This window comes from Phasianus colchicus, chromosome 3 (genome assembly GCF_987193195.1).
Source record: "Phasianus colchicus chromosome 3, bPhaCol1.hap1.1, whole genome shotgun sequence".
NCBI classification, from domain to species: domain Eukaryota; kingdom Metazoa; phylum Chordata; class Aves; order Galliformes; family Phasianidae; genus Phasianus; species Phasianus colchicus.
In genome coordinates this window covers 51,976,959-52,049,047 of record NC_143438.1, presented here as the reverse complement: position 1 = coordinate 52,049,047, position 72,089 = coordinate 51,976,959, and the positions used below count along the sequence as shown (strand labels likewise).

The window sequence follows — 72,089 nt, the reverse complement described above, 5'->3', positions numbered from 1 at the left end:
GAAGTAAGTGAGATTAGATTCAAATCTGGTGAGGTTTACTGTAGAAGGTCTAACACTAAAAGAGTATCTCCAGGCTTTTTTCTATAGAGAATAGAGTCTCCTAAATCATGTCAGTTCTTACAAAAGTATCAGGAATTTTGTTATAGTTGTATTGCCTCAATTTTTTTTTTTTTTTTTTGGTCTACTTTTTATGGGCTGAGCTTAAGGCTTCCACAGACATCTAAGGCTATAGAAGTAACCATACCAAATGAAAACCACAGATCCTCCTGGCCCAGCTCCTCATCTCTGACAGTAACCAAGAATGGATCCAGCGAAGTGTATATGAACATGGTATATGACCTGGCACATTTGTAGTGAGCTCATACAGCCTACAGCAATCCTTGCAGGAACTTCCTGAGAAAAAATGTGACGTGCTTCCGTCTTACAGCAGAGTGCAAGCTGAGAGTAATAACATGGAAATTTTGTGATGTTATATGCATACATGACCAACAAGAACTATTTTTTTTTCTTTCTGTGGAACCACACAAAACACATAATTTAAATATCTTCCTTTCCTTGTACATTTCATGTTGTGCTTAAAAACAGGATTTATTTTTAAGACAATGCCACTTTTCTTTAACTTAGTAGTGACACAATTTGCAAAATAAATGATTTTAAAAGATAAATGCTAATTAAAGTGAAATCTGCTCTTAGTTATAGCATTTGAATTCTATGTACCTGACAAAAGAAGTAAAGTTTAAATAACTTTAGTATTAGAAACATTTATGTTACAGTCATAATTTCATTGTAGGAGTACTCTGAAAATTTTTAGAACAAATATTTTATTTACTCAAAAAACTCATTAGCATTTACTACCTGCATAGTGCCCCAGGTACAGAACATGTGGATGGTGCTTTATGAATGCTAATTTAGATGAGGTTCCTGCCCTGAGAAATTTGCAACCTATTTTGAACAACCACAACACTGACAATTTAAGGATTAAGCACAGGAATAGATGCAAAGAGACAGAAGAGGTCAAAAAGGTTAACTGACGGAGGTGGGATTTAATAGGACATTTAAAAATCACTTGAATCACAAATAGAGCAAGATTCTTCCAAGCAGAAATATTAGCCTGACAATTTCTTCAAAATCCTGCTCTGAAATAAATTTGAATTCTGATTGTTTGGAAGGTTTGGAGAGGCCGGACCTAATGATCTTCACAAAAACGGGGAGGTAAGGAGTGGTGTGCATATGAGCTTTTTGTATCTAAAATTAATCACAGAATTGTTAAGGTTGGAAAAGACCACTGAGATCATTAAGTTTGACCCATGATCACCAACCAATACTTGCTGTGCCCACTAACTCATGTCCCTCTGTGCCACAGTCACAGGTTTCTTGAACATCTGCAGCAACAGAAACTTCACCATTTCCCTGGGAAGCCTGTTCCAGCAGTTCAATGATTCCCTGTGCCCCCAGTTTCTTTCATTTTTGAGTTGGAAGGTTAGTTACTGAACTTATAGCTTTTACCATCCTAAAAACGAGCTAGGAGCACATGAGTCGAGTTTCAGTTCGTTCTAATCTAACCATTTTTGTTTACAGCCTGCAGGCCAAATTGAGGTAATCACAGAGAAACCACACTTTTCCATCCCTTCCCCTGAGAAAGACTAAATCACAGCGCAGTCCTATGCAAGCTCCTTTGCCAACACATGTATGGTGGGGCTCGTATGCAGCCTAGCCCCAGTGTGAGCCTTTACTGCTGTGGACTCATGTCTGTCCCCACCTAGATGAGGACAGGTGTGCACAGAGGCTGAGTCAGTGCACAAAGCACATCTCTCAGGCAAGTGGCCAAGGGATGCCTCCAGCACCACCAGGCTTTGCCACAGAGGATCTGCCAGGGCCGCCCGGGTCCGAGTGTGATGTGCATGGCTGCCAGCTGCCTGCTGTTCTGGCTAGAGCTTGTTCCTGAACTTTTAGAGCACTGCCAGCTCATGTGGCACCTATAAATCTCTTTCTACATGCAAGATCTATTGCTGATCACATTTTCTTTTCTTTTTTCCCTGTCTTGTGCATTTATGGTATTACAGCATTTACAATATTAAAGTATGATTTTAGGGCATTTTATATAACCCCCTATAATAAATCAATGTAAAAAAAAATCTGCTTGTTATTTTTTTCTGGTTACAGTCTTCTACTTTCTCAGGATCAGCAGCCAATTTCAATTCTTACTTCAGATCATCTGCAAGATACTTGTGGTAGCAGCACCTAACATGTCAGATGAGTCAGTGCCAAAAGTGTTGTGCAACAGTGAAAAGAAAACATAGCTTGCTGGTTGAACAATACAGTAGAGTGTATGAAGATTAAAAGAAAGGAAATCCCCTCGTTAAGATAAATACTGAACTCCAATAAGTGATGTCCTGAAATTTATTTTGCTGGAAATGTATGATGGAAGAAATGCACTCAGAAGCACATGTCTATCCTGCCAGTGAGTTACTTTTACAAGCTTAGTGAAGGCATGCAATGCTCTGTAATGCACTAAATTACAAGATACACCTGTAATGTTTTCTTTTGGTTTTCAGTTTATTTCTTTCTGTAGATATTTTGAATAAAATTAATTATGAAATAATTGTAGATCATAACTGGATATTGGCATAAAGGTTCACCCTTAAGAAAACTGTCATGAATGAAAGCAAGTAGAAGCCTGTTAAGTTATGCAATTTAACCCAGCTGTTTTCAAAAAGGTGCAGATGAAAAGGATACAAAAATAATCTATGAATACAGAAGAAGAAAAAGAAGTAAAAATTACAAATGCACTTTATAAATTGTGCTTCTCTTGTTCCACTCGGACTGTGGTTGTAAAGCTGATATTTCAGTTAATAATTAGAGGTGTATACTTTAACATGCTTTGGTATTCACGTGAAAAACAGAACAACAAATAAATAATTTAGAATTACCAGCAGCACATCACTCAGGCCATATATATAGTACATATATATGTGTATACTTCAGAGGATAAACAAAGGCACATTAAATGCATTGCTTTTACTTCACACTGCAGTCAGTGAAAGAAACAGAATACAACCCACTAAATGTTTGCACTTTTCACTCTTTACTGTGGCTGTAGAAAAAAAAGAATTTTGTAGTGGACATCACTAATATATATTTTTTTACAGATTTTTAAAGGTTCTGCACTGGTATTTCAAATTAGGAAAAAAAAAAAAAGTGAAGAAGAAATGCTGAAGAAAATATAGGATTCAATTAATGTATCTGGAAATGAAGACAAGAAATACCCATACTGCCAAATGACAAGTACAGTCTCTTCCCTTGAGTAAAAAGAAACAAGCCAAGACAGCCCCAGAGCATAATCCCGTAAAGCTATGTGCCTGGCAGTAACAGTTCTTCAAACGTAGGGCTAAGGAGGAGTGAGCATAGCTGCAGCATACGCCCCAGTTCTGCCCAGTGACTTTAAACAGCATTGCTGCTCTCCAGCTGAGACTGGGTCTGTCCCTCAAGGACCAAGGCTCTTTCTGCAAGTCTGTAGTGGAAAAGCAACAGCAAATGGACTAATAAGTCACTCTGTCATTGATAAATTATCCATAAAAGCAAACACTCAAGCACAATCTGTATTGTATGAAATGACATAAATTGTTTTAAAAATAGAATGAAATGAGCTTAAACCTGTTTCCCATTTATGCAGTTAATAATAGTAACTACTGATGGAAGTGTCACTTTCTACACCGAGCACACAGTTTGTCCTGGTCACTTCCTAACTCAATCTGAACTCTGATTCCACACATATGTATAAATCGTAGGCTTCATGGAATCCCACGAAGTCTCCATCATAATTACCCAAGACTGGACCTACAACTGTTTCTTTGACAGTGGAAATAGGCCAAGTCTCCATGTTAGGGTCTATTCCCAGAGGCCTTAATATACCCTGCAACTCTGTGCTCCCTTCAGTAAAGCAAAACAAAAAGCCCACACATATGCAGGACTTTGCCATGTGACTCTCTTTTGTTTTCCCACACTGCATTTGTTTTGAACACATTCACTGAGCACAGAGAAAGGCACATAGTTTCTGATGCAGCAACAGAAAAAATGGGGATGTAGGAGAAAGCCAGGAGATGGCATCACTTGCTGTCACCTCTTTTGTGGCTCATGAGAGTGGAGGCTGATGCCAGCCAAACCAAGGACCTTAGGGTGGATTTGCAGGGATCTTGGGACATGGGAGCTGGGAGAGCACATACACATGAGCAGATGAACACAGAATCCTGCAAACATGGAGGAAGGTGAAAAACAAAGACTTTGACTGCTGTCCTTGTCACACAAAAAGCATGAAGATTTCTGTGATCCATTTTTTTTCCCTCTGTGCAGCTATGTGGCAAGCTGGGAAAACTGGGTTTAGGTTTGAGAGTGGCTGGCTAAGAATGTAAACATTGAAAAGCAACATAGGCCTGGAAAACCGTGATGATAAAATTATGTAGCTTTTTTAAGACAAGTTGTCTTATGACATGTCCTTAAGGGTACCTACGAAATAATTTTAATATGTATCTCTGTAACTAGTTAAGTTTCAGGCACCTTTACTAAGCCAAAGAAATAATGGCATGCTACATACCCAATAGATAGACATGAAATTGGGATTGTAAGCTTGATGCAGGAAGCCATAAGAGAATGGGAGATAGGAGCTCACTAGCATTTAAAAATATATATATATAAATATTTTTGAAAATATAAAGTATTTAGAAAATACTTATTCCATCTGAATTGGAAGAAAATATCTTACTGTAACAGTGTCATACTTCAGTGCACCAGTCTTAAAGATGCTTTAAAAGTCATGAGTAAGAAAAGCTAGAAACAATATTTTTAAAACAAGAAGCCATGTTTTCTAGCTAAGAAGCTGTTAACACAGATTGTTTACCAGGCTGTGTATTTCTGCTGATCACTGAGCTGTGATTTCACAGTTAGCAGCTGGGAAATAAGATTGATATTTAAATGGGAATTTTATAGCAGCTTTTCCAAAGCTCTTATCTCCCTTGATCTCATATATATATTGTAAGAGGTCTGTACTTGGTCCAAAAAATCATACGGAACAGGAAAGCATTTATACTTGTAGTCCTGTGTAAATAGATCTAGGTAGACAATACCAATATGTGAATAAAAATGGATTTGTGATAGTTAATTAAAGTAACATAGAAGCCACTGATCCTACTACGTTTCTTGTTCCTTTTGAGCAGATACATGAGAGTTTGCAGATCTAATGTTTGAAACCATAAGTTACTAATTCATTTTCTAAGCTTTGATACAAAACAGAAAGATCAAAAGCTTTAAAGTATTGAACTAAATTAGCACATACTACAGCATATGAAATTTCCTCATGAAACTGAAATATCTGATGAAGTACTTCTGGCATATATGTAGTACCATTGCCATTTCCAAATCTGGTCTTGCAGAAGTGAGAGGCAAGGCAAGGTTCTGTACAGTGCCTACACGTATGATGAATAATCCAGTTCCAAGAGCACGTGAGCTGTGTTCAGGTTTCACCTGCTTGTTCCCTGGGACAGAGGCACAGCTACACAGGGCAAGGTGTAGATTCTGCCTTTAGTTTTACAGAAAAGCATTGATGTGGTCCGATTTAACTAATGACCTTGGTTCTAACTGTATTGGAGATCTGAAACAAAATTCCGTTTGAGGAATGCCACAGAACTGCATTTTGAGATCTCAGAAAAGCATTCCTAGGCAGCTGACTGGAGCTATAATTAGTCTTATTGAAATATGTGGAATGATTACTACGAGCACCAGTGAAGATAGCTGGGCATTGAATGCCAGCGGAAGTGGGATCCTAATTTTCCAGTGAAAGGAAGACTACCATGTGAAAAGAGCACTCAAATACTCGAAGAAGATGGACAAACTCAAAGACAACGCCAATAAACTTTTATGAGGAGAGGACTGGCTGCCTGCCAGCATCTGAGAGCCTCACAGAACCAATCTCCCATATAAAGCACAAGTCCTCTGACTGATTGCACTGTGGAAGGCAATGATTTCCCACCAGCAATTCAGAGGCACAAAGTGTTCGATGAAATAGTACATTGATATGCATATGTGAGTGTTGATGAAAATGAACTATGGTTGCAATACTTTTTTACTTGCCAAGGAAACAGTTGTGTGGGAACGTACAATAAAAACTTATTTTTCATGACAGTCACAGGTAGATCCTTCTGTCATCTTGGAGGATGACTTTTAAAAGGACAGCACAATTTCTTAAATGTGTCCTTTTCAAACCTAATCAAACTTCTAACATAGTAAGCATAGTCCCTTGATTTTAACACTTGACACATGCATGCCTTCCCTCCTGGGGGTTGTAAACAACCTGTATACCATTTTTACTTCCTATCATGCAAAGATGAGGGAGCATATGGAGATACTTTTGTAGAACATTTTTTTTTTTTTAATGTCCAAACTTAAGTATACTGATAACTGCTTACTTGTTCTACATCCAAGTACAAAAGCTCTTGTAAAGAGCAAGAGTGGGATAAAACAGTAATCTAACTTCATTTATTGAACTTCAGTGGTTCAATACAGAACTAGTATGGGTTAGTAGGGTGGAACAAGATAATTTTCTCATTACAAGCTAATTGGAAATAAAGAAGGTGGTGACAACAGTTGATAGCCTGAATCCTTCATTATTTGCTTTCATGCACATATTTTAAATGTCTTTTCACCTGCTCCTGTATCCAGACTTCTAGCTTAGAGGAAAAGGAGTTCTAAGTTTTGCGTTATGCATAACATCTCCAGCAACGTGGTCTACATTAACAACAAAACTATCAACTTACATTCAATTCATAGATAATGTGATAATAACAAAAGCAGGCACTATAAAAAAGTTCTTACCTATTTAATAAGGCAATTGGCTTACTGATTAAATATATCTCCCAGTATTACACTGAATGTGTAACTACTTGCTTATTTTTTAATTGAAAATCTATTAACAATTATCACTTCTTTCCTGCAATCTTTCAATCTTAGCATAGCTGATACCCATAAAGTTCTTCATGTTTCACATATTCACATTCACATTTCTCTAATAGTGAAAAAAAGAAATACAAAGAAAGACATAGAGCTGAGAGCTGTATACCTAATTTCAAGGCAAGTTGGAGTATTGCTGTGATCTATTTTTTGTTATCACCGCTTATATGAATGTGAAATTCAACTAGTTTCAAAATTCTTTAGTTTCTCTGTGACTTTCAGGTACTCTGGTTGTGTATTCCAAAAGTAACAACAAACATTTACTATTTCATCCTTATTCACTTGTTGATTAAAGACAGGATGAAAAAGGCAAATATTCCAGAAAAGATTCTGACACTATGTACACAAATTATACTAATATGCAGCTTTGTATTTTGTATGATACAGATATATTTACTAAGTATATGTAAACTTTTTTAAGCAAAAAAATTGATCTGTTCTTGAGAATATTTGATAATGTGCATAACTGATTAGCAGTAATCTCAATGACTAGAGTTCAGCAAGTGAAGAAATACTTTCAAAGCTAGAAGACAAGAGTGTTCTTGAACGGAAATTACATTAATATTCATTACAAGTAAAATACCAAACATATAAACTATACAATGGACTCTGTATAAGCTTGCATATGTGCAGGCTTGAAGACTATGTGAAACATCAATAATAAATTTATTTTCACAACAGTGGGTTGGTTATTAATGTCCAATAATAAAAATAATTCATTTTACTTTCAGCAAATGGTGAATATATGAAACTTATTGCACAATTATTTATTTATTTATCTATGTATTTATTTATTTATTTGTGAGTTTCATTCTGTATAAACAGAAAGCTCACATAAGGACATGCAATAATAATTTAGTGCTCATAAATTATTCTCATGACACTAACATTTTAAGAATATCAAACGTAGGTCACTTAATTTACAAGCATTAACAGAAGGTAGTTGGAGGAGGCAGATGCTGAATTAATTAACAAAAACTTATACTACAATTTTGCATTGAGTGTTGAAATAATATAAATAAACTCATGCATTTTCCCTCACTTTCAATCTTCAACAATAGCATGCAGATTTCTGTGCAGGTATAATTCTTAATACCATCATTATAACATAAACAATTCAGAAAATGATGTAGGTACAACAGTAGGCAACAAGAAGAGTAGTAATACAGACTTTTTAGGAAAAGATTTGTGGAAAAGATGCATCTAATCTGCATTTCTCTTTTATGACTATATTCTGTATAAAGATTCTCTCTTCAGATTGAACACAAATGACAAATTTTTTTCTTACAAATGCTCATGTCTGTGCAGAGGTATTTTTGGGAATGGAAAATTGATTTAGTTTGTCAGTAAAGAGATAAAAACAATGTAAAGCTACTTGGTGAACAAAAGTTGACAGGAAGGAAGTCAGTGAAGAGATAGTAGTAGATAGGCAAGTGGTTATGATCTATCTGATGTGAATATATTAACAGTATATTTTCTATTCCATGTCAGACTTTAATTACTGTCTTCCTATGCATATGGTAAAATGCATACACAATGTTTACTTCCACTGAAAGATAATTTATAATTTAAAAGGAAACTTTTATGTTTAAGCGTATGAATAAACTACAGCAAAATATCAAAAGATGCACAAATATTGTAACAATAAATAATCAAGCAAACATAGATACTAAACATAGAAGACTTCTTCCAAAAATATGTACTGGGAAGTCTACCTGTTGCACTTAGGCATATTACTGTCAAGTAATACTGAATAACAACAGCACTGTGTTAAAGAACAACAACAACAATAATAATAATAAATCATGAAATAAATATTGATGGCATTTTAAATGAAGGTTTTTGTTATAATTTTGATCTTCAATCATTTGTGTTAATTTTACTGCAACTAAACAATGGGAAATAGCCTGTGATTTTGAAGCAACATTTGAGGTTTTTTTACGTATAAATGGAATCTACCAGTTTTGGACTTATCTGAAAATTATGATAATACCGTATAGTTGATGCCAGTCACGTTGCTAAGGCATACACTGAGCAGTTCCACATTTCATAGAGAAAAGACTTAAGGTGTTAATGAATGCTTCTTATTACAATAACACTAAGTTTATTTTCATATTGTTATGTGTGAATATTAGATGTTTATGTAGAAAACAGGAAAGAAAGGATGATGACCCAAAGCTATGGAAGATGACCCAACCAAACAAAAGTTGGGAGATTGTTGTAAAAGCAGTAGGCATTGACTCAGGTTGTTTAATCCTGTCTACTCTTCCTCCCTACAGAGTCAAAATTATAACTACTTTGATCTCATTCTTCCTATTAATGCTACTTGATTACTTTGGTGATGCTGACCTTAAGCATTTGGTTTATGTATTTACCTGATTCCCCTGGCAGATGGCCAAGTGTATTACAGGTGTTGGGGAATTTCCCACAAATATTCCAGCTGCACCTTGAAGGAAGGATTTAAGAAGTGGTCACAGTAGGTAATCACTCTATTGAAATCATTAATCTCTGGAAATGTGGCAGCCCTCAATGATCTTCTTATGTCACCTTACTCAGCATCTGCAAGAAGTCTGTTCTAAATGTCACTTCTAAGTATGCAAACACCATCACTGGATGTTTCACCTTTTTTCAGGACAAAAACTCACTACTAGACCATATCAAAATCAGCCATAGACACAGGGAAACATGTCAACTCTGCTTTATTACTGTTTCCGTGGAAGGTTAGCTCTTGAAATGGTTAGTCGTGCAGACTGTTTATATGAAAGTAGGATCTCTTTTAAGGTGTTCTTGCACCAGAGCAATACTTGCTTTCAGCTGTGCTGGCCCTCCTCTGCCACTGTTGGGGGTGGAGAGCGACTCCATGCAAAGGCTGGGCATGTTCCACATACAACCAAATGACTTGTTTGAGGAAAAAAAGCCCACAACTCTTAATCTGACTTTACGTCAACTGTTTTCATCCCATACAAAAGTATTTTGCTGCTTTAGCTATTACTGTTGCCCACATTCAGATGTAATTGCTTATGATACTTTGAGGTTCCAGTGCAAAATCTCACAGCTGGGTGAGGTTCAGCTTTCTCACCAAACTGGCATGACTGAGCTTGCACTGCTGAACTCATCAGAAACCATATCACTTGCTGCAACTTTCTTACATTGGTTTAAAACATCTCTTCACCAATCAAATGCATTTGTACACATTATATTACTATGACATATTTTATATTGCATTTGGAAAAATCAATCTACTACTAGACCACGTCAAAATCAGCCATAGATACAGGGAAACATGTCAACTCTGCTTTATTACCGTTTACGTGGAAGGTTAGCTCTTGAAACTGTTAGTGGTGCAGACTGTTTATATGAAAGTAGGATCTCTTTTTAGGTGTGACAATTTTATCAAGGTTTTCTGCTGTTCAAGAACAGAATATTTAGATGTGGTATAGCTTGTTCAAAAAAGATGAGCTTATGTGAATTGCCAATATCATTTACCTATTTCTTTTAAGTCTGAGATAACTGATTTACTTGCATTCATGTAAACCTGAGTTACATTTCCATTTTGTCATGTATGTGTTCACATAAACATCAAGCAAAGACATGGAAAAATCCATCTCATACTATGGAATGTTTTGTTTGTTTTCCTTATTTTTTTACCTAGCCAAATTCATAAGAAGAGCTGCATGAAGATCATGGTACAGACCTCAGAATTTACTCTCTACAAGTAAACCAACAAGTGTCTGCCTTGAACTTTGTTTTCCCTACTTACCTGCTTACAGACTGGAAACTAGTTGAGTCTGAATCAGTCAGTAGTTTTACACCTACAGAAAACAGCACAGCTGATGAGAAAACTGGGCCTCCCTGTTCCAGTTGTATGAAAGCTCCAGGAGGGCATACTAAACATACTCTAGAGAGCAGTGTTTCTAAGTTGTATCACTGGCACTTAAGCCATCTTTTTCTCTCTTTTTTGAAAAAGGAATGTAATACAAGTTTTGGTACAGAGTTTACCACCCCTTCTTGCTGGAGGTGCACTGGTATCCTCCTGAAGTTTCTTCCCAGTTTGTGAACACCGCTCCAGAAATGAGGAGAGGTGCTGGCTACTGGGTGAGGTGAGGCACTCCTGTCTGCCCTGAGGCAGACTCCATTAGCCAAACACTCCCTGCTCTGTAGGGACAGCTCATTAGTAAGGAAAGGAGGTGAGAACAAACATTAGAAAGACCTATGCTACACCTCCTCCATGTGCCTTTTTTTTTTTTTTTTTTGAGAGGGGTACCTTTTATATCTTTCCTCCTTGTTTGCACATCTCTGTTTATGTCAACCCCTTAGCTCATGCTGCAGGATGTTTCTAAAAGCATTACTTATTTCTTCTCCGGTACTGAAAACAAGCTTTTGACAAGCTGACTTTACAAGATAGCTTCACTTTTCTATGGTTCTTTTCTCCTGCCTCCTAGTTATTTTAATATTTTTCATATTCTTTGCAGTCGTTTTTATTTTATTATTTTCTTTTACTTCCCCTTGCCCAATATTGTTAGGTTTTTTGCTCTTCTCATTCACTCTTCTCCAATCTCCTTTCCCATCTGTTAATTCAATTCTTCCCTCATGTTCCTCTTTCATACTTATTATCCTTCCTCTTAATTCCTTACGTATTTTCGGTGCAATTTTCAGGCAGTGTTCCATGTGGCTTGCTAACCCTTTCAGGCCCTGGGGATGGGAAGGGAGAGGACTGGGAGGAGAGAGAATGAGAAAGGATGCAGACTTGAACACACAGTTGCCCTACAGGAAAAAAAATATGCTATCTTTGCAAAGTCAGTAAACGCAGTTTAACTGACTCACTGTACGCCATACTGAGCAGCAACCTCCTCTTCTGTGATAATGAGAGCCTAAGAGGGATGGTGGTTCCCTGAAGAATGAAAACATGAAAGCGGCCTTCCCCAAAGCCATGGGGTGGAGCACAAAGGATGTGGAAAGTCTGAAGGGCTGGAGAGTAAAGTTGATGATAGATAGAAGCTAGGAATTCAAGCAACACGAACATCAACAATTGAATAAGTTGTCACTATAAACATTTTGGCCTTCATAGACCATTGGTTGGTGAGGCTACTGGAGTCCATTGTTTTGTTTCTGTGTGTCTGAATAAGTCTAATGCTGTGAATCATATAATGAATACCAGTTTCAAAATATTTAATGACATTTAAAATTATTCATGAACTAATTTTATTGAGAGGTTAGAAAGAATTACTACTCTTTTTGAAGGTACTGACAACCAGATTTAAATTTCAGTTTCAGAACAGGTGCCTCAGCAGATTTTATTGAGGCTGTTTTCACACAGAATATGGAAATCAGTATGCAACTGACAATAAAAACATGCATATATTAAAAGAAAAATTCATGTAAACATTACCAAAAAAAAGACATTTTTATTCTTAAATTAATGAGCTATAAACTTATTTACTAAAGTTGTAAGCTTACTTATTGTAGAGGGGTAAATTATGAAATGCATTTTATGTGTGTTGTGTAAAATATATTAGCAATGCTGGTAAGTCACTTCTGGGATCTCTTGTATGTTTGAATGTCAGTGAAGTTTGACTTTTGTATTTGTCTTTTTTTTATTATTTTTTTTTATTTTTTCCCTACCTTAATGCCAGTTGTTTGGTTGGTTTCATTCATCCAGCTGTAACTGTTACTCATCCATACTTTCTTTTCTTTTTCACTCAATGCGTTTTCATCTCAGCTCCCTATAATTGAAAATTAGGAAAAATCTGTCTCCCTGTAGGCTGTTGCTGATCTCATAATGAGAAAGAAACGTTTGACAGGGCTGTAGTCTTCCGCAACTCACTTTCTGTTTTTATTTAGTCTTCTATAAAGTGAGCCCAAAGACATAACACAAGATCTGTGTAATTTGCATTTACTTTGCAAATATTTAAATTTCTATTAAAGTTCTAATGAGCAGTCAGCCCTTTAAGTAGGACAGAAAGGAGCACTTTCTGCTTCTCAGTTGCACTGAAAGTGGTGGTTTACTCTATAGTGTGAAATCTGAAGGACCAGCTCTTTGTTGTATTATACACTTGAATTCTTCACACAAGAACTCAAGAACAAGGTTAAAGGTAGAGAACAACCCGGGAGATTTCTCCTGGAATAGAGAGAACAGGACATTGATGCAGCTGTGCACTCTCATACTGCAGGTATGCCTGCATAGGTCAGTGAAAGATACTGTGTGGAATTATGGATACTATACGATATTCTGATATCATGGAACTCAGGCCTGCTTAGTCTACACATATTGAATTAAAGATGTGTTTTATTCTGTGGTAGTCAATGAAATAATGCAAGAAATAAAATATCTTCCTAATGTTACTTGCTTATGGCAACACAGTGAAGAAGAAAATTAAAAATGTTTTATTTTTTAAGTAAGATGTTCATTCTTTTGAATATCAGACAAAATCAGAGATCAAATGAGAGATAAAATAAAAAGATACATTAAAACTAAACTGACTATAAGAATGGGTATGAATTAATTACATTGGAACAAATTTCAGTTTTGCAGCCATCTTCTTTTATAATCTCAGAAAACATCTAAACTAATAAATGTAAACGTGTGCCGAAACTAATGTGCATGTATGAACTTGTCTGTGCTTACAAATGGAATAATTTAAACAGAACACAGCAAGGGAATTAGAAAAATAAAGAAACAACCACGCCTATGCTTTTAAAGCACGTAAAACTGAGTAACATTAAAGAGCAGCAGTGAGTGAAAGAAAATTGTATGTGTGTGTGTATAAGCTACTTAAGGTGGTGATATTAAATGAGTGTATCACTCACTAATGCAGGATGGATGAGGTGGACCTGGTCAGCTTCCTCTCTCTGGGAGAGATTAAATTTTGATCAACGCAGTGATTAAACAAACACTTCGTCAGTTAATCACTGCTATTGTCAGTTTTGACATTTCTTTTGATGCAGCTCATAACGCTGAGACTTTACAGGAAAAATCTGGATAATATTAGTTGGTTAAAACTACAAGATTCTAATGCTGAGTGCAGTCAGGTCTGTGAATTTCTATATAAATACTTTCTCTAAATGGTACTTTACAGATGTCAGAAATCACAAACGTTTGTGGTTTCTGTAGCCATCAAACAAGAATATCACAACAAACTTCTATGGAACTGCACATTGATTTCTGCAGTTGAGCAGTGGGTTTTCACTACATGTGAAAACATCAACCAGGGACTGAGATTCCAATTTCAAGGCTATGTTGTAGCAGTGCAAGGCAGTTCTTTCATAGCATATATTTGTAATTTTTGTTTTTGAGCATTATAAAGTAAATCAAGAAAAACTGACCAAATGTAAGCAGTCTGGAAGTAAAAGGCAAAGTGAAACGAGAATTTATTAAAAAGCTTCTCCTTCTCTATATCAGTAAGTAAATATTTATATTTCAATTTGAAAACAGTTTTCAGTTAACTCTACATATATTCTAGCATGTCTATGAGACACTGGAGCACTGCCCTTGTGATACCTCATCTGGAGTACTGCATTCAGGCCTGGGGCTCTGAGCACAGGAAAGATGTAGAGCTGTTGGAGCAGTCCACAGGAGGCCATGAACATCATCAGAGGGCTGGAGAACCTATACTATGAAGTCAGGCTGAGGGAAATGGGCTTGTTCAGCTTGGAGAGGCTCTGGGGAGACCTCACTGTGGCCTTCCAGAACTTAAACTGGACTTATAAACAGGAAGGAGACTGTCTTTTTACATGATCTGGGGTGATAGGACAAGAGGATATGATCTTAAACAAAAAGAGGGGAGAGTTAGATTAGATGTGATGAAGCACTGGCACAGGCTTCCTGGAGGAGCTGTGGATGACCCATAACTGGAGGTATTCAAAGCCAGGCTGGGGGGGGGGAGGGCTGGGCATCCTGATCTGGTGAGTGGCAATACTGCCCATGGCAGGGGTTGGAACTAGATGATCCTTAAGTCCCTTCCATCTCAAGCTATTCTATGATTCTATGATTTTATCATTTTTGAGACCTGAGGAAAAGTTTGGAGTCAGGAAGACTTAACTTCAGTGCAAAAGGATCAGGTTAGGGGAAATTAAAGTATTAAAACTGAACATAGATGAATCTCTGAGAGAAAGAGATTTGAGGGAACTCATTCATGCCACTCTGGAGCCACACTTCATCATCTTTGAAGAGTTGTGGCTGTTGTGGGAGATTCCCGAGTCCTGGAAAAGAGCAAATACCACTCCTATCTTCAAGAAGGAACTAGAGGCTGGTCAGGCTCACCTTGATGCCTGGGAAGGTGAAGGAGCATACAATCCTGGGAACTGTTTCCAAACACAAAGGACAAGAAGGTGACTGGGAGTAGTCAGTATGGGTTTATGAAAGAGGAATCCTGCCTGACCAACCCAGTAGCCTTCTGTGATGAAGTGCCTTGCTCGGTGGACAAAGCAAAATATCGTGGATGTGGTTTGCTATGACTTCAGTAAGGCCTTTGACAGTTTCCCATAATATCCTGATACAAAATAATGAAATATGGACTAGTTAAGTGGACAGTAAAATGTACAGAAAATGACTGAACAGCTGGGCTTGAGGGGTTAGAAACAGATGTGCAAAGTCCAGCTGGAAGCCAGTCACTAGAGGAGTACTCCAGCAGTCAACATTGAGTCTGATTCTGCTTACCATCTTCATGGGACAGAGTAAACCCTCCACAAGTTTGCAGATGACAAAAAAACTGGGAGGAATAGATAACATCCTTGGAGAGTTGTGCTGACATTCAGAGGGACATGGAAAGGCTGAAGAAATGGGCCAAAGAATCCAGCAAGGGGCCACAAAGATATTAAGGACTGAGGGCATCTGACATTCAATCAGAAGCTGAGGGATGTGTGACTGTTGAGCCTGGAGAAGTCTCAGGTGAGGCCTTATAAACGTATGCAAATAACTGAAGGCAGAAAGAAAGAAAGTGAAACTAAGTTCTTCTCTGTGGTGTCTACTGACAGGAAAAAAAAGGCAATTGAACAGGAGATTGAAAAAGTTGGGTACAATATTCTTCCATGTAAGGTAATAGGATGAGTAAAAATTTACTGAAAAGCAAATTTTATTCATTTATTTATTTTTCCAAAGAAGCTGACATAATGGTCTGGTATTATATAATCTAATTTAGGTCAGCTTTGGTAAGCTGAGACTGCTAGGAACGGCTACTGAAGCAGAGATACATCCCTCAGATGTGATTCTCCTCAACACCAAACCACTCTGCAGGAGGTACAGAATGATAGAATGGCTTATGTTGGAGGGTACCTTAAAGATCATCCAGTTCCAGCCCCCCTGCCATGGGCAGAGTTGCCAACCACTAATTCAGTCTGCTGAAGATCCCACCCAACCTGGTCTTGATTGCTTCCAGAGATGGGGCATCCACAACCGCTGTGGGCAGCCTATGAGAGTGCCTCACCACCCTCTGAGTAAAAAATTCTTCCTAACAGCTAACTTCTTTTAGTTTAAAGCCATTTCCCCTTGTCCTATCACTCTTATACCATGCGAAAAGTTGGTTCACCTCCTGCTTTTAAGCTCCCTTCATGTACTAGAAGGATGTAATGAGGTTTCCCTGAAACTTTCTCTTATCCAAGCTAAACAACCTTTCTTTATAATAGAGGTACTCTGACCCTTGAACATCTTCATGGCCTCCTCTGGACCTGCTCCAGCAGCTCTACATCCTTCCTGTGCTAGGAGTCCCAAGTTTGGACATAGTACTCTAGATGAGACCTCACAAAGGCAGAGAGAAGAGACAATCTCCATCCTTTCCCTGCTGGCCACTCCTCTTTTGATGCAGCTCAGGACACACTTGGCCTTCCAGGCTTGAAGTGCACACTGCTGGCTCATGACCAGCTTCTTATCTACCAGAACCACTAAGTCCTTTTCAGCAGGGCAGCTCTCAATGAGTAATTCTCCAAGTCTGTATTCATATCTGAGATTGTCCTAATGCAAGTGCAACACCTTGCACTTGGCCTTCTCAAACCTTATTAGATTCTCATGTGTCCACTTCTCAAGTGTGTCCAGATCCCTCTGGATGATGTCCCTCCCTTCTCTTGTGTCAGCTGCACTACCCAGCGTGTTGTCATCAAATGGGAGTACGGAGGAAACATATGAGACTGTGTTCATGTCTTAAAGTTACTTCAGTATCTGAAGTGTAGAAGAAAGACTGTTGGCCAGTCCCCCAAATCAACACACATCAGAGTTAAAATCTCACAGCTTTAAGGTGACTGGGAACAAAATGAAATCATTTACGGCTCGATTACTGATGTTTTGAGATATGAATGATCAGAATTATGGTAGGACAAGGACTGGCTACTAACATGTTTCAGGACACATATATCTCAAAACTAATCTCAGAACTGGCTTGGGGCATCCCAGCAATGTAGGCAAAACTGAATGGTCATAAAGGCCATTTCACATGCAAGCCGAATATAGGGAAAATGGGAGTTTGGTAGGACATGGCAGGGTAGGAAGGCACAGAGAGCTTTATCTGTGAGCTTTTATTCTGTGTGATGAGATAGAATTTGGATACATTAGTTGCTCAGGCAGGTGGATTGGAGGGAGCAGGAAAGGTCCATGTGGATTCTGGTGGCTGGAAGAGCTCATTAACTTTCCAGCTTGGGAATTTGGAGAGAGACCTCGGACAGGATATGAAGGATTCAGGAAGTCATAGAAAGTGTCAGAGAGCTGCAGAACCTTCTTTTTCTCTCCCCACTTTTTTTCCTCATTTACAAGCTGATTGAATTAAAAATCCAAAAACCTTCCCCCATATCCTTTCCTACAGAGTTACATGGGAGGCTTATATGGGTTATCCTCCCATGCAGGTGCTACAATGTAAATGGCTCCACAAGAAGGAGAAAAAGGTGAGGCTGAATTGGAGAGCCACAGGGAGAATTGAGCTGCTGATCTTTGACCAAAACCTGAGAGATGAGCAAGATGCAATTGCTGTTATGTGGAGGAACCAAAAATAGCTACTGACCACCAATTTGGATTTGTCCTTTGGTGACAATTGTGGAGCCACCAAGTTTAAGGGAAGTACATAGTGCCATTTCCTCTCCTCAATTAAAATGTTGTTCTACACTGTCCCAGGAATTTTCCACCGTAACTACCCACTTATTTTTCTCTTTCCTGAAGCCAGAAGTGAAATAATCATTTGCAAAACTTGAAAATAGATGCAATTTAATAAAGAAAATCATTGGGTAAAGAAGATTAGACATCTACTTCTGTGTCTTACAAAATGTCTTAGGAGATTAAGATGTGCTAAACACCTTGATAATTAGTGATTAATAATTAATGAAGTCATTTACATATGACTGCATGATATTAGAGCATTATATGGCACTCCATGTGCCATATATTCTAGTCTGTCTTTATGTATATCACTAAGAATGTATGTAGTTTTAAAGACTCCATTTGATTGACTGAACCCCTTCGGCATACATAGGTGACACTGCAACAAATGTCCAGAGAAGGGTAATCCTAAATGAGCTTAAATATTGGCAGTATTTCAAGCATTGGTAACACTATGCTGTTTAACTGTACTTACAGCAGCTCCAGATGCCATTTGATTATAAAACATTGGCCACAGGCATTTTGCGTATTTTCCTATTTACACTGATTGAGTTGGCCTAATGATAGCAATGCTAACATATTTACAATAATTCATACAAGCTAAAAGTAAAAAACAAACAAACAAACAAACAAAAAGATTAGCAAGCAAGGAATGTTTTGTAACATGTGAAAACCATATTTTTGAAATGGAAGGTGTGTCTAAACCATTATTTTGTGTCTTTCACACTACCAGTGCTTCAAAAAAATCACTAGCTTAGGAGTTTGTGAAACCTGCTTCAGAAAGCACGGAGTTGAAAACTGTTATGCACTATGTTTCAGTAGGCCAACATCAGAATTTGCATCTCAGAATATTCTATCCTCTCCTTGTCCTTCAGCTCAACAGTGATCCACTTCCTTACCACTATTTTCTTGTCCCTTCCAAATTCCCAGTTCCCTACATAGATACTTCTCCAAAAGTTATACTTAGAAATCCTTTGAATCTGCATATTTTACTCCTTCTTTGGGAGAGGGAAAAAGAACAACAAACCAGGTTCTTGGGGTTTATATTGCTCCCATGAAGGGGATGGTTTATTCAAGGACATTTTAGACAGTGTCCTTGGAAACTCCTTTAAATGCAAATATATATGTGACAGTAAAATGAAGAAGCACATCAGATTATACAGATTTCTCAGCATCTGCCACAAGAACCTCACAGCTTTTTTTTTTTCTTCTAACCAATGATTAAATGCTGTAACACTGTGCACTCCAAAAGAAAGGCTACCAGCATCTGAATTTGCTATCTTCACCTATGATGAGAAATCAAGTCTCAAGAATGAATGAATTTCATGGAATTAAAATGTCAAGGCACAATTGCCCAGGGAAAGACCTTTTTAGCAACCAATGCAAACAAGTGTTTTTAGACTTTTATTTCATTTTCTCTATTCTATTTGCATACCTAAATAACACTTTGAGAACCACTTCTCTAGGATATTTGTGTCTAGTAGAGCAAGCAAACAGACCAGATGTAGCAGTATTAGATGCAGTAGTACTAGATATAGTAATAGAATTACAAAATAATATAGCTACAAAACTAGAAGTAGTAATATTTTCAAAACCTATTTAGTCATTCTAATTTCTTCTCTGTGTCTGTAAAATTTGTTTTTCTGGCATGGCACTGTATATAAATGCCTCAAAATGATTATTTTCTCAATAGTGTTAAAAAAAAATAAGGTTTGAACATATACCTGTGTTTATGAAATTCACACTTACATCTGAAGACCTATTTTGCTCAGATGATAATCAATTCCCATAGAAAGGGAAAGTAGGGAAAAATATTCTTGGACAATTCTCTGTTTCCAAATAGAATTCCACACGGCTCTGACTCATTTTTGTTCTGGCTTTCATGTTCATTAGTAATTTATGAGGTTCTCATGATAGTACTGAAGAATAGAAACATACTGAAATTTCTGTTGGAGAGAAATTCTAGGAAACTGCACCTCCCATAAAAGTTTTGATCTGATGCTGCAGGAGAGAGAACTGGGGATCATGTCTACAGTTCAATGATATGCGCATAGATTATAGCTGTCTTAACCCACAAACCAGTCTCAAAGATAGACTAATATAGTAGGAGCTTAGCCAAATCTTTCACCAGGAAAATGATACAGCAACTTTGAACTAGAATCCCTCATTTGCCTGAACAAATTGTATTTGATTCATTAATTGGAGTTAAACAATAGTTGTTTTGGCAAACTTTCAATACCAGACTGCCTATTTTAGCCTTTTGTTGAATATTGTATTTCAACAATGTTCTTTCATTACCTGTTGTTTATATTTGTGTTATATACTTTGATCTGAACTATGTATCATTAAAATGAATTTTTAGACATAGCTCCATGATATTAAATTCTCTTGGCCTTTGCTCTACAGTGCCTATGTCATAATTCTGCTATTCTAGTACCTTCTTTGTTTATATTACTATGCATACATTATCACTCTACTATTTTATTGATGTACTATCTTAAATAACCCATTACTACACTAAATATAATTGAACCAAAATATATTCCGAGAGAATCATTTTTTTCCCATCTTTGCAATAGGACAAGCTTATGTCAGATACTTTTCTTAAATTTTATGAATTTTCACCAATGAAAAAATTAAAGCCTTGGAAATTGTACGAGACTAAAAGACAGAAGAATTAAGTCCTTAGTTTTTTATTCTAAGGAATCTAATAAAGTTTTAAGCAAAGTACAGAAAACATATAGTGCCATGAATACAAGACTCTTAAATACCAGTTGTAAAGATGTCAGCAAAACTCTGCTGATTAGTGAGTCGAGTGCATACACTGTCTGATGTGGTACCACTATTAAATCAGCAAGAAAGTAAAGGTAAAAGGGAAGGGGTGGGAGGGAGAAGGAAAGAAAGGAGAGGAGGCAAGAATAAGATTTAGTCAGTAAGTAATATTTAAGGAAAATCGGCAGTGTCACTTTATAGAATAGCATAGCAGTGCTTCTGTATAGCCATAGTATCACATCCACACCAGTCCAGTCCCCTGCTTAGTTATTTTCTCAAAGCCTGTTAGGGCTTGGCTTTCTGAGGGTTTGGGAGCTAAGCAAACTCTCAGAATTGCTTCATTCTATCACTGTGTTTTACCAAATGAATGCCACAGTTAAAGTCCAGGAGTGAAATCCTGGGCTTTTGCCAGTGATTTCAGTAGGGACAGGTTTTCATACCTGAAGGCATGCAGAGTCTCAGCTATTGAGACCTGCACAGCCGGACTTCAAAGCTTAGGCAGCTTTGGCTTCTCTACAACCACAGCCGTGGAGCAAACCCACGCCACGATGGCATCTCCCCAATCCCTGCCTTCCGCCTGCTGCAGCTGTTCCCAGCAAGACAAGAGGTAAACATGTTGGAGTTCCTTCAAGAGGAGCAAAGGGAGACAGGAGTTTTAGCATGATTAAAATAAAGGGCAGTAAGACATGCTACCAAAAGGAACCAGTTGCCCCCAGCCACCATGGTCAGCTTATGGGCTGCTGTCACAGCACAGCCTGTCATCACAGCTACATGTGGTGTTCTGAGCATCCCAGGGCAAGACTGAAAAAAAAACACCTTCCAACACAGCATGGATAAGATAGCCACATTTCTCAGGAACCAGTAAATAAGACAGTATCTTTGTAAAATCCCAAGTCTCTCTGCACATAATCAGCAGATAAAATATTCACTAATAACTGTATAAATGAAAAAAAAGTAGTGTCTCATATATGTAAGATAGGATGCTAATTTAGCAGCGTTCAGCTCCAAGATCCAGCACTTCAGCACTAAATAGGAGATATTAGGAAGGAAAAATAACAATATCACATGTGAAATAGATAAAATATTATTAATATCTGACATTCATAATTCATACTTGGTCAAAGCACTATGAAAGTCGCTATGACTGTGCAAAATCTGTCTTTGACATCCAAAGCAAAGCTGTATATAACTCAGAGTGATTTTGTTCTCCTCCATGTGTATTCCTTCAGACATTATTAACTTGCTTCTTCATGACCCAGAGAAGACACAGATGTCATTGAAGTCCTTTATTGTAACTGCAAGGTGACTTCCCTTGCTATCGATATCAGTGACAGTTCTCACATGCCCAGAAACTCCAGTAATGCACCAATGAGGTCAACACTTGCTGTTTCAATTCTGCCCAGCTCTGATGCTAACATTCCTGCTTAGGTTTGTTTGAAAGTTGCAGCAAATTTATGTTGAATTTTATTCAGTTATCAAAGAAGGGAATCAGTTTTGCTTCATGTCATTATGAACAAAAATATAACTGCATGTTCTTAGACACTATCATGGCAAAAATGTTTATGTGAGTGTCTGGGCATCCCAAAATGACTGCTGAAGTAATCAGAAGTTTTAGAATCAGTACTCATAAGGAAGTTTGCAGTAGAGCACTGCAGAGATCCATTTGTGTCATAAACTCTAGATGGCTTTCCAGTATCACAGTGAAGAACAACATTACAGTCTGTAATCAATGTTAGTTCAAGAAGAGTCCATCAGAAACTGTATTTCATCTATTCTTCTTTGCTCTTCCAGAAATCTCCTGGAATTTGTTATAAAAAAATTTAGATTTTGATAAAACTGTCTCAGTGCATGTTCTCTTTACCCAGAGAGAGAAAATGTTCCTTTGGCCTTTGATACAACAAAGATTGAGAGCATGACGTATTCATAAATGACTCAAAGAAATAAAACATTAGACATGATATCTTATCACTGACTGTTACCATAATACCTTCCAGACTTCTAAGGAAGAGAATGATAAATCTCCTGTGCATCAAAACTTGTAAAAATTCCTTACTGTCTCACATACAAATTAACTGAATATGTGATGCATAGGATTAATTGAATACAATAAAATTCAGTGCAACAAACACTGCCAGCACATTAAAAGCAAGTATGAGCCTGTGAAGCACTTTATAAACTTCACAAATATCATATTTATACCACTGAGTTTTCTTTCCTGGTTCATTTGAAAAGCACCTTCAGTTTCAGCTGTTTGATATTTACAGACATTATAGATCCAATGCCTTTTGTAAGTTTACTATGGCTACAAATTTCTCTCCATCTCCAGCTTTTACCCAGATTAATTTTTTAGAAAATCATAATTGTTCTAAAATTTCCACTTTGATAGTTTAAATAGTCTTTGAACCTCCTAGAACACTTCATCCTATTATTATATTGGCCTTTCTCTATATCAGTCCAAATTTATATTATCCTACGAGCATAGATGATAAGAACTTGAACTGACATTTTAAAGAATATCTTACTAATGTTATGTACCATAGTGCTAGAATGTCCTGGTCTTTACTGAAAAGATCTTAAAATGTCCTCTTTTCATTATGACAGAATATTCTTCTTGTGACCTGCCAGTAAATCCCATTCCCTCTCCTGGAGTGCCAACTTTGGGTGATAAGTCAATTTAGAGTAGAAATTCTGGATTTTATTCCTAAATGCACTACATTCTACAATGTCATTGTATTCTGCTTCCTTAATTCCAGTTCAATGTGTGACCCACCCGTTCCTATTACCAGTGGGATGATTTTTCAAGTGTTGCATAGTCTATACCACAGATTGTTAATGTAAACATCAATATAATTTTTAAATGTAGGGTCATAAATAGAAATATTAAGCAAAACAGGTTCCACAATTACTTCTTGGAAAATTTCATTGTTCTTCTTTTTCCATCTGGACAACTCTCTTTTCAATGTATCTTATCATACTCTTCAGCTATGTTAATCATTCCATATCCCTTGCTTTAATTTCTGATTTCATTTCCCTCTCTTTGATTTTGTTTTAATTCTTGATTAATCTTCCTTTCAGCATCTGTTACACTGTATTATGGGATACTAAGGATAATTTTTTTTTCCCAGATATCCCAATTTTTCTTTATTTTCAGATACATTTATTACTCTTACTATTCTCTAATGGGAATAAATAAAGTATAATTGCCCAAATTGTAGTTTATTTTAAAATTACTGCTACTTGACATAATCCAAGCTGTTCAGATTTCACATAATATACATTTATTTCCATTCACCATGCATGCAAATATTTTTATTTCCAATCTTTGTGCTATAATGTTTCCTTAATTATATACATCATTTTTCCTATTAAAATTGGATGTTGTTCTCCTATTAAAATTGGAAGTATTAATATCTATGGTGTTTAATGTCACTTAATTTCCACCAGATCCTCAGCATATGGCCCTGTTTATCCTCTTCACACTACAGTACTGTGCTTAGAAACTGCAGTTTCCTTTAGTTTCTTCAGTGCCTAGCTAACACATTTGTTTAGTTCCTAACTGAAAATGCATTTAAATTCCCTGATTATGTAAAGTGTCCTACATTAGGTGTTTCTTGGTGGGTCTATATTTCTTCCCTATCTATACATTTGGAACTAGATAATCTTAAGGGTCCCTTCCAACCCAAACCATTCTGTGATTCTGTGCTTTTATGCATTTTTTTTTCTGCCTGAAACACAAGCCCAGACTCTTGAAATTTTCTCTTCACGTGATGCTAAGTCTCTTTCACTCCAGTCGTCTCTCTTAGTTGTTTTGCATTTTCAAAGTTTGGTCCTCTAAAAACTGAAGCCTTTTTATCCATCTGTTTGTATATCCCAAATTTGAACCTCCTGTGGCTGTTTTGAAGATAGTGTGATCACTCATTCCCAGACTTCTTTCTCAAGCAGCTTTTGTCCTTGATCACACCTTGCTCTTAAATTAAGATTCACGGCTTTTAAAGTTAATATAACAATGCAGCATTTATAGTTCAGTGATACTCCAGTAATGAAATTTTTCTGGTGTTGTCTCTAACAATACCTGAACTGCTATCACCATAATATTAATTACAGGAATCTATTGGGATTTAGTTTAAAAACTGTATTTAGGATAATAAAAATTCCCTGTGCCTCAGACTGTTATGCATTTTTTCTCATAGTTCCGAAGAGATTTCTATACATATTCAATTCTGAAAAAGAGATTATAAAAATGCTGCCTTCAAGTGATTTCTTCATCATCGTTCTCTTACATGCAGTGAATATGGTCAGAAATTTTCAATTTTGAGACCTGACATGAGTAAAATGGAGTAATAAGATGAATAAACACAGGACATTAAATAAATACTTGATGAATAATACTCAAGCAACTCCTGTCATCCCCTCCTATGAAGTTTTACTATGCTTCTTTGATGTAGGATGAAATAAAGACATGCAGAACAAATAATTCTCATTTTTAAAAAATCTTTACCAAGGTATTTTCATTCTTCTATGATTTCATTTTAACTCTTTTTTACACTTAGGTATACTACTTCCTTAAATAGTTTTCTTAGTACGTAACGAGGCAAATGGAGAAGAAAGCATGATAGACATACGCTATATATGCCATAGGATTTTTTAAAAAAGCAATAAACATCATGTTTTTTAACACCCTTATCTTAAGTCAAATCTCTATGAAAGTTCAGCAGGCAGATTTCATGAGAAGAGAATAAAATTAATCTGCTCTACCACATCCCACTGAAAGTCCCACAGATTCATCCTATCTCCAGCAGCAGACAGCAACTGATATTTAGGGAGAAAACAAAGCATATTTGGCACAGTCTTGACTATGCTCTCCTATGCTGCCAATCAGTATTTAGGGACTTTCAAAGGCAGTATCTTGAGCAACCACTGAAGAGCATAGTCTCTGTTATTTTTTTCCTTATTCTTTTTCTAGCAAATTTATGCTTTTGTCCTCCATTATGTGTTACAGCACTGAACTGCACCATTTGTTTATTTGCTGTGCAAAACAGTGCCTGCTTTCATTCATTTTCTCTTGATTGCCTGATCATTTCATTTGGTATCTTCCACATTCTCACCTTGTGAAAAGCTGTGACTAATTCATCCTTCCCTATTTTTCCCTACATGTCTTTTGCTGGACTGCAAATCTGTTCTGTTCCTCTGTAAAAAAAACCCCAAGCCCTTTATTATTCCCTTCATTGTTGCCGTGGAGGTAGAACATTCTGATTCCTCACTTCAAAGTGAAATGACCTTCAAAACTGTTTTTTTTTTTTTTTTTTTTTTTTTTTTCCTGGCATTTTACCTGAAGGGACATTTTTAATACAAGGTATACACATGCAACTTTAGGTAAACTATTTCAGTTTAATTTAAACACAGTATCTTCATTTGAATGGATTTCATTAAAGGCCAAACCATTTAATAAATGTATCAATTTCTAAAAAGATTGTTATGTGTAATCTCGAAGTACAGATAATTAAGTGACAAAGAAAAAAATTACCTAGTATTTGTTTGAAATAGCACAATGAAATATTTGATTATTTCCCAGTTCCAAAAGAGCAAGTGAAGATGAAACTATGCTGTGAAAACAGGTACATTCAGATCATCAGAAGTGCAGCTTTTGTTAGGCAAATAGTAGTTTCCATATGTGAATAATCACGAGAATTTGAGAATTTCTAAGTCCAAACAAGAAAAGACAGGTTAAGTGCAGAAGATACCTTTTACTATTCTGACATATAAAGCTGATATAACTTTAAATTTAGACAAAATTTTAAGTGAAAGAAATTTCAGAGTAGGAGATTTCATCTGAAGTTTCAGAGACTTTGCGTATTACTATAAGAAAAAGAGAAGAGCAAAAGCACGGGATTGCACGCTCCAGAGTCTTACTAAATCCAACCCTCATGTGGAAATGACTAATGTGTAAAGCTTCAGACCACTGACGATAATTATTCTCTAAATTAAGGATGAGCTTTATCCAATGAACTTTGGTGACTAAGAAAGCTGTGTTTTTAAAGCTAATTAGTTTCTTAGTTAGGGTCATTGTTGTTTATTGTTCAGTCCCCTTTAGGGTAATTTAGGCTGACCTAAATTAAGAACACTTCATGTTTAGTTGATGATGCACAATAACAGAACCCCCAGACATGTGCTGGACTTTAGTCTCCAGAGGTGGTCTGCCTAGGAGGAAATATCATATCCAGGGATGCTTCCAACATGAATGTCTGGCTGCAGGTCCTTGCCTACCTGGCTAAAAAAGTTTACCATCCCACTGTAATGGGAAAAAAATAGCCTTAGTGTTTTCCTAATCTTGTGATGATGTTGCATTTTTCCAAGCATTGAGAGGACCAGAACACAGCCAGCCAGGAAAGTTTTCTGAACTATGTAAGGAATTAACAAAAACTAGCTTGCTCTAGGAGCCCAATGGTCTGCTGCCTTAAGCAGCAGAAAGTAGATGGTATTCAGTGAAAGAGTAGAAATCAGGATATGTTGAATGTTCCTTCCTGTCATACACCCTCCAGCTTACAACAATAGCCACTTTATGCAATTCTGTAGAATCACAGAATGTCTTGGGTTGGAAGGGATCACAAGGATCATCAAGCTCCAACTCCCTTTCCGCAGTCAGGGCCACCAACTTCCATATCTAATTCTAGACCAAGCTGCCCAGGGCCCCTCCAAGCTGGCCTTCATTTGCCTTCTTTGGTGATAGGATTTCTCAAACTTTTTGAACTCTCCAGTTCTGATTAGGTAAAACTTAGCAATGCTCTTACTAGCTCCAGCATTCCAGTTGATTTGTGAAATACATCTTTCCCTTACAAGTCATGCTAATTATTGTCCAGTATTTCACATAGGTTCATATGCCTACTAAGTCTACTCTTTAATAATTCCATATAGCAAAGGGGACTCTAAGCTAACCAAATTACAAGTTATATCTTGTTGCTTACTTTTTTTTTATCATTGTTTTTTTCTCCAAGTCTATGATTCAGAATGTTATCAAAGTGCTAAAGTTCAATTTAACACATTGGAGGAGTCATCCTGCAGTAACATGATCCTATCACAGGTATCTGTAGTGCTCGTGGACCTAAAGTAGCTTGAAACAATGACTACTTTTTCCCTCTTGCCCTTGTTCTTTCACTCTAGCCCTAAGAAGGCTAACATGTCCCCCAAGGAACATCAAATATAAACACACCCATGCACATCCATGGTTAAAAGCCCTGCAAAGGAAAAAAAGGTAATCCAATATCTCAGTTATGCCAAATTCCTCACGTTCAAACAAAAGCCTTGAAATGCATCCATAAACTCACAGACACAGCAAATGGGGCAGGAATTTACTGCAGTTATGCAATAGAACTCTTCTGATGGGCAGGTCAGTCCGTTTTCAAATAACTCTCTAATACTCAAATGCTTCCTGGAGATGAAAAGGCATGACCAACTCTTAAAGTGCTGTGACAAAAGGCATTTACTCACTCAGGTGGATTTTCCAAAAGGATTTTTGAACAGCAGAGCAACTTTGACACCAAGGAAGGCCTTTATTTTTCTGGAAGAAGCTCAGAGAAATATAGGAGCACAGAATGTTTATCAGACCCAGAGGCTTACAAGGCCCAGTTGTTCTTTTTCCATCAGTGGCCATAGGCCCATGCAGGAAGAAAATGGAAGAGTAAGGCAGTCTTTCAACAGCTTTGGACTGACGATACCATGACGCACCTCACTGCTAGTCCTGCATGCATCTCTCTTCCATCAGCATTTGCCCCTTTTTCTCTTAAACTCCAACAGTGGCAGCAGGAGCTATATGTCCAGTGTATTACTGTGAGAGCTGGACTTTCTGTGGCAGAGGAAAACAAGAGTGGTACAGAGCCAGGCCAGAGATTTAAGGTTTTTAATTAGGGCTTTTGGAATAGACAGTCTGGGTCATCTGACCCCAGGCTCCTATTCTCACAGATGTGGGTTTGTCTCACACTGACACTAAATAAAGAATTCAAAAGCTTGAGAAACTAATTTCTGACCACAAGGTTAGTATTCTAGATTATTACATTTGGAAACAATTGCAGGTCCAGACAAATTCATTCCCTTTCAATGTCCACAATTACTTCAATGGAGCATAATGAATTAAAACGTTTAGCACCTTTCACGGCCTGGGCTGCTTCTCAAGACAAATCAGGCATTACCAGGCCTCATAAAAATAAACCAATTGACACTGCAGCCATTTTTTCCTGCTTCCCCTGAGTCCGTATGATGGAGTCTGGTGCAATGCTATGTGTTTATGGTGCAACCATCAGCAGAGCCAGGCTGCCGCTTGAACGTGCCATAGGGTACTGCAGCACATGGTTGTGAGCATCACACACTGCTTGTCACTGCACCCCATACCAAAAGAACTACTGCAATCCACCTCACGCTTCCCCTGTGCACTGAAGCATGTGATGCACTTGCTTGCAGAAAAGCAACCAAATGGCTTGCCCAGGGCTAGCAGGGGGCACTGCTGTGCTTTCAGCCAATCCAGCATTTCTTATGCTCATACAGATGTGCAAGGATGTTCCTGCCTGATGGAACATCCCTCCCTATCTTGACACCTACTTCATTGGTGGCCTCCTATGCTTCCAGACACAACCAGGCCACCAACCCTCTTTAATGAGCTTGAAAACACAAGCAGCTGTAAGGCACAAACACTGTGTAGAGGTTTTGTGGAATTTTTGCTGCTCAACTGATTGTTTGAATGAAGAAAAAAAATTATATTAAAATGTATGGATGGATCTACTTGATCTCCTTTTGAAGTGCTTTATTATGGGCAGATTAAAAAGAAAGCAAACAGAACTTGCTGCTCAGGTGGTAAGCCTTTAAAAGTCAGTGCTTCTTAGAAAGCCCAACTCCTGCGCGTGCAACTGAATGTCTTTCACCTGAAGCCACTCAGAAACACATAAAAGACACGCTCAGCAGGTGAAACACACCGAACAGAAAAACAACAAAACAAAGAAAAACGCGGTTGGAAAAAAAAATAAAATAAAAATGGTTGAAAAAGGGGTCGATCCTCCCGCCGGGAGCCGCGTGCGCGGTACTTGAGCGCGTCTTGGGGCTCCTCCCGGCCTCTCCCCGGGCGCGGCTCGGCGCACAGCCGGCGCCGCTGGGGCACGGCGGGAGGGGCGGAGAGCGGAGGGGCGGGACGGCGCGGCGCAGGTAGGCGGGCGTGGCCGGGCGGGGTGTCCCAGCGCCGTGCCCGGGCCGGGCATTACCGAAAAGGGAAGGAGGGGAGGAAAAAAAAAAAAAAAGTAATTAAAGTCGCCGCTGCCGCCCGCGGTCCCACCCTCCCCACCGGCCGGCTCCTCGGGCAGACGGGAGGAGGGGACAGAGGGAGACGGCCCGCCGTCGGGACACGCACTCCTCGCCGCTGCCCCGCCGCGCAGCATGGCCCGCGCAGCCCCCCGCCTTGTCCTCCTCGGCCTCCTGGTGAGTGGGGGCGGCCAGGCGTCGTTCCGCACTGCTCCGCGGGCGCGCAGCGGAGCGAAGCGTTCGAGGGGTGGGATGTGGGAGCGGGTCGCTGCGGTGGAAAACGGCGTTTCGTCCGATCGCCGCTTCCCCGAGCTGTTGTCTCTCTGCCGTGCGGTGCGCTGAGCCCCTCGGAGCGGTTCGTTGGGCCAGTGCCGAGTTTCCTGTACCTTGGATTAATTGTATTTATATTAGCGCATAGCTGTGGCAAGGCCTTTGTCGGGGAGAATCGAGAAGTTGCTCTTCTTCTTTTTCTTTCCTTTTTTTTCCCCTTACCCTGCATCACTGCTGTGGTCAAAAGCACGCAGAGATACTTTGAGCTGGGAAAAAAGATACTTGGTAGCACCAGAGCACCGAGCTTATTATTTTTGTGCCATTAGATACGGGAGCTCTATTTTTCCAGACACGCTGTGCGTTCCTGCCTTGCCGAGGTATTCATATTAAATCTCATAGAAATGCGGCTGAGTTTTACTCATCCAGCTAATTAGAAGGAAAACAAAATTTGCCTGTCACGTAGGGGAGAGAAAGCCTGCACACACCCTAGCTCCAAAAGCTGCTGAAGTGTCTTCTCTGTATAAAGTGAAAGGACGTGGTAGCTGTTTTATAGTTGTATTTTCTATCTATCTTATCATTTAAGCGTGTTTAGCCCTTTGGTAGCTCTTCAGATGACTGTCCTGGCGTTATAATTTTAATATTAGCCATCACTGATTCTGAAAATATCTTAGAACAATGTAGTAAGGTTATGTGACTTTAGTAATGTAAAAATGGTATCTGTTGGGACGGAGTTTTATCAAATATCTCTTAGTGCCGACTAAGACATAAGAGTGTTTTATATATGCATATTTTTATGTCTCTGTGTATACACATGCGTGTGTGTGTGTACATATATATATATATATATATATATATATACGTATAAAACAGCACAAACAGCTTTTATGATGCAGACACAACATTTAAATTGCTTTAATGCTATCCTTGCACTCCCCATTTCAATTTAATTTTTCTGCTAATCTTAGTTTTTCTAAGGTTTGCTAATGCCTTAAAGATTTTCAAGTATTTTTATTTAAATATAAATAAGAAAGAAGTCGTTTTCAGAATTACCGTTGGCTCTTTTCTTCTCTATACCTTTAATCCTGAAGATCTTTTTGGTAGACTCTCTTTTTTTTGCCACACTTTCATCCTGGAAGAATGAATGTACTTTAAAGGCAGAATACATTTATTTACATTTTTTTCTGTTTAAGTGGCTGTGTGATTTTTTTTTTTTTTTTTTGGATTACAATTTTAAACGTGGATAAAAACTAGATCATTATATATATAAAATCTGAAGTCGGGGCTAAATTACTCTGTGCTGAGGAGTGTCTTTGTACCTCTATATGATCCTGGTAAGGAGTTCTGGTTATCTGCTCCTTGGTTAACAACACGCCATTTGAATTTCGAGGAGGACCCCATTTTGTAACAGGTTATATGGGAGTGGTCTGCTGTCATCCACGACGTTTTATTTATGTCATATCTAATTGCTGAAGCGAGATTTAACCTGTTGAGAATGTGCTTTGAAGATGCAAAACGAGATGTATTGTCATGTGGGCTTAATAAGACACTTCTCCCTTTAATGTTCGGCATCACCGCGACTCCACCGAGTTAGGACTGGTTCACCTTTAATGCTCAGAGGCTTTGGCCCTAAATTGGCCAAGAGCGCTGCTGGGGGAAGTGTACTGCAGAGCTGTAGTTCATATTTACAGGAAAGTAATTGCATAGTCGATGTCTCCTAGTCTAAGGGAAGCTTTGTTGCTGATGCCAGTGCTGTGATTTTAGGAAAACACCACAGTGGTGGACAGGTGCAGAGCTTGGTCCTGTTCCCAGTCCCAAGTTCTGCGTGCTGTACTGCCTGATGGCTGCAGGCTGATTTCTGGACTTACCCACTGCTTGTCTTTCAAAAAACAAAACGACAACAAACTAAACAAAGGCAACTTGAGTAACAGTAGTTGTTATTTAAAATATGATGTATTTTTTTTTCCCCCTAATTTCTTAATTTGCTGTTTTTGTTTTTGTTTTAGGTATTGAGCTTGTGCTGTGACGCTTGCAAGAAAGTTACTTTTCATGTTCCCTCTGTTCTCGAGGCCAACACTTTGGTTGGCAGAGGTGAGAAGCTGCAGGTGCCCATCGTAACAGTACAACACGGCCTCTTTTCTAGGGATGCTGTTAATACTGCAGGAGTGTTTTTTTATTTAATGAAATGAATGGATGATTGCACAGCCAGTTGAACAGCTGGATCAGCCTTTTTGTGGAGGATACGCCCTGTATTTGTTACAGGTTTGAACACCAGCTCTGGGCATCCATTTGACTTGTGCAGAAATAGCTCTTGTCAGCTTTCAGCGTGCGTTTTAAAACTAAAATGATATTTAATGCTTTCAGAATTCAGAGTTCTGGGGCTTAGTATTCAGATCAGTGCCTTAATATTCCAGAGTGCACCCATAACCCACAGAGTCATTTGAAGGAGAGAGTAATCATTTGGATAATGGGAAGGGAGAAAAGAAAGCAAAACCCACACAACCCAAGAGCCCAGAAGCCGCTTGTTTGTGTGACCAGAGTGAAATTGGGCTGTGAGATTTCAACTCTGCTGGGCTGCTCAGGGCACTTGAGGAGATGAATTGCAGAGGCATCCTGCCTGTACACTCCATTGGGATGGTGCGTCTGGTATTGGATGAGTACAGTGTCCAAGGGATGGGGAGTCATAGGGGAGACCAAAGAATACACCACTCTCTTTTTTTGTTCATTATTCAAAAGTTGGCTTTTAAAGGTGTGGCATAGCAGCTGCTACATTCACCGCTGCCTGAGACTGAGTTTGAGGTTTCAGAGGTGCCCTGTGTGAGTCTCAGGATAACAGAGGTGCACACTCCAAACCTGCAACCCCCAGCCAAATTCTACAGTAGGACCAAATGCAGTGCACTTGTAATTCATCGCAATGCTGCTGTTTGGAGAAATCTAGTTTTAAAGTGAGAGTACATTGATCTTATTGTTAGATTGTACAATGAAAAGCTGATATGGCAGTTTAACTGTTTTCTGTGTTCTTGGTGTTTATATTTAAATAAATTAAACTTGATTTAAAAGTAAACTTCACATTGTTACAGTGCTGTAAAAGAAATTGCATAACATTGACCTTAAACGTTTTTTTCCCAAACTTTTAACTAGGAGTGGAATGCTTGAATGGCGTTCCTTGAATGTTTATTGGGAGTAATCGTAGGATTGTAGCATGACAATAAAATAACTCAGGATTTTCTTCAATGAAATAAAGTTTTATATGTTTCTGACTTATGCAATATATATAAGAGACTATAAAAGAAAGATCCCACAAGGCAATGACATACTGAAGATAATGCTGTTTCACATAATCATTGTAGACAAAATAACCGTTTTGGTATATTTGGAAATGCAGTGTTGCAATATGCAGCACTATGATACACTTTAAGTGAGGAGGTGATAATTCTGTTCAGAACTAAATTTTCTTTGCATAGATTGACAAGGGAGTGGAATACTGTTGCAACACTATAGAAAGGCTATGAAACGTTTAATTTAATTTAAGCAGTTAAATGGAGGACTTAGTATGGAGGAGGAAAACGAGCCATGTTTGAAACTATGCTTTCCATCTGTTCTTACATTTTTTTGGAAATTTATTTTATTTAAAACATTATCTATGTATGTAGAGTGAAATTTTGAATCTAATTTAGTCTTAGAATTTTATAGCTGTAGAAAAACTGAAAAACTCAGTCTACTGTGATACCATTGAAGAATTATTGAGGCATGCTAGTACATAGTTCTCTCTATCTTAAAACTTTTTGGTTAAAAAAAAAAAAGAAAACACAAACAAAAAAGCCCCACCAAACCCAAACTATTTTATTTTGGCACTTGCTAAGAGGAAAAAAATATTTGATTCTAAAACATAACACTAACACCTTCGTGTGTGTTGCAGAGTTGCTTTATCTAGAGCTTAGGAAAGCTCCTACATCTTTTTCAGTGTGCCAAATCAATCTTACTTAGTGCTTTGATGTTATTTAGGTTAATTTTTGCTATCCTGATTTTTGCCCCCCTTCCCTCCCCTCCCACTGTTGTGAAGAATTACTGCTGTGTATTAGTGACGTGTATTAAACTTTATTTAAGCCACAAATTTACAGCAAATGCTTTAAGAGTACTTGAGAAGTGTACTAAGATTACTTAGTACACTTCCTGACACTTCCTGTCAACTGCATGGGATTCTGTCCTTTAAATATTAATAAATTGTTGATCCATCATTTGTTCTAGAGTTAGTGTGTATCTCTCTCATCAGTCTGCCTCATAATTTAAAGGCCTTTGTCCTCCCAAGGCTTCTAAATCACATAGACCCAGTCAGTGCTTTCCTCCTGAGGGCAAATCTTCCAAGAAGTAATATCCCCATTGGGAATTTGCATTAGTTAATATCTTCACTGATTATGTGGGGCGCAGAGCACAAGAGAAATGTAATACCCACTGATCCACTAATGAAAGTGTCTGCAGTGTTCATGGCATTTATATGTATTAGTTTGTCTCTTGTTGCTTCAAGAATCCCACCAGTGTAGTAATAGTTTATTTTTGAGAGATGGGTATGAATCACCCATGTCCTTTAGGAAATACTTTCATTAAGCGCAGTAGTGGAAATTTGTGTGAACTCATTCCAAGCTAAGTGCGTGGATGAATTCTAGAGTCTGTATTTGTACTGCTTAAATGCCACATGACATGATTTTTAAAGAGATTGTGTGTCAGTAAATTTTAATTAGGGAATTATTTTTCTCTTTGAGATGGATGTTATCGTTTCACTGTTTGAGTTATTGTCTGAATCTTTTTTTCTTACAGTTAATTTAAATGAGTGCCTTCAGTCTGCAGAACAAATCAGTTCCAGTGATGGGAGTTTCAAAGTTCTGGAAGATGGTTCTGTGTATACAACCTCTGCTGTTTCTTTATCTGATGAGAAAAGGACTTTTACCATATTACTTAAAGATATTCAAGAACATGTAGAAAAGAAAATACTTATTGACTTAGAGACAGATGAAAAAAAGGTGGGCCTCTAATTCCAAGGTACCTTCCTTCTTTGGGTGTGATTGTACAGAGCATGGTTTCATGTTGGGTGGCTGTAGTTGGATTTTCAGAATTCAAATAATCAGGCAGTGCAGTCTGCACTGTGGTGTGGACTTGTGGCAGTTGCTGATTGCTTGAAAGAGGGGATGCTAACAAGGAGCTTAAAAAGGAATGTCAAGAATCTTAAAAGCCATGTTTGAGGCGTTCTGGCAGATCTTGTTTGCAGTGAATGAAAAATCTCTTGGATTACTGTCACACACACAGTCAGAAATAGAGATCTTGGAAAAACGGATAGTTAGTGTGGAAAAATGGGGTGGATGTGTGGGAAAAGCATTATGAAAGTTAAGCAAAAGTATACAGTTATGTGGATATATTCTTACCTGTCATTTTGACTCGCACACAGAAGACTAGGCATGCTAGAGATACTGTTCTCAAGCGAACCAAAAGGCGATGGGGCCCAATTCCTTCTGTTATGATAGAGAACTCACTTGGACCTTTCCCACTACAAATTCAGCAGGTACCTTTTATACAGATCTTAATTTTACAGTGCAACTTCCTTTTGTGTGATGATTATGAGGTATGAAGAACAGAAGCGAGCACTCACATATTGTCCACTGATGCCATTCCTTTTCCTCCGTTGTCTTCCTCTGTCTGTTTTATGTTTCTTGAGATCCTATAGCTGAAATAACTTGTGATCATAGAAGCAACTGAAAACATGCTACAGTTGTAAAAAGCAGAAAAGGCATACTATGAGAGGAGAGTTCTGCTTGGAAATCAATGAATCTATGAAGTGTGTAGTTTGAACAGGAAAAAATCCACAAAAATCCTATAACATTGCTTAGAAGATTTAGTAGATACAGGGAAGATAAAATTTTGTCCTCTTGTCTGTATACTTTCTGGAGTTTGGAGTGAATATCTGTAGAATTTAAGACTGAATATTGGCTGTGTTATTAGGAAAAGAATTGACAGTATGAAAACAAGCAGACATGAAAGAGAAATACAAGAACTGTAGTTATCATTAATGCATCTGCCTTCTCTAGATTACAGAATGACTGGTAGCAGATACATAGAAATGAGTGTAATAACAGAGTCTGTACAGAGCAATCATTCTACTAATCTTATCTGCCTAACTTCTGGCTTTCAGTAGATAAGGGAAGTATTTGGGGAGGGGGTTGTCTGTAAATAGATAACTGCTGATGTTACCTCCTTTCTGCTGGTAGTATGATGTGGAGAGGCTATTTAAATTGGCATGTTCCTGGACTAAGCTATAGGTTGCTTTCTTTTTCCTTTTTCTTTGCTTTTTCTTCATTAATTACAAGTCATATTCTCAGTGAATGCATTGAAACTAAAATCTTTTGAGCAGAGGCATGAATAAGAACCATCTGTATATGAATGTGTATGAATGCAGCATTTTAGAAATAGTAGATGTCAAAATTATATTTTTTCCATGCATGTTCTCATTTCTTTAATTGCTTGATGATAACAAATTTTTGAGTTTGAGTTAACTACCTATCACCACACACCTTAAGGGAAGTCAGTCTGTTTTCCTATTCTGAGAAGCCTAAGCTGCTGAAGAGAAAATAAATAAATTGAGTTCTATTTTTGTCATTGAAAATTTCTTCTTCTGCAAATGTGATTATAGAAAGTATTAGAGTGCTGCTGCTGTTTTACCTTTGGGTTTAAAAATGTGTTCTTTGTAGGTCCAGTCAGATACAGCTCAAAACTACACCATTTATTATTCTGCAAGTGGACCAGGAATTGATCAAGATCCAAAGGGCTTGTTTTACATAGAAAGAGAAACTGGAAATATCTTTGCTACTCGTGCAGTAGATCGTGAGCAGTATCCAAGTTTTCAGGTACTGGGCTCCATAATGTAAATATAGTTACATCCTTTATTTCTCTCTCTCTCTCGCGCGCGCGTGTGTGTGTGTGTGTGTGTGTGTGTGTGTGTGTGTTTGAAAGGGTTACAGGGGAGACATGGAGCAGACAGGATCTATGATCAGCTGTCTGTTCAGAGTGGTGTGTCTGGTGTTGGAGAGATGAAACAGATGACAAATACAGAAATAGCTGGTTATTCAGATCGGAGCTTTGCTTTTCACTGCCTAGGCTCTAATTACAGCACAGTTGCAGTGTGCTTTTGGATTTGCATCACTTCTAGGAAGAGTTCGAAGTCATCCCAGAGTTTTTCAGGGAGAGTTGAAAAGGTCTGCGTAGAAAACAGATTATGACAAATTCCAGATGACTCTACTTTTGAGCTTGCTGTTTTGTTAACAGGGTAGAGTGCTCTCTCTACTGGCTGAGAAGCGTAAGAAGGCAGCTAGTAGAAATAACAGCTTCAGAATAGCTGGGTAATTTGCACTACCTATTTTGGTATTTACAAGTATGTTGTAACAGATAGTTTAGCTGCTTTTCTTGATTGTGTTCTAAGTAGCAATAGTTACATCTGAATTTTTAGTAGTGCTGGAGTTGTTTCAATGATACGTGAAACACTGTGTTCAAAAGACTTGGAGATATGTTTGAGAAAGTTGGGTGGGAAAAGTGACTCAAATATTGCTGATAGTGAGGGAAATGAAAAGTGGAAAGATTTGAAAACAGTTCAAGTTTTTGTGTTGCCATCACTTCCCCTTCTGCTTGGCTGGTTTTGAGGAGGGCACAGTTGAAATGGTACATTTCTTTTTCTTGACTCCTCCAATGAGCTGAAAGTGTAATAATACTTCATGGTGCTTAAATATGAGATGAGTTACTGAATTTTTGTCTTACAGATCATTTGCTTTGCAAGCACTCCAGATGGTTATTCACCAGAGGTACCCCTTGTGCATACAATCAGAATAGAGGATGACAATGATAATGCTCCATATTTTACACAGGATGTTTTTGAGTTTTGTGTCCCTGAAAACTCCAAGCCTGGTAAGAATTGTTTCAAACTGATCAGCACAGTTACCATTACTCATCTCAATTATGTAGTAATGTGTTGTTTGGTCCAGTTCAGTGGGATTTCTGAAGTAATATTTCTTTACAGCAAAGACTGAATTTTCAAAGAGCAGCTCAAAAAAATTTTTTTAAATGATCAGAAATTCAAAAAAGCATTAAAAAAAAGTGAAAAATAATGTGTCAATTTTTTTTAGAACAGAGATGATTCAGTATTCTTTAAACAGTAACATTTTTAAAAATTTATCCACAATGAACTGCCTCCATTAAATGCTTTGATCGCAAAGAACAGCACAGAGCAACAATTTTAAAAGAATAGTCTCCTACAGAACTAAGTTAGTGGTATTTGAAGGTGTGAAATACTTTTGATTTAAGATTACATGTGTTGGTTTTGAATTAAAGTAGGACACTTTCTGTCTGTGCAGCAGAAGATCAAAGAATGATAGAATTACCAAGATTAGAAAAGACTTGGAAGATCACCTAGTCCAACTGCCCACCTACCACAAATATTTCCCTACTAAACCATGTCTCTTAGTACCACATCTAAATGTTTCTTGAGAACACATTAAAGGCTTGTTTCCACCCATGCTCATAGAAAGGCAGGGATTTGCCTGTTGCTAAATTCAGATGTTACAAAGAAGAAAAGCAGGGAAAAAGGCTGGCCACAGAGAAAGAATGGAAAGGTAGTGGTTTGCCATTCCTGCCATATCCTGGACTGGGTGTATAGAGTTAGGAGAGTCTGACATGCTTCACAGAGAAGAAGGCAGTATTTTCACATTCACTCTCAAAGCATCAGTGGCATTTAATTCTCTGACCTCTTCTACTTTCAACTGGTTGAGTTATGGGTTAACAGTGAAGTCCAGACTGGGTAAGCAACCTGCCCCAAGAGGCAGTGCTGCAATTTTGACTGTGTCAGAAATCACTGAACCTCCACTTCAGCTGTGTTCAGTTAGAAGTAGCTGAAATCTAGACCATTTATATTTCTTTTGATTATTCTTTTGTCAATAATTGCAACATTGTTTGAGAAGGAGGAAGAAATAGAAGATTAAAATAGTCAATTTTACACTATTATCATATTTTCCATACTGTGTTTTTTTTAATTGTGTTTTCAATACCACTTGGGTTTAAACCTAACAGAGAGTAGCTGTTTTTACCAATCCAAAATAGAAATACCTCTTCAAGTAATGTTTACCTATTTGTAGTTTTTTTTCTGTAACTTAAAATTGCTGTATTGTGTTCACAGGTATAGTTGTTGGAACAGTGACTGCAGAGGACAGAGATGAGCCGTATACTCTGCATACTACTTTGAAATACCGCATTGTGTCACAAGCTCCTTCAGTAACCCCAGCGTTTTCTTTGCATGGTGACACGGGTGTCATTACTGTGTTATCGCCACAGCTGGATAGAGAGGTGATATTTCCTGAAGTATATTTAGCACTAGATTTAATGCACACATCTCGCTTCAATCCCTGGCATGAGAATCAACAGATAAAGAATTTTTGTTGCCTCTTTCTTTGTCTATCCAAGTTTCTAGCTAAACTTGGTAGGGAATCTCCTGCTCCTCTCCTGTTCAACACTGAAGAGCTGTGGATTCTTACTCTTTCTCTGTTCATGGATCTCATGGCTGCTCTTTCCTCCTAGTCAAGCTCCACATGAGATGCTGCCTGCTTCTTTACAGGGAAGATGAACAAACTTTACTGCATGTAGTCAGTCATCCTGCACTCAACAGAAATTTGTAAAATCTAACCAGTAATGCAGTGTTTCCTGAGATAAATGCACTTATAACAACAACAAATGCATTTATTGTTGTTGGTTAGCTTTCAAATAAGCAGCACAGAGAGGTTTTACTTTTTATCATGTTAGGAGTTTTTTGGATAAAAGGTTATGTGAGAGATTCTTTGCGTTAGAAAAACAGGCATATGTGATTCGAAATAATATTTCTAGCGTAAGATAGATGTTCTAGTAAAAAAAGAAAAGAAAAAATGCTACAACCACATTTTTTAGGATAAAATTAATTGTAGTCTGGAACATTTGTTAGTTTGTGGGTGGAAATCCACATTAACAGTGAATTGCAAAATTGTGCACTTGCAGGCACATCGGGTACAGATTTTCTAGCAAGAGAAAAATGCAGTGACTGAATAATACTGTAACTGCTAAGGAAGCAGTGACAGTGACTGCTGAAGAAATTAAAGTTTGAAATTGTTCACTACTTATCTTTTAACAATAAATCTATGAAGTGAAACAGGAGATCTTTTTCTTTTACCCAGGAAACCTAATGCTTTCAGGTATTCTGCAGGGGGGTTACTGTCTTGATTTGCAAGTACCTTCTTTGTGTCCAGCCCATAATTTCCTAGGTTGCTCAGGTATTGTAAGTTTTTTTCAAAAAAAGACATTCTGTTGTAGTGACTCAAGTCACTGATTTGAGAGAAATAAGCTTAATGAAAAGTAGTCAAGGACTGAAAGTGCTGGAAATGTGGGAGAATGCTCTGCAGGGGAGAATGAAAGAGAACAGATAAGGGCACATCATTTGAGTCCTCCAAGCTATCAGATACTGGGAAACAGAGGTGTTTGTGGATGTTCTGGAGAGCTTTATTTGATGCAGGATGTAGCTTATGCTTTCTAACAGATTTTGAACTGAGTGCTGCTCAGCACTATTTTACTCATTTTCCTTCTGGAACTGTAGGGAAGATGCTCCAGATTCAGTCCTGTCGCCTGCAAAATACAACAGTGCACTCTGGAGCTGAGTTGCAGAACAGGAATAAAACACTTATTTCTGTTGTTGTACTTAAAAAAAAAAAAAAAAATCCAACTTCTGTCTACTTTTGTTCTTTTCAGCTGGTGTCCACGTACACTTTATTAATTGAAGTGAGAGATATGGCAGGTCAGCCTTTCGGGTTGTGCACAACAGGGACAGCTGTCATTAAGATTGAAGATACAAATGACAATGCACCAACTTTTAAACAGTTGCAAGTAAGTCTTCGTAAATTAAGTGTCTGTAAAGGGTGAAGAAATTATTTTTATCACCTTTCTAATTTCCTTATGGATGTTCCTTCAAGTATGATTTTGAATGTCTCAAGACAGTTGATGCCAACATAGACCTTTGTGAATGCCATATTGGTTGTTATGTTGTTTGGTAATTAGACCTGCTGCTTTATTAGTTGTTTGAGTCAGTGGTCTAATATGACTGTTGGGAGAAAGCTAACGTGAGTAATTCACTTCTAGCAACGTGTGATCATAGAAATCTTGTAATTTAACCATATTATGATTTTGTAATTTTTTTTTTAAGGGGTAGGGATGGAGAGACAGATTGACTCCTAAGCATTTTCATGACCCTATTACCTTTGACCAGCCTCTGACTGACTACTTGTGTTAATGTCAATTAAGTAGATGCAGGGATTTTCATTTCATTATCTTCCCTTCTTCATTCACGTTTTAACATAAAAAAAAATGTTGGCTGCTAGCTTTCAAAAGTTTTTGCCAGGAAACAAAGCTGACGTTTAATTGCTAAGTTAATTTCTCTTTTTAGAACTCAGTATATCTCAATAAGCATATTTACAGCTGAAATGCTGTAGAAGATGTTGGTATGAAAATGGGTAAAATACAGTATTGAAGAAGAGCAGGTCTATACATGTACATAATACACGTACATAATCTTTTCTTCCTGCTACTGTAGGTTATCAACAATATTAATTCAGAACCAGTCTCATCCTGCTTCTTGAGCTTGTACAGAATGACACAGCTCTTTATAAAAAAATATGTATATATATGTATTTATTACCAAAGGGCTTTATTTATATATATGTATTTATATATATGTATATATACATATATATAAATAAAGCCCTTTGGTCCATTGTCATCCAAGTAGAGATGTATTTTGCCTTTCTTCAAGTTCTTACGATTTGTTTATATATATATATATATATATATATATATATATATATGTTTATATATGTGTGTATATATATATATATATATGTTGTTTTTTTTTATTTAAGCTGTGGCATTTTTTAATGCTGTTCTTAATTGCACTGTACATAGATAAGTTACATCAGCTGCAGATGCTCAAGAGAACCATGCTCACTTACCTTTCCTGGAAGGAGAATTCCAGGCTTTACATCATTGATAGCTGGGAGTAAGAGAGAGCTATGCTGGTAGGAAAGGGTTCATGTTTCAGTCAATGTGTGAGGGAGATGTGGGGGAAGTATGTTAATGCACTGAAATGAAATAAGTCACTATACTGGTGTGGTAAATTGGTTCTTTAAGTGCAGCATTGTGGTCTAAAGTTTTAATTACAGTGTTGTTCACTCCCGAAGTGGTGTTCTATGACTTAAAATTAACTATTTTTCTTTTGATAACTCCAAGTATGAAACACAAGTGGAAGAAAACAGAGTGAATGTAGACATCCTGAGAATTTCTGTTGTTGATGCCGATGAGTTTGGAGCACCTGGCTCCACAGCTGTGTATGAAATTATAAGAGGAAATGACGACCACACTTTTGAAATTACAACAGACAGAAACACAAATGAAGGAATACTTTGTGTTGTTAAGGTAAGTAAAAATGGGACTTTGTAGAGCAACATTTTTATCTTTAGTTGTTGCTTTTAAAACCAATAACGTAGAACTCAGAATACTCCTCGTGTGTGTGCAGAATTTGAATTATTGCTCTGTGTTTCACCGTCTAGCAGAGCATAGTGACTTTTCCTGGTCCCACGGTTTCAGTTGTTGAGATATAGGGGTGTAACCTATCCTTCATGGACAGGTTTTTGACAGAAGTGAGAGTGTGTATAAACAGGGGGGTGAGGAGCACCTCCTCCAGCCATCTTCTTTCTGGGAGGTGATTAAATTTACTACCTTCTCTTAAAAATTTCCAGGCTTTGTTTTTCAGAGTAGTGACTATAGGTTTGCTTTTCTGGAGGTGCAGATGTGAGATAGAAGTTTTGCTCTGTATGTACTCCCTTTGCCTTTTAGCATCTGTTTGACATCTGTAAGAGCTGTGCAATAACAAGTAACTATTAAGGAACAAAGAAAGCTAATATTAACATTTGAAGGTGTCAGTGATAAGAGTAGAGAAGCTATCATGTTTTTTTTGTTGTTGCTGATAATCATTCAAGTTTTTCATTTGGGTTGTTAGAGTTATGGTACTATGGTTAGGTTTCAATTAGACTTTGATCTTTGAGGTCTTTTCCAACCTAGCAATTCTATGATTCTGTGATAAAGCTGTGTCTGTACTTTCTTATATGTAGCGTAGATCTGTAGTACACTAGAGTGTATTATAATTTCAGGATATAGATAACTGTATTAATGGCATAAGATGTCCTTGGACAATGTATCTGAAGAGTTACATTTGTAGATACTTGCTCGTCAGCCCTACAAATTAAGATGTATTTGCAGCATATGCTGTTTTACCGGGAAATAAATGTAGGTGCTGGCATGAAGCATGATTGACTTGTCCTGGAAAGAAAATATGTCCAGTTTGGTCTAGGAGGAGAAAGTCCTTCCACATGTCTAGTTCATATTTCAGTTCTGTTGGTAATTCACTAGCAGAATATTCATCTAAATATGTATGGTGATGCTGATTACCTTATTAGGGACTATTTTGCAGGTTCTTTTCTTTGATAAACTTAAAACGTGACTTGTTTAATGGTTATTGTTCATGTCTTGTCCCTTTACTGTGTCTTAAGCTGGATGTTCCAGAGTGATAACTGATTTCTTTTGTAAATAAGTTTACACAGTTTTACTTAATAACAGTTAAGAGAAAACAGTGCCAAGTTTTATATTGATTTGAAGCAGGAGGGGAAAACGTTTGTGTGTTTGTGTATTTATATGTTTGTATCTCTGTTTCAGGGGCTGGATTATGAAAATGCCAAGCAAAGGATCCTCGTGATTGCAGTCAACAATGAGGCACCCTACATGCTGGCACCACATTCACAACAAGTTGTTCAGAGCACCTGCACTGTTACAGTGAATGTCCTAGATATAGATGAGGGACCAGTGTTTAAACCCTGTTTCTTCCGCATGGACGCTAGTGAATGTGATGACATTGGGACAAATATTGGGAAATATCTAGCAGAAGATCCAGAAACTGGAAACAGCGAAGGCATCTGGTATGAAACAGTGTTGTCTACTAGTTTATTTGGAGTAAAGCAAGGAGGGGTATTGGAAGGGGGAATGTTCGTGTGTGTGTGTATGTAAATACATGCATTTGTGCAGGCATGTGTGTATATGTAAATATTCGCGTGTGTATTTGAGATCTTCATCTAAACATGGAAATTATTCTTAACAGCTACAAAATACCACCTGGACAGTGTAACTGGGTCAATATTGATGAAAAATCAGGTGAAGTCAGAACTGTTAGAGTCTTGGACCGAGATCTAGGAGAAGTCAAACGAGGCCAATGCAATATCACAGTCCTCGCAATAGACAGAAGTGAGTACTAAATGTTGTCATCATCATCTGTACTTTGTAGAAGAATTTCTTGTGCAAATTTAGCATAGCTACAGCTACATTGATTCAGACCTGATGTACGCTTAGCTTGTTGTCTTACTTTTGGGATGGCTCTTATCAATTGCTGTGGTAATATTATTACCCTCCAATGGCAGGAGTTATTTTTATCCTTCCTGTGCTAAAGCATCAGCTGGAATAAAAAACATATCTTGAGAAGTTGCTGTACAGCTAGGTATCATAACTGTCTCCAAAGCTTAGATATTAAAATTACATGTAAACTACACCAATTTAAATTGTTTAGAGATTCTGTTGTAGAAACATATATCATGCTTATTTTATATACAATTAGGTATTTCTGGTGATACTTTTAAGAAGTAAATTTGATATAATTTCTTTACAACACACAAGCATTTACTGTTCTTAAATTAGAAAAAATTCAGATTAGGATGGATAGATTCAGTTCTTACATGTAGGCTTTGGTGATAAAGTGCACTTCATGGCTGAAAGAAGAGTACCGTATCTGAAAGGGTTCAGTGTTTCCAGGGGAGGGAGCAATGGGTTGTAGAGAAGCATATTCTCCCTCCAGGAGCAAAAATACTGGAAGTTTTCCCTTTCTGCTTTTGTCTCTCAGTTTGTCATAGCCTCCTTTACCTTGTTTCTTATACCCTTCTTTACTCATCCTCCTGTTAGAGCAGTGTATGTACTCATGTAAGATGCCCGTGAACAACAAAATAAACTCTGTCCACACACAAAACATGGAACTTTGGGACATCTTAATTTGGTAGTACTCTTTCTGTTTGTACCAATACGTATTGGTGCAATTAACTATGACCAGATTACACAGCTGAAAAGAGGCAATTTTCAAAGCAAGTCAAGGGATTTCTGTATGGGATCCTGAACTACATAAAAAGATGCACTTCACCTTGAGGATTTGATAATTCAGATTTTTATTTTTATATTTTTCCAGTGCAGACTTAACTTGAAAAATCGTCCTGTCTTTGTCACCCATGAGAGAGGGCAAACTTGCAATTGCAGACTTTCTTCTACCTTGTTCCATCTTTCCTGTTTTTTTTTTTTTTTTCCCTTCTTTACCCACTTGAGGATAGCACATGAATGACACTGACTGGCAATTTATCTCTGTCACTAGAAAATACAAGAAATACAAGTTCCTTGCCAATCTTGCAACTTTTTTTTTTAATTCCATTTAGCAGTTTTCAACAAAGTGTTCTGTTGTATGATCAGTCAAGCAAAGATGAGAAGTGGCCAAAAAAAAAAGGCCCTCTCTGCTTTAGGCCAAATCCATGGCTGCTTTCCACCTTCTCAGCTTGGCTGTTACAGTTAATGATACTTCATTGTGTAAATTAGGACTAGAAATAAAGAAATGAACGAATATTAGTATTAAATGGCAAAATAATTATTTTTATCTCGTAGATGGCAAAACAGGCACTGGAACCCTTCAAGTTGTCATCCAGCCATGCGACAGGAGTTATCCACGAATTATTACGACTGACTATATAATGTGCAGAGACAGAAAACCAATCTGCCTCAGTGCAGGGGATGGAGATGAGACTTCTTACAGCATGCCCTTAGTCTATCGCATGACTGACCGTAACTTGGGTTCCATGTGGAAGATAACACGGCACAATGGTATGTTGGAACTTTCTTCTCAGTTTTATTTTGCCCTTCAGCTGTGGTCACTGGCTACTTAATTTGTTAAGCAGAGCGGTAGACTAAATGGATTTCACTTCCCACTGAATATGGTTATTCTCATTGGATATAGCAACAAAACCAAAGAATGGAGGAGATATAAACTGAGATTTGGATTAATTTTTTCCAGTTACTGGAAGTGCTTTTAATATATGTCAGTTCTGCTGACAGTCTTTACTAGCATACTTAAACAGTGTAATTTACTGTAGTGAACTGTGTTGACTTCATAGCTTTAACTTAAATGTTTTTAGGAGAATATATGAGGGTTTTGCTTTTCAGTTTTACTGTTTAGAAAGCATAGAAAGTATAAATTCTTAAAAATATCACATTCTGCATGTAGTTCAGTGTCAATACTGATCAGTCAAAACCAGCTTTAAACTAACTAATATGGATTTGATACTGGCTTAACTGTAAGAGTGAAAGATTGTGTTTAGAGCCCAGATGTGACAGTGGGACTTCAGATACTGTTAACACTATCTTTTTGGTTTTTTTTCCCCAGAAAAGTCTGTGTATCTTTCACCAAGGGGTGATATTCCATTTGGAACATACACTATTCCTGTCAGCGTATCTGATAGTTCAGGAAGGCAAGGAATCAGTGAAATTACAGTTAACTACTGTGATTGTGTTACTCCAAGTGATTGTGGAGCTCCTCGTAGTGCTGGGAGTGTTACTCTTGGTGTGTGGGCCATCCTTGCAATGATCTTGGGATCACTGCTATTGCTTTGTAAGTATACTTTTTTTTACCAAGTACAAAACACTTTGCTCAAACTTGATTCAGACATCTTTGTGCGACTCTTCTGTAACTCTAATCAGTAGTTTACTGCACGTACTCTGTATCAATATCAAAGGCTTCTAGCTCTCATCTTATCCCATAGTTTGTGTGTGTATTTTTGCTTATTATTCTTAAAAGAACACTTTATGATGTTCTACGTGTTCATGTTAGCAAGATCAAAAAATTGTGTTCTGTGTTTTAACCAGAAGGGGATGGGATTTATAGCAATTATTGGATCCTGCTGTCAGGTGAGTATTGCAGTTTGTTCATGGGGAAGTTTACAGCTGACTTTGGCATGCACATTTCTATTTGTAAGAATGCAAAAATCAATTTCCTAACTTTTTTTTGTAACCTTTAATGCATTCTGGATTAAATCATAGAGTCCGAGACACTGCATCTAACAAGAAGTTTTACAAGAGCCAGCATAATGTTGAAGGAAAAGTTTGATTTTTCCATAGCAGAGTAAACTCTTGAGTACAGTTTGTGTTACTGAAGTTGCTCAGGGACAAAGATTCTGAGCAAGTCAATATTGTTGTTAACCAGTGAGATGGACAACTTGCCTTGCCCCTCCTCAATTTCAGCTAGCTATTCTTACTTACATACATCACTTGGACCTGTTCACTTGTTTGAGGTCAGATAGTTCTGTGTTTTATCTAAATGAGTCAAATTCCTGAACTCATGGCACAGCCAGGAGGGAATTATCAGATGTGAGGATGCAGAGTAGGGGAACAGTGTGAGATGTTGAGTAGCTTTTTGTCCCTGCCCCTTGAATGCATCCACCCGAGATATACTTGTTGCTTTATTGTGGTTAGGCTTTACTTAGTGTAGTCTGTGCTCAGTGTTTTTACAGTTTTTGTTTTCACATCTGCCAGCACTAGGAGGTGACCCACTAGAATCACTGGTGCAAATCTTGCTGATAGCTGCAGCAGCTATATGAGCTTCAGAGTGGCTCCTAGGCAATTTCCATAGAAGCTTATATATTTAAAGAGGATTGCTCTGTGAGCAGTTAGGCAGAACTGATTTATTCCTTGTGGATTTCTTTATTCTTAAGCTAAAAACTAACGAGAGCATTGTCATTATGGAATCATAGAATAGCCTGGGTTGAAAAGGACCATAATAATCATTGAGTTTCAACCCCCCTGCTGTGTGCAGGGTCGCCAACCAGCAGACCAGGCTGCCCAGAGCTGCATCCAGCATGGCCTTGAATGCCTCCAGGGATGAGGCATCCACAACCACCTTGGGCAACCTGTTCCAGTGTGTCACCACCCTCTGTGTGGAAAAACTTCCTCCTAATATCTAAGCTAAACCTCCACTGTCTCAGTTTAAAACCAATTCCCCCTTGTCCTATCGCTATCCACCCTGGATAGTTGTTCCCACTTCTGTTTTATATGCTCCCTTCAAGTACTGGAAGGCTGCAATGACATCTCCTCGGAATCTTCTCTTCTCTAAGCTAAACAAGCCCAGTTCCCTCAACATTTCTTCACAGGAGAGGTGCTCCAGCCCTCTGATCATCTTAGTGGCCCTCCTCTGGACCTGTTCCAAGAGCTCCATGTCTTTCTTTTGCTGAAATATTTGAATGAAATATTTAGTTTTGGAGGGGTTAAATTGCTCTTGATTCTTTTATACGAATCTGAGTCTTACACAGAGTATTTCTGTAAGAACAGTAAGCTGAATTCAAGGTATAAAGATCACTCTGATTCTGATCACTCTGTAATATACTTGAAATCTTTCAGGATTCCTGTCATCCTTTCTGTGAAGCAGAACTTTCTGATACTGGGACCCTAAGCCAACATATTACTTAAGGCATAATTTGACACTGCGTATCCATACACAAAATATGTATGCTGTACACATCTCACATAGGCATAAGATATGATTTTTCAACTAGATTTTGTTTTTGTATTTTATTAATGCAAAATGTTGCATTTTGCAAGCTTGCATTTATTCTGGGGAAATCAAAATATATTTTACAGTTCAACAGTTTCACTATAGTGTCAAATCCATGTAACACTTGAAAAAACAGTATGTATTTGTACACTTTAGAGTATGGGCATTTTCATACACGGTATTATTTTTTAATGACATTTGATACATAAGCATTTAGGTCTAACACAACAAAGTTTGCTTTCAGACAAAAGCAGATAAGTAAGTAAACTTCATAGCATCTTTCTCACTTATTTCTTCTTTGTAGTAATCCTAATTACGATTTGTGGCTGTTGTGGTGCTGGGGTAATGCACAGGCAAGTGACTGATGATTGCGCCAATCACAACTTAATCATTTCAAATACAGAAGCTCCAGGAGAAGAAGTGATGGTAAGTTGTCCGTTTACTTCAATGTAGAAACATGTAATGATGCCATTGTATTTCAGTCTGAGGAGAGACCTATCAGCAAATAAGTGATTTAGTAATGGAGATAAGCAATGAACAAAGGGATCATTTATATGCTTTGGTATTTTACAAGAATTCATAAATTCTTACTTCAGGCAGAGTTATTAGCACTGTATATATTTAAAATAAATAATGTTTTTTATTACAGAAGCTGCTTCTTGGCTATTAACAATTCTTCCAAACTTTAACTGTTGAGTTGGAAGTTCTAGTTGAAAATTATAATGTCACTTTTTAAAACAAGATTAGATGGGAGTTCGCTTTTTTGCCCATGTTGAATGCGTGCAAAACATTGTTACTGTTCCTTGGAAAAGGAATTTTAAATTTAGCACAAAATCATTGTGAGTAATTATATCCCTTCTCTTCTGTCCTCCACCGACAAAAAGATTTCTTTAAAAACCATTGAGCTTACTTAACATGAAAACCAAGAAAATCTCTTCTAATGATGACAAATGTCAATTTTATTACTGCTTATAAAATATAATGTAGTGTATAATTTCTGTGATTACATACTAATTTCTCCTTTTTTTCGTGTGATATGCAAACTTTATGAATAAAACAGAATGAACTTCTTCATATGACTGTATATCTGATCTAATAAATTACAGGTGGTTGATTTTGCAAACCAAACATTTTATGTAATATTGTAAGAAACTAACGTGTGGGTTATAGTGCACCTTTCATCGGGATAATGATTGAGTTGTGGGATCTAGTTTCATATCCAACTACAGATTTTCGTCTCATCTTAATATCTTTCTCCGAAGACCTCTTATTGATCTTTATAGACTTCAGTTCTAACGGTGGCTTATTGTTCAAAATGTCACTTTGCGAAACTGAGCACTTCAGTTTTTAGCATGGAGAGTTTCTGATTGCTGTCTTTTTAATTTAAAAAATACAGTAAAAATAATAATGAAAACAAAGGTTTCTCCACTGTTAATATCTTTTACTAGGATCACAATATAATTCCTCTACAAACTACTGATCAAGTAGGATGTGGAATAAAAACAGGAGATCAACAAACATTTGAAATGGTAAAAGGAAGAGGGCATACCCTGGAATCAGTCAGAGGAGGTGGACATCAGACGCTGGGATCAGTCAAAGAAGGAGGAGGAGGACAGGCTATGGTGGACACATGTAGATACTCCTATTCAGAATGGCATAATTTCACACATCCTCGTTTAGGAGAAGTAAGTATTCCAACAGTGGTTTCCTAGAGTGTGGGTTATGATCAGTGTATGTAGTCTTCTCAAGAAAGGCATTTGGGCTAGAAAGGCTTTGTTTTATTCTTTTTTAGCTTGCTTGTTTTTCTTTTCTTTTGCTTGTCTGCATCCTGTTTTGGAATATTTCACTTTCAAGAAGTCCTTTTATATATTTTGAGACATAAGCATAGATAACTTTCTTTTCATGGCTTAAATTGTAAAAGGTATGCGTTTTTTTAATTAGAATATTTAACTTCATTGATAATAATTACTTAAGCTTTTATGAGTTTATTTTTGTTAATTTGTTTGCTTTTATTCTAACTGCTTGCTTGTGCTAACTTACACCATGATACTTATCTTAGCAATGGTGTAGGAGTGTATGTACAGCATTCGAAATGTAGTTACTCTGTGCTTTGGGGATCAAAAACTCACTCTCACTACTTGTCTAACTACTTTTATGCATCAGTTGTTCAGTTTTGAGTGGATTGTAGTTATCTGACTGGTTATTTAAACAGGTTCTTCCTCTTCTATTGTTACATACGTAATTAGTAGAAATGATTTCTTTATTAATATTTATATTTTATAATCTTAATGATATAGACCAATCATGTGCATTTTTTGTATGTAGGAATCCATTAGAGGACACACTCTGATTAAAAATTAATCAATGAAAGGTAAATCAAAAGAAAAATTATTTTTCTGCAATACTTTTAGAATAACAATTTAAGAAAGTAATAATATTTTCTTTTCCTATGCAGAAGGTGCATCTATGCAGACAGGATGAAGAACAGAAACATTCTGAAGATTATCTCCTTTCATATAACTATGAAGGAAAAGGATCCTTGGCTGGTTCTGTAGGCTGCTGCAGTGATCAGCATGAAGAAGAGGCACTTGACTTCTTAGATCAGCTGGAACCCAAGTTTAGGACATTGGCAGAAACGTGTATAAAAAGATAAACGTCTTTCATGGTGCTGAAAAAAAAAACTGTAAATAAGTGGCTGTCCTACTTTTGTGCTATTAGGTATTTTGGAATTGAATGCAACAGATTCTTCCACCTCTTGCTTTCTGGGGGAAAAGTTTACCAAAATTTAGTGAGTGTAACACATTAAATATACGGCATATTTTTTTTACCTACTAGACATCAAAAGTAAGGGACTCAGAACATTTTTTCTTTAGACTACGTTCATAGAGTGATACTATTTTCCATTTAGTTTTTACTTCCTATTCTTTGTGGTTGCTTAAAAAGCAAAACTTAGTGCCGTTAATGATAGTTTCATCCTTGAGATCTTACTTTTTTTTTTTTTTTGCTTTGGAGTAGGAAAGCTTTTCTCTCTGTTTCTTTGTTTTCTTATAGATCTGTAGAAATAAAACCAAAGATATTACTGGTGGATATCAAATACCTTGTTAATTTTTAACGTTTGAACCAAGCATATGTGAGATACGAAATGTTTTCTCATGTTAAAATAAAAAATACTGATGACTACACTGGAAAACTTTATATTTTGATTGAAAGTTAAATATATATATTGTATATATGTAAAATAATATTCAAAAATATATTTTTCTCCTAATGGGTTACTACCCATCAAACTTGCTATCCTAAGGGATCGATGGCATCAACACATAGGATATCAGCATTGTATGCGCATATATATTTTTCTTTTAAGGAAATAAGAAATTTAAAAAAAAAAAAAGGAAACAAGGGGTAACTATTGTACTTAAAATGAATGCAAGACAATTCTCATGTTTACTTGATAGAAGTTTGTACCTCAGTTTCTTGTGAGTTTTAACATAGTATCATTAAAGAAATGAACATTGCCAAGAGTTTTGTCCAGCGTAGTTACCACTACCTTCTTTACTCCTCTAGTTGTGGACGTCATGAGACTTTCTTTCTGTAAGGAGAATTGGCAGAAGATGCAGCCCAAATGGTCTGAACATGTACTCATTAATAATGTGTTTTAGAGGCAGCTCTATTTCAGATATACTGCGATAAGGAGTCTGTTCAAAGTACGTTATGTGGTGGTTGTAGAGGTGTGCATTCTTACAGTTCTCTGGCAGAGATCATCTGAATCCCATTTGTTATTTTAAGAGATAAGCATATATATAAACTGTATGTTTTGTATGTACTTGTATCTTGAATCTGTAATACATATGGCAGATGACAGTACAGCGGTCTGAGTGTTGTCATAATCTATTTCTGGAATTCAATTTCTGCTTCCTAAGGTTTTTAATATTTGCACTCCTGGTTAAGTAATATGTCCTATGCACTCTGGGAATTCTCTTGTGCCTTGAAAGAATGTCTTCCTGTCTATGAGTGAAACAAACTTCGTGCAATTACTTATCTTTGTTTTTGTAATTCTGCTTTTAGCATTTGATCCATAAGCATGTCTCTTAGATACTTCTAAAAATTTACTCTAGTTTGTTATCTAGAGAAGAAATTTTGTACCAACGAAGAGTCACGTTGCTGTGAATTTCAGTGCACAGCTGCTGCTGATTTCTAGTGATTGCAGTTTGTTCCACAGATTATGGTCAGTGAAAACCCATAATATAAGTTCATAAAGTTTTAAAATAATACTTTCAAATCCAGTCTCATGCTGTAAATGGGCTTCAGGCAATTTCTGGTACAAACTAGCTGTTGTTAATAATGTTAAATACATTTTAGTGTTATTTCAAATTGGAGATAAACTACAACTGCTGCCAGTGAGTAGTAAGAGTCACAGTCACCAGTGGCAAAATTTTAGATGAGAACCATGATGTCCAGACCTTAATTTAAAAAAAAAAAAAAAAAGTTAACATTGCTCATGCAAACACTACTCTTCCTTATCAGTAATATAAATGAGTTTTGCTATACGTTATCCATGGTTAGACAGATCTGTGGCTGGTATAAGTCAGGATGGCACTGCTGATATCAGTGGAGCTGTGTTGATTGATTCCCGGTGAAGATCTATCTCCTAGTGATGTTCTCACTTTCTGTCTTGTATCTTCATTTATTAGCTATACACTTAAGGTGATGTTAATATCCTTCCTTTCCTCCCCTTTTATTATTTTTTTCATTATATATGCATCCTATAATTCAGGATGACCTAGGATAAATAATAAATATGCTCTTTGAAAATTACTTTTGGGGTGGGATAGAAAAACCTCTAGAAATAATTTCTTTCCTCATAAAATATACTAGTAGTATTACTTGAAAGGAATGGACCAAATTTATTTGAGCTGAAATTGACTTCTATGGTTACTAGCTTTAAAGTAATAACTTATTGAAAGTAAAACAATGTTTTCTACTCTAATTTACATTAAAGATATATATATATTTTTTCTTTTACATTTCAACAAATGTAATAGTTTATTCCAAATGAATTAACTAAACTGAATGGACTTTTTCTGTAAAACAAAGAGTAGAAAGGTAATTGAGATGCTTTAAAATGTTAGCTGTAAAATGTTTTCATTGCATCTTTTAATCATGTGACTGGAGACTTTACGTCATGTTAAAGTTTACAAATATGGATTACCAAATAATATTTGTATAAAACGTACAAATGAAATATTGTAAAATGTATAATCTACCAATTGTCTTATAGCATTAAAAATTGTGAAACTTTGATTTATTCAACTAGATCACATCTAAACTACCTAGTTGTACAAGCAATGACATTGTTTTACTATTTTGTACAACAGTGAGAAATAAATTTTTGCAAAATAAAAGGAACTTCCACAAAGAGTTAATTTCTTTATGCTGTTTTATATCACAAGCTGGCCAGTTGTCTTGTGGGCTTTATTCCATTAGGCTCTATGAGGTCGATCTTTGAAGAGGCCAAAGTCTGTTCTCCTGAAGTGCATGTCTGTGATCTTGTTTTTCACCCTCTTCTCAGGATCATGAACTGTGCCATCTCATCATCACTGCAGCAAAGGCTGTCTTTGATTTTCACGTACCCAGTGAGCATCGTCTTGTTTTTGAGAATGAAATTCAGCAAAGCACCTCGCTGTCATCTCTATCTCTTTTGTCAGGAAGTTGTTGTTGATTCCCTTCAGGAGCCTTCTGTATTGCTTTTTGTGTTGTTCTTTTGCCCTCCATCTCCTTATGAAGGTGGTCAAGTACGATACGCACCATACTAGTGTCTGTGAAGCTGCTTCTAGCTATCAGTAGAAGGCCTTACGCACTTACTCTCCCTGGACCCACAGCAGACACCCATTACATGATCTCCCATAGTGTCTACTCTTCAATTCTTAATCACAAGCTCTCAGTTGTCAGCAGCAAGCTCCTCTAGACAGAAGTTTGGGTTGGCAGATGGGTACTTTCATCCACTGCAGCTGTTACTTTTTCTTCCAGGTGCTCCTGTATGGGTAAGAGTCTGTCAAAACTACACTTGATCTGAAAGTATGCCCTGTTCCTTCTCATCACTGAGGGCGGTGAGCTTGCTTCAGTATTTGTCTGCTCTCAGTATTCAGTTGATGAATTTCAGCTCAACTTCATGCTTTTGTTGCCTCTCCTTCCAGCCCTGGGTCACCCAATGCTATGGAGTCTAGTGTGAGGAGCAGCATTGTAGTGGTCCCCGTATGCCCATGCTCCTTGCTGCAGTGCTGGTCAGAGCACTGAGCTTCACAGTTGAATGCTGGTCATATCCATGAAAGGAGAGCTGTTACACTCACAGTGCTGAGTTGCTGGTACACTTGGAAAAACTGGGGAGAGATGAAAGAAAATGGGCCCAAAACTGAGTTAATCAATTATGCTGAGTCTATACTTGAGCTTCACAATGAAAATGGGATTGAAAGTCTTCTACTGATACTTGGTCCTTGTTCTTCCCCCCAGATTTGATGATTTTCTATGGAGAGGTGAATGGGACAAATAATTCCTTAATCAGAATGTGCTATTCTTGCTCTTTTAATTCTATACAGTGTTTTCTGAAGTTTTATTCATTTGTTTTTAATTAAAAATGTATTACTAGAACAGCAATGTACTTCAGATGAAAAGGGCACCAACTTGTCTAACAGACTTACACTGAAAATAAACTACCATGAAATCTGTCTTGTGTCATGGTTCTTACTTTCTCCTTAAAGCCTTAATAAATTTATGTTTCTTGGAGGTGCAGGTGTGTGCTTTCCAGTGAAGTATTAATTGACTATTATGCAGTGTATCTATTGAACTGTATGTTATGTGGGACTTTAAGTGGAACAACATGAATATTAACTCAAATCTCTATAATCTCCAATGGCATCAGAAAAATTTGTGACACTAAATATCAGATACACAGAGAAGCATTAAGGGTTGAAGTCTGATTTGGCAGATGAGCACCTGTAAGCAAGAAGATCTATAGAAGCAATGTATCATTTTGCACAGTTCTCCAGCCTTTATCTTGTATTGGGTGGAACACACTGAAAACGCTGTACATGGTGGCTTTCTGTCAGTAAGTACCTTAAAGAAATCTGCAAGCCCGAAGTTCCAACACTGGAACTTATCTTCAAGCTCCCAGAACAATTTGTTCTGCTCTCTAAGCACAGCCTGCTCCCGCTAATTTAAAACTTGACCTCCTTAGCTCTATCCTCCAGGTTCCCCTCTTACCCTAATTCTCCCTTCTCTCTTGCTTTGTTCTCAGCCCTTGCCCCAGGACATGTCTCTGTGTAACTATCATCACTCCCAAACGGCTTGTTTTATATTTATTTATTTATTTTCATATGTCAGGCTTCCCTGTTGCAGTTTATCCTCTCTTTTTCTTGAATTCCAGTCAGGCCCCTGTGCCAATTGCATCTGAGTGGGCTGCCTGCACACCAGGAAATGCAATACAGGGAGTGTAAGGAAAAAGCAAATAACTTAGCAGTGAGCATCTAAAATGCTTAAGTGAGGTAATTATCCTGCAGTGAATTTATGATTAGCAGAGTTTTATAATCTTAGAATCATAGAATGGTTTGGGTTGGAAGGGACATAGGCAGGAACACCTCCCTCTAGACCAGGTTGCTCAAAGCCCATTTCAGCCTGGCTTTAAATGCTTCCAGGGAGGGGAAATCCACAGCCTCACTGGCAACCTGTTCTGGTTTCTCACAGTGTCTACTTAGAGTTTTGGACATGAGTCTGTTAAACTGGAAGTGAAGGCCTCTGGTTGATTGGATGAATCTCACCTGTGTATCTAACTTTGGTTACAGGAGCCAGGTTGCACTGACAATTGAAAGGAAAGACCTGGTCATCCTCAAAGACTTTTAAATGAAATATGCTTCATAAAGATCATCATTTACAGAAAATAGCAAGTGACAGGTACCGGAACTTTTGAGCATGTTGGCTGTGTGCGAGGAGATAGTTTTATTTATACTTTAATTATCACTTTCAAGGGAAGCATTATACTTTTGAGCTAAAAGTAAGTATTCAGTCAGGGAGAAAAAAAAGTCAGCCTCCACCTGATCCCCAGCAATTTAACTTTTCAATGCATTTGATCTTAATCTGTTGAAATTATTCTGAATGACTGAAAGCAGTCTTGGGCAAACAAGGAAACATTGTGCAACTCTTTAAATACAGGCAATTTTGCCTGGTTAACCTGTAATTAAGACATTCCAAATAACTACGACCAAGCCACTACAAACTTATCACATAAATGCTTTAACAGATCAAATAGACCCATAAAGACCAAAGTCTTTCCTCCCACTTTAAGGAGGCTATAATTTGAGCAGATCAAGGAGTATGTAATGAAGTTTTATGCTCCACCTCTGCTCTGGAACACAAAAGCAGCTGGCAACATTTCCTTGCCACCCTAACATCACCCTTAGATCACCTCATAACTTGGTTTTGTTTTGTACATAGCTCACACTGTCACTACCTCAGTAACAAAAAGGGAAAAACACAGCAGACACAGAAATCCTTTAGGCAGTAATCAGAAGATACACAATTTTCTCACAGCACTATTAAATTCTCTCCTATCACGAAAGAGCCTTTGCTGATGATCAGTGACTGTATATGTCACTGCAAGTTAATTTTTCCTCACACCTTGAAATAACAGGATGATAGCTAGAACTCCTGGATCACAGTGCTTTAAACAGCCAGCAAGCATTTACACAATACATAATCTTTTACACTAAGAATGAATGGAGAAAATAACAATATCAAAATAAAAGAAGTGAAGTAAACTTTTTCTACTCGTGTTTTTCTTCCTAAGGAGATTGTTTCCTAAGATGGCTGGATTCAATCTCAGTTACTTTCATACTGTTGATGGTATAGCATGGATCACGCTGCTCTGGAACATGACTATCAGGAGAAAAAGAAGGCTTGGTTCATTCTTACCAGAAAAATGGTGATAGGACAATGTTAAAAATACATTTGTCCTCTTTGTTCACTTTTGGTCTCCCTCATCTTTGAATTAAGTCAAGTGTAAATATTGATTGATGCCTAACAATTCTCATTAAAATTATTTCATTTTGCCAAAGTCTATTCTGATTTCTGTTAGATGTTTGGATTTACACCTGTCTTTTGTTACTTTATTTTCCTGTATCAAAATAAGATCTCTGAGCCAACAATTTAAGTGGAAGATGCATTTCTAAGTATCCCATTGAGCACTTAAGAAAAGTGACTTCTGCTCCACGAACTCCACGAACTTATCCATTCAAATAGGAAGTGCATGAGAGGACAGGGCTATTTAAAATCTTATTCAAATATGACGTCTTGGCAGGAATTAGAGTTTCTGGCAGCAATATCTTGCTCATTTCTTCTATCCTTCCCTGCAGCAGGGGTGTGAATCTCTACACCATTCTCAGGTCTGTGTCCTGGCAATCTTTGTTACTGAGCCACAGCAGGAGTTGCAAAGTCCAGGAGAACATGGCAGGCATGTGTTCTTCTTCTGGGAATGAATCTGTATAGAAGAGCAACAGTATCCATGGAAGAGCTCTGTATGACTGCCAGAAATGCAGCACTGTATATTTTCTGATATTTGGTAAAGTTTCAGGAAGCTGGGACTCATATCTAAATGTCATTTTACCTTGGCTGAACATGAGCCAGCAGAGTGCTCTGGTGGCCAAAAAGGCCAACAGCATTCTGACTTGCATCAGAAATAATGTAACCATGAGGACCATGGAGGTGGTCATCTGTCTGTAGTCACTACTGGTGAGGCCACACCTGGAGTACTGTGCTTGGTTTTGGGCCACTCACTACATGAAAAACATCAAGGCCCTGGAATGTGTCCAGAGAAGGGCAGCAAAGCTGGTGAGGGGTCTGGAGCACAAGTCTTATGAGAAGTAACTGAAGGAGCTGTGATTGTTGAGTCTGGAAAGTGGAGGCTCAGGGGTGACCTTATTGGACTCTACTACTCTCTGAAAGGATGTTGTAGTGAGATGGAAGTTAGCCTCTTTTCCCAGGTAACAGTGATAAGATGAGAGGGAACAGCCTCAAGTTATGCCAGGGGAGGTTCAGGTTGGATATTAGAAGAATTTCTTCTCCTAAAGAGTGCTGAGGTATTGGAACAGACTGCCCAGGGATGTGTGGAGTCACTGTCCCTGAAGCTGTCTAAGGAAAGGGTAGATGTAGTACTAAGGCACATGGTTTAGTGGAAACTTTAGAATCATAGGATCATAAAAGTTGAAAAAAAGTCTCTAAGATCTCTAGTTCAACAATGCATCTACTGCCTATGATTCTAAGGTTTCCTTTGACTTTTTGCTAGAGTAAACCACAATGCCACCATTGTGGCAAATATAAATTTTGGAGCTTTTTTTTTGACACCTTCCTATTCTTGGTGGATATATATACACACATGTTAATAAATAAGTAAAAGAGGATTAAAATAGCTTGACAGGGTGAAGAGCCTGTCTGATGTGAGTTTAGCATGATGGATGAACCTCTCTGCATTTACTAGTGCTAGAATGATAAGAGGTAGTTTAATCTATCAAAGCAGGGTAGGTATTTTAATAAAATAAACTGCGATAAGTTACTGCAGTGGAAAAGCATGACTTGATTTAAACAGAAGATAGTTTGTCTAAACATCTGATCCTGGGAGAAATGGTTATGTTTCCAGCTGCAGACTTGTAATAAGATGTCACGCAGTGACTATCAGTTTCACACGCATTTATGTGCATGAAGATCTACAAAGATCTGACTCGACTGCCTGTAATTTGCACATGAAGTTATTAGTGCAGCATTGTTGCTATTAACAAGGACAACAGCTTTGACAGATGGCTGGTTTCATTAATGATGGGAGCATGATTAGGATAGAAACAGACACTGCAAAAGCCAATAAACAAGAACGGGAACATAATATTGCTTAGCCATTGATCACATCACAGAATATAAATATGCTATGATGCATGCAAATTTAGAATCATAGAATCATTAAGGTTGGTAAGATGACTAAGATCACCTAGTCCAACCACCATCTCTTGCCTGTGACTGCTCTAGACCTTGTCACTCAGTGCAACATCCACTCTATTTCTGAAAACCTCCAGGGATGGCGAGTTCACCACCTCCCTTGGCAGTCTGTTCCAGTAGCTCACCATTTTTTGGAGAAAAAATTTTCCCTACATCCAACCTGAACCTCCCCTGGCGCAACTTGAAGCCATTCCCCCTGGTCCTATTGCAACTGGCTGATCAGAGCCTCAAAGGTTGATCCAGCAAGGACTGCAGCAGTCTCAGGCTACATTTATATTACTAAATAATCTGGCACACTAATACTTAATCACAAGGTTGAAGCACTTGGTGGCAAAGCTTCTGCTTACACACAGAAGATGTTTAGGGTGATTTCAGGTGTCCTCAGTAAAGATTTAGCCTCATTGCTTGACCTGAACATTTCCATTCATGTGATTAGATGCTATTCAAAGGGTTACTCACTGGTTGAAGCTTTCTATCTCCACCAGGGGTGATGACCTTGTTTGATGGAAACACAGAGCAGAGCTTTGACTGAGTTTCCTCCTAAATAAATCAAAGTTGTTTGTACCAAAACTGTTTGGAGAACTGCATGAGCATGCAGTAAGTGGGGATGAGTATGACTGGGACATTCACTTAAAAATGCTCCAGAGCAAAACAGCAGTGTTGATACTGCTCCTATGACTGGGCCTCTGTTACCTAATGCTGGAACTCCGTGACCCAGCAGCTTGTCAAAGGAATGCATAATCTGAGATCTGCTCTAAATCTCTTTCTTCTGTCTGACACAGCAAGAAGGTATTTCTAAGTGAATATTGCATGGAATTGAAGAATCATAGAGCGGCTTGTCAGGGACATCTTCCACTAGACAAAGACTCCCCAAACCCCATCCAATCTGGCTTTGAACATTTCCAGGGATGGAGCATCTCTAGTTTCTGTGGGCATCCTGTTTCTGTGCCCCACCACCCTTGTACAAAATAATTTCTTCCTAATTACTCATGTAAATCTACCCTCTTTTAGTTTAAAGCCATTAAACTAAAGCCCTTACCCCTGTTCCTATGCCTACAACACCTCCCCAATTTTCTTGTAGGCCCCCTATTGTTACCGAGAATCTGCTCCTAGGGTCTCCTTGAAGCCTTTTCTTCTCCAAACTGAACAACCCCACTTCTTTCAGCCTGTTTTCATATCTCCTCTGATCATTTTTGTGGTCCTTTCCTGGATTTGGTCCCACAGGTTTACATCCTACTTATGCTATGACCTCCAGATCTGAACACAGTATTGCAGGTGGAGTTTCACAAGAGTGGAGTAGAGGAGGACAGTCATGTCCCTTGCCCTGCTAGTCACACTTCTTTTGATGCAGCCCAAGATACAGTTGGCTTTCTGGACTGCAAGCATACAGTATTGGCTCACATCAAATTCATCAACAATCAACACTCCCAAACCTTTCTCCTCAGGGCTGTTCTCAGTGCGCTCTTTGCCCAGCCTCCATTCATACTTGAGACTGCCCTGATCCAAGTGAAGGACCTAGCACTTCACCTGTTGAATTTCATGAGGTTCAAAACTCCTGTGTTTTTCAAGGTCTCTCTGGATGTCAGCCCTTCCCTCCAGCAGGTAGAATGCACCACACAGCCTTCTGAGGGTGGATTCAATCCCACTGTCCATGCCACTGACAAAGACATTAAACCGTGATGCTCCCAATATGTGATGAACACTGCTTTTCACTAGTCTCCAGGAGAGGACCAGTTTTTCATGGGATTATTGTATTTCACTAACGTAGAGAGGCTACATGAGTTAATATTTTTCTAGTTGCCTTCCTCAGCAGCTACCATATTTATCTGTGACACTCCATACAGAAAGACGGGTATTTTGCAATAAAAGCACTATGCAAACAGGTTTAATAGTATAAAATCTCCGAGCGACAAATTGTTGATAGCATTTAAGTCAAGGTCATATGCACCTCAGGCTATGAAACTCAAATAGACAAGGAAAATAGGATTTGTTTGTCTGGATCAACTTGTAAGTCCATGGCTCTGTAAGAACTGGTATACATATTAAAAGGGAAGCACAGAAACTTTTGATGACATAGTAGGTGCAGAATCTGAGACAACTGATAGCATCATACTAAGAATGAAGAGAATATGAAAAGTAGTTAACATCAAGGCAGAAGACACATATCAAAACTGGTTAGCTTAAATGTAGGTAATGGCCATGTGAATATGAGTTGTTCCATGCAACTTTCAAAGCAAATTTAATAAACAAACAGTATTACACCGTCCACAGTCTTGAGCTTATGTAAAATATCCTTACAACTAAAATTCCTGTAGAAGTTAATTCTTCACATTTACAGAAGGAATATAGTATTCTTGGTGTTCTGAAATAAACATTTTCAATTTCCCAAAGCAGAATTTCCAATTTGCTCATCTTTGAGATTTTCAAGAGACCTCATTTTCCATTCCAGACAAACACAGGACAAAGAAAGACAGACCGGGAATGATCAGAGAATATGTATTCCAGCAAGCCCTTCAAAATGCTAAAATTCCTTGTCAAGCAATTAAAAAAAAAAAAGGAAGAGCAGAGTAGAGAAGAGAAAATTTAAAAAACATTTTTTCCACCATCAGGATGTACGAATATCTTAGGTACACTGACTTGCTTCTCTGTCTCTATTTTAATAATGCAACCTCTTTTTAGAAGGAGACTGAACTTCATAAAGCTGTTCATGAGGTTTCTTGCTTGATGTGAATTATTATCACCTTTACTGAATATTATTCTTCTACAAGGCAATCTCCTACTGTCCAAACATGTCTTACCAACAAGGTTTAATTGATTCTCATCAAAATGAGGATGACAATAACAATTCTCAAAGAACAATGATTGCAACATTTTTTTCAACAATGACTCAGGCATGGACAAGCTCAAACATAAATGTAATAGTAGAAGGGAGATATTGAGCAAGTCAAGCTGACTCCTGCCATATGAGACACTCAGTAAAGCTATTTTGACAAAAGAGGAAAGAGTCCTTAGTTTAAGTCTCCTGGAAAATAACATTAAAATACAAAACCCTGTCAGGCAATTGGGCCAGCACAGTAATCAGAAAATGTTATTTGAAAGGAAGATTAAACTATAAGAAAGATTAAACTCCTCAAAGTGAATTGGTATTATAGGACACCAAACTCTAAACGTGATCAGTGGAAGCCTGGAAGCAGGACTTCAGAGTCTGAGGTGTGGACCTTTCACTTGCTTAGCTACACGTCATCAACATAATCTGTTTCATGCTTGTGAAAGACCTTTGTTCTTCTATTGTCTCTTCCTTTTCATCATCCTGTTTTTCCTGCTTACGTTGGAGAGTGAGACACACAAGAACACACAGCCATTTGGATCAGAATAGACACATTTCAGTATAAACTCCTTAGAACACATGCAGATTGTACACTGGGTCATCGGCATCAATTGGTTTGCTGTACACACTTGTTCCTACTCTTCTGCACTGTGCAATGCAAACGGAGCTGCTGTATCACAATCTTTTGCGTTGCTCTTCTTATCAACTGCATTATCAAATGATTTGTGATATTCATGAAAAATATTACTATTGTACAGTAGCTATCAAAGGAAGCAAAGACTAGAAGTAAAAGAAACATTGTGAAAAACAGCCCTTGGAGCTAAATAACTCTTGAGTTTCACAGGAAAAGTGTGGCAGGATGGACAGCACAGACCTCATTATCATCTTGAAAGAGGCAATTGTTTCAATTTGCACCAGAGGGGGTTTGGGTTGGTTATTAAAAAATAATTCGTCTCAAAGAGGGTTGAGGTAGTGGAACAGAATGCCCAGGGAGGCAGTGGAGTCACCTTCTTTGGATGTCTTCAAGAAAAGGGTGAATATCTCACTGGTATTTAAACGTGGTTTAAAGCAGTCACAGACATAGGCTGATGGTTGGACTAGATGATTTTAGTGGTCTTTAAAACCTTAATGATTCTGTGATTTTATGATCTAAGATAAAGATGCAGGCAAGGGCAAAATGTAAGTATTTCTCTCAGTTTTGTTGAGACTTGCAGCATTCACCTCTTGGGCTGATTTCCCATGAATTTGCATCAAGAATAGGAGGGTAAAGCACCAGGAGCTCATTCACTTGTTGCTCACCACAGATTCCACCACAAATCCAATAGTTGTCAGTTCTGCTGTCAGCTATGAACAAAGGCCTTTTTTCAGAGACTAAATAACATGGACTGTTTTGCCCTAAGGTTGCTGGAACCTCACCTACCTCATGGATTCAGTGGTAAATTATGTTCAGTTTTACAGCTGCCAGTCACCTCCTCACAGGCACACGCCCATCTTAAACATCAAAATCACAAGCTGTTCTGTGGTATGAGCATATAATTTATAGATTATCTATGGTTTACTTAGGCTTCACTTTGAGTAATTACGCATTCATAACAAGCTATGATCTTAGAGATCTCATAGCATTCTCACATATGAAAGAAGGCAATTTTACTCCACCAATTTTTTTTTTTTTTTTTTTTTTTTTTTAAACACAGAAAGGGCAAGGAGTGAGAAGAAAGCTTTGATGTAGAAATAAGATTTTAGCATTCCTTGTTAAATTTTGTGTTTCCATCTTGGTTTTTTTTTCAATTTATGTTTTCTGAGTGAGAAGAATACAATTTATTACTGTGCTTTGACAGACATTATCTTACTCTTAAATTGTTTCAGATCGTTCACAACATTTTAGAAGATAAAGAAAATAAAAATTCAGGATTATTGAAAATATAAATAATATTTATATAATGTATTTCAAGTTCACAGAATATTTAAAGTTAGTTCTTTCAGCTGGCATGATTAACTGTAGCTAAAAACTATTAAAATAAATGTTATAAAGGACAACAAAAAGCATTTCATTTGTTGAAGTATTCACATTAAGAACAAATGAAAGCCATCAAATACTGCAGGATGTTTGATCGTTTATAAAGAAAAGAAGAAGAAAAAAGAATCAGATAAAAAGGCCACTTTATTTTTTTGCTTTTGGTGCATGGACAGAATTATGAGAAACAACATTATAACTCACCAGATACAGAGAGAGATAGAATGATGCATCTAAATGGTATCATCGAAAGGCAGTACAATAAATTATTTGTTGTCTCTTTTTCTTGAGAAAAGCTTGAGAAAGCAATAAATCTAATCTATTTGAGGTGATGATACTTGAATCAGGGAAGCAGCAAGCCTGTTGGCTGAAATTATCTACAACATCATATCAAATGTGATAGGTTTTTTGCACCCCAGAAGTTATGCCTCTATCTAATAATACAGATATTGAGAAATTCTCAAAATCAAAATTTCGTTATTAGTAATCACAAAGAATGCTCCTTCTTCTTCTTCTTCTTCTTCTTCTTTTTTTTTTCTTTTTTTCTCAAGAGATGTGGACTGAAGTGAAATTGAATTTCCAGATAAATCATTTCTATTTAGTAGTTGGTGTCTAAGGAACAATCATGCTCCCAAGGCACCAGAACACAACAGAGGAAACAGGCCATTAGAATCAGGTGTCTGAATAAATCTGTTTCTGTAATTCAGGGAAGCAAACAATCAGAAATGTATGATATGATGTGAGTATGCTCATGTCACATCATTCCACTTGTGAAAGGTACCCTTCTGATGAGGAATTCCACCTTAGCTGGATCCATTCCAAACTAGCTGTTCACCTGTGCAAAGCTGAAACAGGTGTTCAGAGTTTACTTTGTAAAGTCTGCCTCACTGTGATCAGATAGCATTCAAGTATGATTTTGTCATCTTGTAGTCACCTGCAAGGAAGAATAAAGGATCTGCATCATCATGGGAGTTTTGGGAGATCACCTGACTCCAAAAGTTCAGAGAAGGGGGATTTTTTATGGGGAGTAAACGCAGGGTGCAGGGTTGGACAGGGAGGAAGATGGGCAGTGCAATTAGATCCTAAAGCCTGTTGAAATAACAGAAAGCTGTCTATGAATATCGAGAAATTTACTAGTTTATGCTCTGTGATAGTGCTAGAGAGATATTTACACTTATAGTTGTAATCTAGGTTAGATTTCTAATATATTGTCCCTACATTCTATTCATTCCACTATTTAGCCCAAACTTGTCCCAATATCAGATACAGGAAAGGTAACACACTGCAACAGGAACATCATATAAATTGAATGATCTTAAGGTACATTAGTATTGCTCTAAAATTTTGCATCAGGAACTCTCAGAAGTAAAAAAACCATTTAAGTTGTTTACCTCAGCTTCCAGCTATAATAAATCACAAAGAAATTTCTTTTAACAGCTGGAAATTCTCCAGACACCTAATGTCACTTATGCTGTTTTTACATCTGTGCTATTGCTTTCTGAAAGCAAATAAAATTGCTGGGCTGTAGCATTTAACTTGAAACTGACTCATAGCCATTGCACTGTTCCCACCATCACAGGCTGCTTTCACTAAAAATGTTAGAAGAAAAGGTGGAGAAAACATCTGGAGACATCTGCAGTTCCATTTGTAATAGATTCATTTAAATATTTTGAAGAGATATTAAAGGAGAAGGTGCTGGTGTGAGAAACTGAGTCTTATGACAGGGATGTCTTTTATTCTGACATTGTCTTATTTATCTCTGCTCGGATGGCTGAGAAAATACACAAGCCTGAAAAGAAAAAGTTTTCAGGAGAAGTCAATAAATAGGTTAAGTAAAGTATGTGGCTAGCATGAAGAAATCACCTTAGTTCTATACACTATCAGGAGAAATAGCTTTGTTTTATGATAATGATGTGTAGCAATGGGATACTTGAAGTGGTAAATAGCTCATTTGTCTGAAGTCTACTCAAAACCATATCATAGCTTTTGTTTCATTTCTGCACCTAGAAATCTCAGCCTAAGAGAAAGAAATGGCCCTTCAGAAATCAAGTAATGTGTAGCTGAAGGCAGAAGAATGCATAACTATCTAATTATGTCATAAGTAATATGGAAAGAAAAATGTTTAGCGAGGGAACCAGTGTATGGTAACAGTACTGGTAAACCTGGATTTTTTTTTATATACAATCCACAGGCTGTGATGTAGCTCATATATTGAGTTCATTGCCCTTTTAGCCAATACTCCTTTGTGGAATTACTCTATTATTTTTTCACTGTAAGTCAAAGAAATCATTAATCTTTAACAAAAAGCTGAATTAAAACATACACTAATAGATGCTGCTAGCAACAGTAAGACCAGGAGGCTAATGCAAATTGATAATTAACAAAACTTTTTACAGGATTCCTTTAAACTTTAGTTGCATATTAAAGCAATAATGCAAATGCATCACCAGGGAAAAGGCTCCTTGGAGCAATTTACTAATTCTATGACTGAGAATATTTACATTAAATCTATAAAGGAGGTCTGTGTGTTTTTAACAGTGTTTAAAGCCTGTTTAATCCCTGTGTTAATTCCCAAAGTATCTCATAAACAGCACTAATTCTAAGAGACTTGGCATTTTTTAAGTCAAAAACTCCTTTAAAATACAACCAGGAAGTAATTGCATGCAACACTACAAATATACCCATTACTGAAACCATCTTTGCTCCTTACTCAATATATTATGTACTGTGTGGTACCACAGAATGAATACTTGCTCTAGAAGCCTTACAATGACAAAGTCACCTTGGAACAAACCATCAGGGATAATAACACGGATCACAAATGATATTAAATAAATTTTTCTCTCTTTCAAATCCTACTCCTACTTGAACAATAAATACAGAAGTGTCATGGTTTTATGCAAAAAACACAACAAAAAGAAGAGTGTAGGAATACCTCTTGCAAGAGGGAGGCACTTCTGTCAAATGTTTACCTCTTTCTTATTCTCTGAATTAATGAACGGAAACAGTCACATTCATTTATTACAATAAAAAACCCTGCCAAATGAATAAAAATTGACTTTCATTAGTAACATATTAAATTATTAGTTTGCAATGTAATTCCTTATGAATCACTTAGCATGCTCTGAGTTCTTTTTCTGTCCCCTCTTCCCTTTCCTCGTAACCAATTGTCAAGACATTCGTGAACTCCACTGAGTTTTATTTGCTCTTCAGTAGGAACAAATATAAGAAGATGTCCCACCACACATCTTTTCCTTAAAAGCAATGCAGAATGTTGTCTACAGCACTCACAAAACCCAGAGAGACAGCTGAGAAGGCTTACTAGACCCCGTGGGTGGGTCACTACTTCAAAAGTAAAGCCACAACTGGGATGACAATGAAGTTCATGAGTAAGGAATGCCTGAGTAATCTGGGCCCACCAAAGTTACAGATAAAATTAATTAATACCCTATCACTCTTTTTATGGTATCATTTTTCCTACCAAGAGAATCTCTACTTAAGAAGATTAAAGAACAGATTAAGTTCTCCCAGAAACAAAAGTGTTGGGAGCAAATTCTTCCCTGGGGTAAGAACAGCTAAATCTTATGAAAATGAAAAGAAATGAAAACAGTTTGCAAAGACAAGAAAAAAGAAATAAACAAACAAAAAAAAACATTTATCTTGTGGGAAGAGATTTTTTTTTAAAGCCCAAACCAGCTCTGTATAGGAGGTCATTTCAGCCTTAGTGCACAGATGGTCTCTATAGAGAACAGAATTAAGGTGTTACAAATAACTATTCTAATACTTTAATGTGGAATATAGACATATTCCACAGATCTTTTTGAAAGAGGTGCATTACAAGACATGTCAAGCTCTTTTGAAATCTCCCAGTCTCCACTAATACCCTCAAAGTTCAAGTTCTCATTTCATCTCTAAGATAAATCATTTGATAGCTTTTTTGTCTAGACAGAGAACTCACAGAGAGAGAAACTCAAGGACTTAACATACTAGGGGACTAGTATGTTGTAGTTGCCATAGAATAAGCAGTCAGTATTACTATGCGGCAGGTTGTTCTTAGATGGCTTGTTATTCTTATTAGCAATTTAAGTGACTCTTAACTTCTAAATCTATTTTCTTAACCGGTAAAAAGGCTTACTTAGCTTCCCCTTCCTTCAGCTACCCAACTTGTTCCCATTTATAACTGAATATGAATTTGATAATAATGTGAAGTACACACAGACAGAAGATCTCCTTGTCTAATTCCCCATTTTAACATTTACATGCAAACTATTCAATTTTTTTTAATTATTTTTTTTTAATGTCTGAAACAATGTCTTTTGTCACAGTATAGGTCTGAAAAATTCTATTTACATGGGAGAAATTAGGGAAGAAATTGACATGACTGGAATAAAGATTGGAAGTAAAAAAATGATTCATACTGGTACATGCTGGAGAAGATTGGTACCAGTGTGTAGGCAAAGCCTCTAGGTTCTTAGAGTTCAGTTAAGAGTAATGCTGATAGGATGGGTATTCACTGTGTCTATATGTACGGATTAAAAACAAAACCAGTCTGTACTACAGAGTTCATACTTTACAGAAGTAAATGAAAAAAAAAAGAATCATAGAATCATAAAGGCTGGAAAAGACCTCTACAATCATCTAGTCCAAGAGACAGAGGGAAGTGTGATATTTTATTGAATAAATCTTCTGCTTGTACATGCCTGGGGCTGCGTGCCATGGCCTGGGCAACCCAATGGGGCCCATGGGAAGACATATCCCAGGCCTGTGATTGGTGTGAAACACCAATGCCAAGCACATGAGATGTGGGGAGAAATGGAACAAGCAGAGAGGCTGGAGAAAGCCCATAAACGTATGCTGGGGCTGGAGTGCTGCAGGCACACGTGCAGCAGGTGAGGCCAGCTCATTGTGATGACTAAGCAATGGATGGCAGCATCACTGTGGGACAGGTGGTGATGTCCCTGAGTGAAGGTGAGCGCTAGCAACATGGCCAAGCGATGGTTTGTGACATCTCTGTGCGATGGATTGTGACTGCACTGCCCACCCTGCTTTAACGCGGGTGCAGCAGCCCAGCTGATCAGTTTGTGCCTGGCCTCCAACCGAGCGTGTGCGCGAGGACTGGAGTGTGGACAAGGCGAGCTTTGGAGCTGAAACGTGCTCTGGGTGCTGCTTGCGCAGCTCTCGGCAGCCGTCTCGGAGCCACTACTTCTTTAGCCTGGTCCTGCTGGGAGCAGGCAACCAGGATATTGCAGAGAGTCGCGTGCAGCAGTGCAGGTAGGCAGCGTGGCAATGCCTCATGCTGGCAGCTGCTGGGATGCTTCTGGAGGGGCCCTCCGTAGGCCGGCCTATGTGCATGGGGTCTCGTGTCCTCTTCCAGTGTGATACCTGCTGCCACAGCATCAGTGTTAGGAGCGAATTGTCGTATCCCACTCCCCCATGGAATACAGGGACTGGCAGGGTTTCTTGCTGAGGGACTTGGGAATCACTGCTGTCTACCCCAGGGGCAGCAAGCAACCGTGGCTTCTCTTTCTCTTTTGCAGGTTGTAATACCTTCCGCCTGCTGCAGCACCACTGAGGGGAGAAGCTTCCCGACCTCAGCTCTCCCCAGCCCACCGCAGAGCCCGGGGCCATGGACGTGCCATCCAACTGGACCTGCCCCGTCTGCGGGCAGGGTCGGGAGGATGTTGCCTGTGTGACCCCCTGCCACCACCTGCTTTGCTATGGCTGTGCCATCTGGTGGGCTAAGAAGAAGCCAAGTTGTGCCGTCTGTGGGCACAAAATCATCACCATCCGCTACTCAATGAGGTCGGATGATGATTATCTTGAGTGTTCCATCCCACAGCCCATGGGACACTCAGATGACGGCCTGCAGGATGAGCAGGGGCCTGCAGAGCCAGTGCTCATTCCACCTGAGCACAACTTCCCAGCCGAGGTCTGGGCTGCGTTTTTTGATGAACATCCGGAAGACCTCGCACCCCTGCTCCACTGGCTGCAGGAAGAAATCCAGGAGATGTCCAGTGATGACTGGTGGGAAGTGCAGGTGGGACAGTGGACCACTGTGAACTTCCTATGCCAGCATGGGCTTGACCAAGAGGCCTTGGTGCGGGAGCTGCAGCCGATCACCAATGGCGATGTGGTGCCCTTTGTCCAGCGCCTCATCAACTTCGCCGCAGCCCTGTATGGCCCCGAGATCCGCCGCCAGCTGGACCACCGGGCTGGCCGTGCTGCAGGAGGGCGAGAGGACAGCCGCGCAGCCAGCCCCAACCCCAGACCCTCCCATCAGGATCTTCCTGCCATGGGCACCGAGGAGCTGTACGGCAGCTCTACTGGGGGACCTGGGCACCCCAGCACGGCCACTGCATCCTCAGCACAGGAGCCGCAGGAGGAGCCAGGGCAGGCAGTAGCAGCGGGCCCTTCCACCCAGGGCAGAGACCACTCGTGTGGGGGTCCCCGGCACCCCCCAAAGAGGAAGACCCGCAGCAGCCCCCACGATTCACCCCCACCCCGCAAGAGACGGCCCCGGCAGCGGCGCTAGGCCGTCATCCCACTGCCAGCAGAGCATGGCTCTGGCGGGCTGGGAGGCCAACATCTTCCTCTCGGCCTGCTGTTTGGAAGAAAATAAAAATATTTTTTTTAAAAAAATAAAAAGTCTCTTTTATTGGCAAGGCTGTTGCCATTGTTCTCCCTACCCGCTTTCTCCCTCCTTCTGCCCCAAAAAGCAGAAGATTGACCTCATGTTTCTCTAATCATAACCCAATCATCAGGACATGGCTAAATTGCACTCCTACTTCCAAGCTCCGGGTCACAAATGATTTCATTTGATGATAGCCATTGAGCTGAAATGTCACCCTCTCTTCAGACTTCAGGTTAGTTAGTCCGACAGTAAAAACTCTGTGATCCGGACTACTTTTAGACGGGATAGCTCAGATCTGAGCTTGTAAGTGAGTTGCAGATTTTGAAACCCTACTCAGTGCAAATCCAAGAGGTAAGAGAAATCTTTGCAAATGAACTTATGCCTACTACCCCAATAAGCATTGCTTATCTTTTCTCT

The 72,089-nt window shown here is 38.0% G+C and overlaps 2 protein-coding genes across 2 annotated transcripts; both read left to right on the top strand.

Moving 5' to 3' along the window:
• Positions 1–30,150: 30,150 nt before the first annotated feature.
• LOC116242193 (desmocollin-2) lies at positions 30,151–52,123 on the top strand. The gene is made up of 16 exons (XM_031612836.2): positions 30,151–30,301; positions 32,398–32,482; positions 35,207–35,409; positions 35,832–35,945; positions 37,129–37,284; positions 38,191–38,335; positions 39,600–39,766; positions 41,192–41,326; positions 42,722–42,907; positions 44,204–44,463; positions 44,643–44,785; positions 46,235–46,450; positions 47,010–47,234; positions 49,474–49,595; positions 50,618–50,854; positions 51,625–52,123. The coding sequence occupies exons 1-16, from the start codon at positions 30,260–30,262 to the stop codon at positions 51,820–51,822; spliced, it is 2,634 nt and encodes an 877-aa protein (XP_031468696.1). The 5' UTR covers positions 30,151–30,259; the 3' UTR covers positions 51,823–52,123.
• A 17,507-nt stretch (positions 52,124–69,630) lies between these two features.
• On the top strand, positions 69,631–71,643 carry LOC149918577 (uncharacterized). The gene is made up of 2 exons (XM_090138338.1): positions 69,631–70,312; positions 70,579–71,643. The coding sequence occupies exon 2, from the start codon at positions 70,668–70,670 to the stop codon at positions 71,571–71,573; it is 906 nt and encodes a 301-aa protein (XP_089994464.1). The 5' UTR covers positions 69,631–70,312; positions 70,579–70,667; the 3' UTR covers positions 71,574–71,643.
• Positions 71,644–72,089: the final 446 nt, after the last annotated feature.

Bases quoted from the DNA above. Each gene is read 5' to 3' on its own strand.
- LOC116242193 (XM_031612836.2), top strand. From the start codon at position 30,260: ATGGCCCGCGCAGCCCCCCGCCTTGTCCTCCTCGGCCTCCTG. The intron at 46,451-47,009 runs GTATGTTGGAAC...TTTTTTCCCCAG, and splicing joins GAAGATAACACGGCACAATG to AAAAGTCTGTGTATCTTTCA. The intron at 47,235-49,473 runs GTAAGTATACTT...TCTTCTTTGTAG, and splicing joins GGGATCACTGCTATTGCTTT to TAATCCTAATTACGATTTGT.
- LOC149918577 (XM_090138338.1), top strand. From the start codon at position 70,668: ATGGACGTGCCATCCAACTGGACCTGCCCCGTCTGCGGGCAGGGTCGG.